The following is a 60948-nucleotide window of genomic DNA, read 5'->3' as shown; positions in this document are numbered from 1 at the left end:
GTCTTATTGTACATATCAGCCACAATATAATCAAGATCAAGTACTACAGACCTTATATTTCATGGCTGTTTGATTTACATTCATCTATCATAACCTACCATTGGGAATGATAGCATTGTCATCTGGTTGTCAATATTGAAATTTCAAATTGAGAATCCTCTCAAATTATTCCAAAATAAGCAAAATTATGGATTTTTTGGGTATTTGAAGACCTGGGGCAATGGGTGGGTATTTTAAACAAGAAGCTAATACTAATCGCACTTGAGAGGCCTCACTTTCTCCACGAGGGAATTATACCTTGAGTCAGACTGCTGGGGTGTGCAACATTCTTTGGTGCTAACCTGTTCTTGATGATTTAAGCATACCACCATATGCTCATTGTTTTTTCTATAAATATGAATTAAGAGGTATCTGATTATGTAATATACGCTTTTGTATCTCATGTATTCCTAAATCGTCAAATCTTCACAAATCTTCCAGGTGGCTGGACTTGTGTATGTTTTGTCATTTCAAGCCCAAACCCTAAGGCTTTGTAATTAATCAGTTTGAAGTTTGAACCAATTTGAGCTGTTTGGCCAATGAGAAACTTGCTCTTTTCTACCGGCCCTCGTGCTGCTCACAACGAAGATGCAAATGGATACTATTTTACATAGACAAGCATAGTATACTAAAAACTTATTATATATCCGCTTCACTTCTCACAAAATGCGTTTGTAGTCCAACGGTTAGGATAATTGCCTTCCAAGCAATAGACCCGGGTTCGACTCCCGGCAAACGCAATTTATTTTAATTTTTCCCATTGGGGATAAGGGCTTAGGTCATTTTAATTTTTCCTATTGGGTTTAAGGACTTAGTTCTTGTGAAACATTTTTCCTATTGGGGTTAAGGACTTAGGTCTGGTGAAGCTCTGACCTTGAGTTGCTCTGGTATTTGCTATTATTCAACGCTGTTGACCTGCGTAATTTTACAATGCAGAAAGCCACAATAACCAAAAATCAAAAGGAAAAAGAACAAAACAGCGTGAAGTGTCATTATAGGGAAGCCCGTGAGCATTTACGCCGTTTCTTTTCTTGCAGTTGAGTTCTCACGCGAAATAGGGACAAATATCTACTTACCCACGGCCGTGTTCCGGATCAGACACGACATTTTTTCTTTGATTGGATTTGTTGGCCGCTTTACGGTCCAAAAGCCAAAAGGTCGAACTCACCCACGCCAGTTGGAAGTTGCGGTTAAAAAAAAACATATTTCAAAGTACAAAAACCGGAGAAGGGAGCTTTTATCAACTGAGGAAACATCCAGACATGACGGCAACTGCCCATGATTTTTTTCAGATATATACTGCTGCCCATGATTATAGCAACTCTAACTTCACTTCTTTTTTTTTTTTTAAGAAAAGATAAAGAGAAGAGATCCCATCATTGCAAAGACAAATGGAAAATGTTTTGGCCAAATAATAATGCAAAAATGTTGAAGGAACTCATGCACAAGCATGTGTAATACTATCTCCATCTAACCCCATTTTAGTCATTTCAGAAACTATCATTTTTTTTTGGGACCGATCACAAAAAGTGTTATACTTTCAGTTTCGGACAAACAAACAAACAAATCAGTCATTTCAGAGACTATTATTTTTTTTGGGACCGATCACAAAAAGTGTTATACGTTCAGTTTCGGACAAACAAACAAACAAATCAGCTTTGCCTTAACGCTCCTCTGTCGCTCTCCTAACTCACTTGACTCACATTTGACCTGGGAAAGGAAATCGGGCTTTTCTTTTTTTATTCTTTTTTTAAAGAATGGGTAACTGTAACGGTCTTCCCTCCGCCGATAACCAGTTCCGACCAGACTCCGACTCTGGCGGTGGTCCCCACCATGGCATCAGCGTCAAACCTGCCGGCCCATCACCGCTAAGACCCCAACAACCTTCAACCCGCCATCACTATTCCTCCGCCGCCTCCAACAACCGCCTCGCCACCTCCACCACTCCACCCATCGGTCGTGTGCTCGGCCGTCCCATGGAGGACGTCCGGTCTACGTACGTCTTCGGCCGCGAGCTCGGCCGTGGGCAGTTTGGTATTACCTACTTGGTGACTCACAAAGAAACCAAGCAGCAGTTCGCTTGTAAATCTATCGCCACGCGTAAGCTTATCAACCGTGATGATATCGAAGACGTACGCCGTGAAGTCCAGATCATGTATCACCTCACCGGCGACAGGTTCCCCGCAAAACAAAACTCTCATATTATATATATGTATATATCTATTTCTTTTATAGTTTTTGGTAATTTTAAAGGTTTTCAGTAAATGGGGTTGACAGGAACATTGTGGAGCTGAAGGGGGCTTATGAGGATCGGCACTCGGTGAATCTGATTATGGAGCTGTGTGAGGGAGGGGAGTTGTTTGATCGGATTATAGCGAAAGGTCATTATTCAGAGAGGGAGGCGGCTAATTTGTGTAGGCAAATCGTGATGGTGGTGCATAGCTGTCATTCCATGGGGGTGATGCACAGGGACTTGAAGCCTGAGAATTTCTTGTTCTTGAGTAAGGTCGAGGATTCTCCATTGAAGGCTACAGATTTCGGGCTCTCTGTATTTTTCAAGCCAGGTGAGCATTTGTGCTTTCTCTAATTGGAATTTGTTTTGACTTTGTGGTGATGATCACTATTAGTGCTATGAAAATGTGAGCAGATTTATACATATATAAAAAAGGAGGGATACTGAGTTCTTATCCTATTACAGTTGGGGGAAGCTATGATTGTCGAATTCCTGATTTGATGGTTGCTTCTCATCGTACATTAGATGCATAACTCAGAAGTCTTTTGTGATAGTTTGGCAACAGTTGTGTTGGAATTAAAGTCTCATCTTTGATTTGAGTAAATTTATAATTTGGTCATGGGAAATATCTTCTTAGGGCCTTTGTCTATGGTTTAATGAAAGACAAATAGAGACCCCGTTGAACGAGAAAAGCATATTGTGCTGGACACTAATGTTGTAGCTATAGTCAATCATCACTGACTTGAAATGAAAAATCTTCATAGCTTTCTGTATAATGAAACACTGAAACGACAGAAACAGCATATCCAAGATCCTTGTCAATCTTAGATGTTTCTAATAACAAAATGCTACTATTTAAAGTCAATTGCAAATCTTCATATTCTATCCGCAATTCATCTGACAGAGTAAGGTAAATGCCAAGACAATTACTCACTTTTCTCAACACCTTTACTTCTGAAGGCTTATTGATGATGAGTATCAACTAGAAAATTTCTCCACTGATGCAGGAGATGTTTTTAAGGATCTTGTTGGAAGTGCTTACTATGTAGCTCCAGAAGTATTGCGCAGACGTTATGGACCTGAAGCTGATATTTGGAGTGCCGGGGTGATCCTTTACATTCTCCTTAGTGGGGTCCCACCATTCTATGGAGGTAGTACTATTGTTTCTTATAAAGATTAGCTATTCCCATAATAATGTAATACACATCCTTCTTCTAGGAGTAGGAAACTTTTGAAGTTTTAAAATTTCATTGATTTCCAGTTGAGCATATTTATGAAATAAGAGCTAATTCGTAATAAACACTGCTCATTTGTGGATGAGTGAGAGGGTCTCTCATCTCTGCTTTGATTTTGTTTGCAGAAACTGAACAGAGTATCTTTGATTCTATTCTTCGGGGTAATATTGATTTCTTATCAGATCCATGGCCCTCTGTTTCCAGCAGTGCTAAAGATCTTGTGAGGAAGATGCTACGAGATGATCCTAAAGAACGGCTTTCAGCATTTGAAGTCCTAAGTAAGCAGCTTTTCATTTTTTCTTATATATATATATATATTTGAAAGGACCTATGGACCGATTTGGTTTTCTTGCAAGTTGATGGCAGTTTTGTCCTGTTGTAAAGGATAAGGAAGTTAAAAGCCTTCGACTTGAAACTGTCAAGTTGGCTGTCAAATTCAAATTTCGAATTTTTGTTTGTCTCACTTCAAATTTTGCTTCAAGTTTCTGGCAGTTCTGTAAAAAAGAAAGAATGCTTCACTTACAAATTGCACTGCAGATCATCCATGGATGCGTGAAGATGGTGATGCATCTGATAAGCCTCTTGATATTGCTGTTTTAACTAGAATGAAGCAATTCAGGGCAATGAATAAACTCAAAAAGGTTGCTCTAAAGGTGAATTGCTTTCTCTGCTATCATTATGAAATATTAATATTTAAGCTACAAAAATACATGAATGTGAAACAAAAATAATATAATGGGGGATGAGCCATTATGTTATAATATAATGAGGTGGCCTGACCTAAAAGTTTTGAAAGCTGAGAATGTAAAGGAAAATATTTAAAGATCCATCTTCAAGAGAACAAGCTAAAGATGGTTGTGTTAAGGTGATAGGCCTCTTTTACAAAAACAAAAAAAAACTGCTCTTCGTTCGGTCGTTGGTTGACCTAGTAGCCCAAGTGCATTATGCTTGAAATAAATTTGAAAGATCAGTCATCTATTCAAGTATATGTAGGTATCTCTAGGGTCTTAGCATCAAAGACTTCTAGTTTATTTCTGGCTATTAGTCGAAGGCAGCAATGTGGCAAATTAGTCATATTATTCTTTCTTTATCTTCTTCCAGGTAATTGCAGAAAATCTGTCTGAAGAAGAAATCATAGGTTTGAAGGAGATGTTCAAATCCATGGACACTGATAACAGTGGAACAATCACCTTTGAGGAGTTAAAAGCTGGCCTTCCTAGACTTGGTACTAAGCTTTCTGAGTCTGAAGTGAGGCAGTTAATGGAAGCGGTATGTCTTGGTCCTTTTATATACATCCTGCCTGATCATCACTGTGCTTTTAAATAATTTACTTAAACTCTAATTAATGATGCACAATGAATATCTGGATGGGGCAACATTGCTTTCCTTGTGGAACCTTGGTCATTACTGATTAGTATTAAGTATGATTTACTTTTTGCAAATTCAAGTTCCATGCTTCTATAGTTCTATTCTTGGTTGAAAGAAATAGGAGCCTCTAGGACTGAGGAATGATGTAGAAACTGATAAATTTTACAAGGATGATAATGCTGAGTGAAGCCATGATGCAACTTGTCATCTCATTATATAATGCTAAATAGATGACAAGAAAGGGACCACACATGTCAGAGACCTGTAAGCACTCCCTCCAGCCAACCTGAAAGCAACTCAAAAACCAAGTATCAAGTAAGGAAGATGAATAAGCCCTCTGGGTGACTGGCTTAGGTGTCTCACGATAAGAGCTTATATGTATTTTAGTTTATTGCTAAGCTAATATGTAATTAGGGTATGCTCAGCATATGTCATTTTTGTTTTGCAACATACCATCTCAGCATTCAAGTATGTTATGGTTCTATGAATGTGCTATTTATTGGTTAACGTGCATTCTGCTGGAATCTTAAACACAGACAAGAACTGAAAAAAAGCATTGATGAATATTGTGCTTTCATATGCTACCTGAAATATATCAAATGTATGTGTAAATCTTGTTGTGCAAAATATTCTTCATAATGTTTCGATGATATATAACCTGTTTGTTACTTCCCCAGGCTGACGTTAATGGAAATGGAACGATTGATTACATTGAGTTTATAACAGCTACCATGCACTTGAATAGAATGGAAAGAGAAGAACACTTATACACTGCCTTCCAACACTTTGACAAGGACAATAGTGGGTAATCAGTCTTACCATCTTGTTGTATTACATTATATAACAATTTTTTTTTTCCATTCCCTAATCATATGCTCCCATTGTGACGACTGAGCATATATGTTTGCTACTCAATTTAGGTATATTACAATGGAAGAGCTAGAGCAGGCCCTTAGGAAGTATAATATGGGTGATGAGAAAACAATAAAAGAGATCATCACAGAAGTTGACACAGATATGGTATGCCTTCCTCTTTAGAGACAATTATCTACTATTCTTTATCTCTTTTCAGATGCTGTTTTTTTATTCATATTTTTGTCTCTTCAAACATACTTAACTTTGGCTAATAGTGGATCCATTTAAATGAATTTGTCACAATTGGGGTATTGAATTACATTCTAGCTGTTATTTAGATGACCGGAGCCTAGTATTTTTCTTGACTGATGTAATCGCATCTTCATGTTTGATGTACCATGTTCTTCCTGCAGGATGGAAGAATTAACTATGATGAGTTCGTTGCCATGATGAGAAAAGGCACCCTGGAGTTGGTTGGAAACCGACAATGCAAGTAAGCTGAATGCAGCGTGCATCTCTGCTGGCTCAAATTCATGTCTCGACTGGTTTGTTTATTTGTGCGGTTTTGTTATGACCACAATGACGTGTGATCTCAGTTTCACCACCTGGGATAATGAGATAGTCCATGCTTTATGAAATCATTAGTGGTTTGTCTATTCCTGCCCTTTGCCACAGAAATGAAACAGATTGCCATCAAACCGGGGGAGAGTGCAATTATATCAAGGTTCGGCTGATTTATTGGTTGAATGCCAGAGTGCGAAATTAATATGAACTTAAACTTTCCTCAGATGCGTTGCAGATTAAGAGACGGAGGCGCATGATTTTTAGTTTTTGCTTGTTTGTACATTGTGCAATTGCTAGACCATGACAGATGCGATGTTGAAATGGGGCACGGCCAGTTAAGCATTCAGCGAGTAGAGAGCCACATTTATTGCCGCATCAATATGGCGCAAATCCTCTCCGTGTTGGGTGTAGCAACTGGCAACTGAATGAAGTCTAGCAGATGCTAAGGTTCAACCCACTTAATTCAATATGTTGTTTAGGAATTTGATATTTAATGCATTTTAGTTTTATACAAGCAGCATGGCTTTCAATTGGTATGAACTGCAGCCTGGGTCCGGCTGTGGTTCTCAAAGTCCCTCATGCTTGTTTGATTGAGGTTGTAGAACTTTTTGCACCACGATGCCTGAATAAATTTTTTCTTTTTGCCATTTTTCTATTATTATTATTATTATTATTAATTTTTTTCCTTTTAATAATTACATAATAACTTAATCCAATAAATTATAAAAGAAAATGTCATTGGAGTTTTTAATAAAGATGAATGGTGAGTTTTTTTTTTTTAATTTTATTATGGATCATTATAATTCAATATATAATTATTGAAGTTAAAAAATTTCACCGAAAATATATGAAATAATGTCTTCTAATATAAATCAAAGAAATTTTTTTTTTAATAAAATAAAAAAATTACAACATATAACATATCGACCGTCAAGAATTTAAAAAACAAATGAATATTGAATCCTAATTGGGCAATTTTAAAAATGAATTTTATTTGATTCAAAAAAAAATTGTTTAGTATTTGCATGGCAACATTTATATTTTATTAAATATAAATTTTATTTAATAACATGAAAGGGACCTCAAAGAATATTTTTTCCGGAACTATTATTATTAAGAAAAATGAATTTCTCGTTTCCAAACACCCCCTAAAATTCTCTGAACCAGGAAAAAAAAAAATATCACTCTAGGAAACTGGAAAGTGTTTTCCGCCCTGGCCCTCAAACACAAAATCACAAAGTAGGGTTTTTGACTTACAATTCCCAAATTTCTTGTAAAATTATTTCTTTTTAATGCAAGTTGTTAGAGTTCTTTCAATTAGGAACTCATGTTGAGCTCCTATTGCTCTCTCTCTCTCCCTCGGCGCCCAATTCTTGCTCCTCCTCTCTCCAAAGTTCGGATTCCGAACCGACCCGGTACCTTTTCTTTAACCCGGAGCTCCCGAATCTTTGAATCCAATCCCAATCTCACAAAGAACGTAAGTATAACTGCACAAGCATTTTTGTTGTTTAAATTCTTGTTTTCTGTTTCTTTAATTTCATTTTTTATGTTAAATTTTGGTGTTTAAGAATTTGAAGTTGAAATTTTGCAATAGGTTTTGTTTGGTTGCCAAGAAGATGGAGGAAAATTAAATTGGAAGTTATTATTAAAGTGGGATATCTCACATCTAATAAATTTTCACTATCCTGTAGACTTATTTTCAAGTTGACCCCTCATCTTACTGTCTAAGTTTGATGCTTAACAGTTATAAAATTGAGCTTTTACATAAATGAAAATTTTGTTTAATATTGGTTTTTGACTCTGAAGCCGAATTATAGTTACTTTAGTTCTGCTTGGTTGCTGAGAAAATAGAGGACAAGAAATTATGTATCAGGAAACTTGATTTATTCTACTTAGGCCATGATAAATCTAGAAAGTTCGTAGCTTTATTAATTGGTAGAGTTTTTAGAATTCAATTGAATATCTCCTTAATTGTGGTTGTGTTAATGAAATGCTACCTATACTATTGGTTTATAGGCATTTCTGGTTTTGTTTTGTTTTTAATTTGCAGAAATGGAAAATTTCATTCTTTAGGCATGAGGGATTCTCCCCAGAAAACCCAAAATCTGAATATATTGAGCATTTTCTGCCTGAAGAATTAGTAGAACCTGAGTTCGATAAGTCTAGTGCTTGCAAAAGAGATTGGAAATCAACTCTTCAAGAGGTAATATTTTCCTTTAATTGGGTTCAGTGTAATGGACCTCAGATGTTTATGTATTTACGTGTGCAATAGATGGTACTTTCAGTTTAATCTATATGTCAGCTATTTGTTATTGGTTTATCACTGAGTCTATTGCAACCAGTCTCTTCATAGGCTAGACACTCAAATTATTAACTAAAGTTTTTGTTTATGGGGGAGAATTTAGGTGTTGCTCATTTGTCCTAAGTGAACTTACTGGCAACTGATGGGCATAAGTTATATGGGCTATTTTACTAAATATCATCTGGCTATACATAGATATGCTATAGGTTGCCTAGTAACTTTACAAGAAAGATGAGAAATTCCTTCAACATGTATAATATTGGAGATCCTGCTTCTCCCATTTCTTTCATATCAAGTAATTAAACTGGGACCAAGACTTTTTTTTTTTTTTACTCGAAGGTATTATTAATGTGGATAACAGGATAAGATTATAGTTTGAAGGGATATAAAATTTGAGTGTAGTGCAGGAATGTCAAATATGTCAACATGTTTGCTAATCTCTTTACATTTTCATTATCCTTTCTTTTTTAATTTTATAAGGAAAATGATGAAATTAGTTGGTTATGATGCAGGCTGCAGATGCTGTCTTGAGAGCAGTTGGTAGCAGGTGGACTGTACCATGGACTGCAGAGACAATTCTGCAGGTTAATTTTGATTTACATGGTACTCTGTAGTAATATTTGGCATCTGTGATTTGCTTCTTAACTTGTATAGATGCTAAGCACGTTTTGTCTATTAATTACACAGAAATAAGCAGCTTAAGGTCCATGAACTCTATCAATGAGCATCCTATGTGGTAAAGCTGCCAACTTTGAGCTGCAGCTTTCAGGGGATGACATGTGGTGGATTCAAATCCATTCTTTTGAACCCGAAAAGAACTTAGGATAGAAAAGAAAACTGAGACTTTATTTTATATCCTTCCTAACTTGTCATTGCTTGTAGGTTTAATACCTGCTGGTAGATTATAGCTGAACTGGAACAAATCTTTGTTTATTGCTTTATATCTGATAATTGACAATTTGTTTGTCCAGGAGGTAGGTATTGAAAATGAATTCCAGTAAAGAAGTGGAAGAATATTTGATACCAAGTTAAAATCATCATATCTGATGCTAGATGTTGTCATTAATCAGTCATCTTTTTTAGCATTTCAAGACTACAAACTGAAGATGGATGGAACTGGAGGAATGGCATCTCATTGAAACTTTGGACGAATTACAAATATGTCAATTAGTTGCATGATAATATTTTCTGTGCTCATGTAGGTTATGCTTCTCTGGGTATCTGCATTCTGGTTCATTGGGTCTTGGATGATTCCTTTCGCTGCTCACATGGCAGGGTTCAGCAAGGAATCTCTAACATTCAGAGGACAAGCCTTGTTCAGCCTTGTGACTGATGTAACTGAAGGGCTTGCTGGGATTGCAATACTCCACCGCTGTCTGTCTCAGTTTCATCCCCTTCCATCAGATTGGTTTAAATTTAGCTTGAAAGGGAAGTGGCATTTTGATGTTGTGCTAGGCTGCCTCATGTTTCCTGTTGTCAACCGATTATCCCAGTTCAACCTCAACTTATTGCCCCTTATGCCTTCTACGCCTGTAACGCTTTCCAGTGTTGAGCAGTCAATTTTAGCAAGGGATCCAGTAGCCATGGCACTATATGCAATAGTAGTTTCGATTTGTGCTCCTGTATGGGAGGAGATAGTTTTCCGTGGTTTCCTTCTCCCTTCGTTGACCAAATACATGCCCGTATGGTGTGCTATACTGGTGAGTTCAGTCGCCTTTTCTCTGGCACATTTTAATGTACAGAGAATGTTGCCACTTATTTTCCTAGGAATGGTGATGGGTGTTGTTTTTGTACGGTCAAGGAATCTATTGCCATCTATGCTTCTGCACAGCCTCTGGAATGGCTTTGTGTTCTTGGATTTAATGAGATAAACGTCTTTGTCTTCTCGTTTTAGCCCTATTGTTGGTTGATCTTATGCAAGTGAAGCATAGGCTTCAGGTCAATTTTCTGGGGTATTCTTCTGGCAAGAATTTTAAGCATATTCTCAATGATAGGGCAAACTACTTCATTGTATCAGCAATACAATTGAATGCCCAGAAAATTTGTACAGCTACACCAACTGAATTCTACAAGTAACACTCATACAGCATGCTGATCGGCTATTCAGTTGATCGAGCATAGCTTAACAGAATTCTTCTAGTGTTTCTGTTTGTCTTTGATTATATCAGGGACAGTAAAAGCAACAAAGGGAACGAAGATTATATCTCTATTTTGGCTAAAGGCAATCTTCCTTCTCGGAATTGTAGAACTGCATGTTTTAATTTGTTAGATGAGGACTTTTTCTCTTTCTTTATGGTAAATAACAATTATGTTTGGCTAGTGTTGCCCTAGTATTTGTCGTTTTCAACTAATTATAAAGTGCTTTCGCAATTTGATCCTTCTTTGGTGTTAATGAGCATCCCCACAAATCACTATCAAAACCCAAAATAGAGGACCAAGTACATCAATGCTATACGACTCTTGCAATGGTGCATGTGAGAGTGGATTGATGACGCAAACAGTGTTAGCTTGTGCAGCATCCTCGGGTCTTGGGAGATTGCCTTCATATTCGCGGAACAGTTTCAATGGGGGACCATCCATCTCTTATGTACATGGTCAAGTAGATGTCAGAGCCTTTGGCAATGGATCAGATACGCTGGTTTCGCGGGTCCAGGTTTTGTAGTTTGGGGGAAGAAGTCAGAAGCAAGTTGCAAGAACACGGAGACCAATGGTGGGATTTACTGTAAAATCATGATCAACAACGTCTACCATACATATGCTCCTTCTCCATTGGTAGAAATGGTGCCCCTGCTGTTTCCTCTGTCTAGTTATCAAGTGCAAATTACAGCTGTAGTTTAGTGATTCATGATCTGCTTGAGCTCTGAAACTGAAGCAACTTTTTTTTTTTTTTTTGCCTGTGTAATTGCAGATGCTGATACAATGCTTCTTCACTTAAAAGTCCCACTTGATTCTGTCCCCAAATGGCCAGATACCACGATGTCACAGTTGTTGGGAAAATGAAATTCATAGTTGCAAACTTGCAAGAGTTGCATAAAATACAATCAATGAAATTTTTGGTTCCATAGTATATAAAAGCTAGTAGTACTGTGCTTTTGTTTCATTGGAAATCTGACCCGTCCAATGACTTGATCCTGTGGGTCACACAACTATTTAACGATCTTGATAGAACCGGACAGGATCCTAAAATTCCAGTAGAGCTTATCTGATTACCATATTTGAGCGACAACATTTGGCGACGGTTTTGTTACATGCACACTTCCTTGGTAATCTTGCGCCAAGTTGCCCAGCAAAAATACTTTAAACTGTCAAACCGAACCATAAACCGTCAAAATACTGCCACGTAAGCACATTTGTGTGATTTCCCATCAAATTCTCCATCCCTCTCTCTCTCTCTCCTTTTTTTTTCCGCTCTAAAAAGAAACAACCGAAAAAGACTCCAGAAATAGCGGGAACCGACTCCACCACTCTTCCTCCGCTGGCATTCACCGTTTTTTCTTCCCTCTTCCGTTGACGCCTCGCTGTCAAAACATCCGCTTCTTTCGTTTCATTTAAATTGGGCTCGAAAAATTACCATTCAATTATTGGAAACCGAAAAAAGGGTATACGTCGTACTGAGACAGAGGAAATATCGCAAGAGATCAAAGGATTTTCATTTTTGGTTTCCTAAACAAAAGACTTGTGAATAACAATCAAATTAATATTCTCAGGAAAAAGTAAAGTTTGGGTTTAAAAAATCTTAGGCAACCAATGGAACAAAAGCATATACTGTTGTCGGCGTTGAGTGTGGGTGTGGGAGTAGGGGTGGGCCTGGGGTTGGCTTCGGGTCAGAGCAAATGGACCGGAAGCGGTTCGGCTGCATCAACCGGCATAACTTTGGAGAGGATGGAGAAAGAATTGCTCCGCCAAATTGTTGATGGCAGAGAAAGCCAGGTCACCTTTGATCAGTTTCCTTACTACCTCAGGTAACGTTACAATTTTCTCATCATTTGTCATTGTAAGTCATTAGTTTCTTCTCTGAAAAATAAATTATTTTGTTAATAGTAACAAAAAAGAAAGTATTTTCTTTGATGGGATTTTTGTTTCATTCTTCAAATATAAAGTATTTTCTTTGATGGGATTTTTGTTTCATTCTTCAAATATTTGATGGGATTTTTGTTTAATACTTATGTTATGTCAGTTGTCATGCACCTTTGATAATTGTGGGACTTTCCCTTTTTCTTAACGATGGAGTTGGATTTTAGAATCTGATCACTTTCACATTCTCTTCTCTTTTCTTGGGTTTTTAAATTGAATTTCTCAGTTATCTCGCTCATCTAGGTAGCCCTATAAACACACACACACACACTACTATATTCTTTTCTTATCTGGTAACTTGCCAAACCCAAGATTAAGATTATTCCCTTTTAGGAAATAGTTGATAGTTTAAGGCTGAAGATAGATGAACAAACGGGTTTCAAAGGCTTAAACAGGCTTAAACTTAAATAGCCTTAGATGAATTTTATAGCTTTATGCTTGTGCTTGATAACAAATGCTGAGTTTTACTGAACCTGATTGCAAAATCAAGGCTGTGCTGTATTTTAATTGATGATGGTGTATCTAAGTTACAGCAGGCAAAGGGAGATAAAAAAAAAATGAAAATTCTATGCTTTTGAATAATAGGATTGAATATTAGCCAGAACAAGAATGGAAAACTTAATATGGCAACCAAACCATCCTGAAAATGAAACAAAATTTCTCAAGCTTAAATTCTCTTTCATTGCTCTAATGATCTGCTTACTCTAAGTTGTCATCCTATAATCTAGTCCTGCTTGTTCTGACATCTTCATCCCGTTGGTTTTGTTTGGCAGTGAGCAGACTCGAGCATTGCTTATTAGTGCTGCCTATGTCCACTTGAAACATGTTGATGTTTCCAAGTACACAAGGAACCTTTCCCCTGCTAGTCAAGCCATATTGCTATCAGGACCTGCAGGTTGGCTGCCTGGATTCTCTTTTCTTACTGGCAGGCAATACTTCACATATTTTTTTGGTATTATAGGTCCGTTTGTCTGTAAGGATGCTAATTGTATTGTTTCTTTTTTCTTGAAGAACTTTACCAGCAAATGCTTGCTAAAGCTTTAGCCCATTACTTTGAATCAAAGTTGCTGCTCTTGGATGTAACTGACTTTTCCTTAAAAGTGAGTATTGACATTTTCTTCTTTCCCCATCCCTTAACTTGCTCGTCTTTAAGCTTCAAGTTTTACATTTGACAGTTTAAATGGTTACCTTTGTACAGATTCAGAGTAAATATGGAAGTGGCAAAGAATCTGTAAGTTTCTTTTTAAGTATATTTTCTCTGACTGAACATGGAAATGGGTCAACTTTGCTTTTGATTTTCCCCTCATCTTTGATTCTCTTGTGCAGTCTTTCAAAAGATCCACTTCAGAGTCAACACTAGAGCGATTTTCTGCCCTATTTGGTTCATTTTCACTCCTTTCACAGGAGGAGCCCAAAGGTATAGTAAAAAATGTTTGGTTTCCAGTATTTATGCAAAGCTTTATCTAATTTATTGTTTCCATATCATTATTGAATCTTGTAGCACCAACTGAAATATTTAATTTCTTCAATTCCTATAATGTAAATATTGTTTACAGTATTTTATGCATTTCTCTGTGGCTATGAACTAGAAGTTATATTACAGGTACATTGAGGCGGCAAAACAGTAGTGTGGATATGGGATCAAGGTATTGTGACATATATTCCTGATTAATCTTCATGAGAAAATGTGCAGTCAGGGGTTTACTAGTTTAGTCTTCTGTTTTTCAATATTTCTGTTTCTTGTAACTGCAGGGGAACAGAAGGTCCTCATAAGCTACGTAGATATGCATCTGTATCAGATAATATCAATAGCCTTGCTTCTCAATGCAATCCTGCAAATCCAGGTATTCCTTAAGTTTTATTAATGAAAGGCTTAAAAAGTAATTTTTTATGGTTATGAACAGAAATTGTTGGGTGAAGTAATTGGAAGCTTTTCCTTAAGTTCAAGGTTAACACTAAAACCTCTAATTTTTATTTCACAACCAACAAATGGAATCTCTTTCACAGTAACCTTTTAGCGCAGAACATAATACCATGCACTTCATTACCACGCACTTCATTAGAAGTAGCTAACAAACAGTGCTATTATTTGTCATGAGAAAGTAGTAGAAAAAATGTAGTGGGCCATTATGGGTTTCTTCTTGAGCACTACGATTATCTATTCAGAATGTCCTAGACAAGGAAATGCTGTGCAGTCCTATAACTGCAACTGTAGAAATGTGAACTGCTGTTGTTGAAGAGCTTCAGTGTCATGTTTTATGATCCTGAATGAATAATAGAGAAGTCTTAAGTTGAAGCTGGTAGATGTTAAACAACTTTGCTTGATCTTTCATCAATCAATTATATAACTTTGTAAGGCCTTACAAAAGTTTCAGGTTAATCAAATTTTAAATTCAAGGGTTTTGAAGCAATCACTGATGATTTAAAAGAACCCTCAAACATGGATGGAACAGTTTTTGTTCCCATCTACTCTCCACTATTTATACTTCATATTCTTATTCTCCAAATTCATTTTCCAGTGCTTATATCTTCTTTAATTTATATTTCTCCTTTTTCTCTAGCTCCTCTGAGGTGGACAAGCAGTTTGTCATTTGATGAGAAGCTTCTTATACAGTCTCTTTACAAGGTACTGTCATTTGGGGGTGCATGTTAATTGCAACAGTGAATGATGTTATCATGAAATTTTAATGAATCTTATTTACATATGAAATCATGTCTTGTTTTGAAATAAATGATGGATCAACAGCAATTCTGATTGAATGCAGGTGTTAGTTTATGTGTCAAAAGCCACTCCTATTGTGCTGTATCTTAGGGATGTTGACAAGCTCTTGTCTAGATCACAAAGGATTTATAATTTGTTTCAAAAAATGTTGAAGAAACTGTCTGGAAATGTGTTGATCCTTGGGTCACGAGTTGTAGATCTGGGTAATGATGACAGAGAGGTGGCTGACAGGCTAACTACCATTTTCCCTTACAACATTGAGATCAGGCCCCCAGCAGATGAAAAACATCTTGTCAGCTGGAAGTCTCAACTGGAAAAGGACATGAAGATGATCCAAGCTCAGGATACTAGAAATCACATCATGGAGGTGCTTTCAGCAAACGATCTTGATTGCGCTGATCTTGATTCAATCTGTGTGGCAGACACAATGGCCCTCAGTAAATACATTGAGGAGGTTGTGGTATCAGCCATTTCTTATCATTTGATGAATAATAAGGATCCTGAATACAGAAATGGAAAACTCATGATATCATCAAAAAGGTCAGATTAGTTTTTTCTTGCATGGTTAATGTTACCATTAACATTACATTTTCTGATTAGGTCAACATTGATGTAGTTTGTCACATGGATTGAGTATATTCCAGGAAGGACAGTCCATTGGCAAAGACACGTTAAAACTGGAAGCACAAACTGAAACATCAAAGGTCTATATGCTTGCTAGTACTCTTTTAACATCATCTAAAAAAGGAATTAAATGGTAGTTTAATAAGCTTACCTGTCTATTTTGTTCTATGAGTAATTGTAGGAAGCAGGAGCTGTTTCTGTTGGTGTGAAGCCAGAATCAAAATCTGGAAGCACCAATCCTGAAAAGAAGAGTGAAACAGAGACAACAGTTCTGTTAACAAAGACTGAGGGTGAAAATTCTGTTCCAGCCTCGAAACTTCGTGTAAGTTTTTGTCTTCTTTTAGGTACATTTCTTAGATGGTATTTTTGCCTACATGCACCTCAAAATTACTAACAATTTTGAATAAGTTAACCAACCACCAATTTTACTCCTGAAAGGAATAAGGAATAGTGAAAATAACCATGCAGTAGTTCCACTTGACATAATCTTCTCAGTAGCCAGTTCCTTCAGTATCCCATTTTGTCATCCCTTATATCACTTTGAACTTGTTGTACCTGTGGCAGGAAGTTCCTCCTGACAATGAATTTGAAAAGCGTATAAGGCCTGAGGTCATACCTGCAAATGAGATCAATGTTTCATTTGCTGACATTGGTGCCTTAGAAGAGACCAAAGAATCCCTGCAGGAGCTAGTGATGCTTCCTCTCAGAAGGCCAGACCTTTTTAAAGGTGGACTTCTAAAGCCTTGCAAGGGAATATTGTTGTTTGGTCCTCCTGGCACTGGGAAGACAATGCTGGCTAAGGCCATTGCCAGAGAGGCTGGAGCTAGCTTCATTAATGTATCCATGTCTACCGTTACTTCTAAATGGTTTGGTGAAGATGAGAAGAACATCCGAGCTTTGTTCACATTGGCAGCCAAGGTCTCTCCAACTATTATATTTGTTGATGAGGTTGATAGCATGCTTGGTCAGAGGACTAGAGTTGGAGAGAATGAAGCCATGCGGAAAATAAAAAATGAGTTTATGACTCACTGGGATGGGCTCTTGACAAAGCCAGGTGAAGGTATCCTTGTCCTTGCTGCAACCAACAGGCCATTTGACCTTGATGAAGCAATTATCAGGCGTTTTGAGCGAAGGTACTTGCGCTCACTGAGAATTTTAAATACAGAACTGTCTTACATCTTGGCAAAAGCACAGTTTGCACTTCATATATAGTTGAGTTTCAATTTGACGCTCCATTCAATCTGCTTTCAATAAGAAGCTGAGCAATTTAGTACACAGAGAACTAATTTTGTTCAAGACTGGTGCAGGTCAAACCTTATTCTTCTCCGAAATGATCATCAGAACACTTAAATAATTTCCTAAATCATGTAACTTGCTACTGGAGTATTAGCACTAATGAAATTAATTGGTGCATTGAATTTCTTCAAGTAATCATATTGGTTGTACTAACCCTTACTCGTTTTAACAGAATCATGGTGGGGCTTCCAGCTGCAGAGAACAGGGAAAAGATTTTTAGAACTCTTTTGATAAAAGAAAAAGTAGAAGGTCTTGACTTCACCAAGCTTGCATCGATGACAGAAGGATATACTGGAAGCGACCTTAAGGTTTGCATTTTGATAAGATGTTATTTTTTAGATTAATAATTAAGTAGAATAACTGTCGTTTCCTGTTTAAAACAGAACTTATGCACAACAGCTGCTTATCGGCCAGTTAGAGAGTTAATACAGCAAGAGAGATTGAAGGATCTGGTGAATGCATCACTTCATTTAAGTCCACGAAGTTATCCTCCTATTTTTGTTTTAAACAAAAAAAAAGGCACTTTTTATAAGGAAATTTCAATTTAAATATTGCTTTTCAAGCAAGTGCCAGGACAATCAATTCATTTTTGTTCTGTTGTAAACTACCCTTTACAGGAGAGAAAGCAGAGAGCTGCTGAAGGGCAGAACACAGACGATGCCCCAACTAAAAAAGATGGTGCAGAGGAAAGAGTCATTACCCTAAGGCCATTAAATATGGAAGATTTTAGGCAAGCAAAGAATCAGGTAAATGATATCACAGCATGTTACCTACAATTCCCAAGAAGTTAGTTTGTAGGGTAATCCTCCCTCAGCAGCTGTTGATTGATTGTTTGTATATTAGTTCCTCAAATTGTTTATGTTCTATTTTCCTGTTGGACAGGTGGCAGCCAGCTTTGCTTCAGAGGGAGCTGGTATGAACGAGTTGAAACAATGGAATGATTTGTATGGAGAGGGGGGTTCGAGAAGGGAGCAGTTATCTTACTTTCTATGAGACTTGGGATTCATTTCAGTTACAAGCACTATAGGAAGAACTTTATAGAGGATTCACTATTTACAGTCATATCCTGCATTGACCAACGGGTGAAATACTGATTAAAAAACAAAATAGATGCTAACTGGTAACAAAGCCACCTGAGAATGCATCCTTCTCATTATCTTAAGTCCTATTATGAAGCAGGAAAAAGTTTTAATTTTATTGTACAATAGTTTGGGTTGTACGTGTACAAGTATAACTCCTATGGTTATTTCTTGCCTTTTGCTGGTTGGTATAATAATTGCAGATCTTGTGGAGATCTAGTTTTTACTCATTTTTACTAAAGTTACTATTAAATCCTCGAGCTGAGAATACACTTCTAATTTTATGGAAATATCAAAGGACACAGACTAAGGATTTTGCTTTTATCAAGATGCTTATTTGGTTTGACAGGTATCAGACACTATCAATAGGGTGGGAATTATATGGGCTATCATGCAACCTTCTAATGAAATTATGGTCAAAGCAACTGCAGTTATAACGATAATGAGTCAATCAAACCACAAACACAATGCAAAGTGAATCATTCAGACAGAGATCCACCAATTTGAGAGAACTTTCAACCCAATGTAAAATGCACTAATCAACATGCAATATGATAACATATTTGTCACATAGCATATAGATCCATGGAAAGGCTACCATGTGTGTAGCAAAACCAGATTTAAAAAAGATACCATACTCATCAACATTGTGAACCCAGTGAGAACGAAAATAAAAGGGTGAAAGCAGGGTTCTAGGCACTGAATAAAATTTAACAACACCTTCATAAAACACAACTACCAGATGTATGTCAGAACCTAGCAGCCATGAACATCTTGGCCGGTAAATTTAATCCTTCTTCTTTTCCTTTAAAGGTCCCCTTGGAATCTTACTTAGAACTTTTGCATCAAAAACTGCATACTGCTTCTTAATCTCATGCATTGCTTTCTCAGCAAATGGGTCCACTTTGTCCTCATATTTCTCGTATACCACTGGTACAGTGTGAAGCAGTACGAAAACTGTTTTGCCAAAACATTAAAATAAAATCAGAAAACCAAAATGTTTATAAGAGGGGAAAAACAAAGCGCTTGAAGGCAACTCCAATACCTATGTAGAAAAGTGTCAAGAAGTTGCACCAACTTCCCACGATAGACAAGACCCACAAGCCAGCAATCACCTGAACAATCACAAGGCCATTCCAATATGGTTGTCAAATGCATAACAACATAATTCAAAATCTTCATATGAATAAAATCGTCAGGACACAGCAAGTCATGTAAGCATGTAACCATTGTATAACTATGTTAATTACAAGTTGGCCGAATAATTGTAAATGATCAACCACATACAGAGAGGAACTTCTTAAGATCTCTTCCTGATGCAATATCCCGCAGGACAGCAAAGGCCTGGTTAATCTCAAACCTAAGTGCTTGGGCAAACTCTAAAACAGGTTCCTTAGGGATTTGAACTTCAGGAATGCGTGGTGGAGACCTATTCAAAACAATTTACATTAGCATGAGCAAAAAGAAGCCCATATCCAAATATAACCCGAAAAGTAGACAACAAATTCAACAGCTTACTTGTTGATGAAGGTGGTAGCATTTGACCACAAGAAGAGTATAGCAAGAGCAAGAATCAACAAGTGACACACTAGAGTGAGAAGGTAGTATTCGAGCAATTCAAACAAAACCCATATCACAGTTACAACACCAAGCGTTCCTGCTGAAACTTTTTTGTCCCTCCACAGGAATATATCGGCCGCTATTACACACACCCAATTTCATCACATAAGTATGCATCATAAAAACAATTGGAGGCAAGAAGTAATAATTACTGTTGATAATCACATAAAAATATCAAATTAATATCATCGGGGAAGGTTTTTAATAATCAATACTAATACGATATGAAACTTCTAATAAAATGAGATATTCCCAGAATTCGTTCGCTCATAAAGCAAAAAAGGAAAATTTTGCTATAACTAATCGCATCAATTAAGTTAAAGATCTATACGATATGAAACTTCTAATAAAATGAGATATTCCCAGAATTTGTTCGCGCATAAAGCAAAAAAGGAAAATTTTGCTATAACTAATCGCATCAATTAAGTTAAAGATCTATAAATTTCCTTTTTTTTTAATGTTGAAACAAATGTTAACAGATCAAGACCACTCAAACAACGTCAATTAAAAGCTCGATCTAAATCACTAAGCCAAATCTACCTCTTCAATCACCACCAAAAAATTTTAAAAATGGGAATTTTAATCCGATTCAGAACGGAAATCGAAGCTTTAAAAAACCAAGACTTCTAAAAACCCTCAAAAATAGACTGAACACATTTAAGAAATGAAAAAGCCGGTTTTGTAACATACGTTTGCCTCCACCGAAAACGTGGTAAACGGGCCTTTCTCTTCCAAAGAGACGGAAGACCTTGGCCTTGGTCGACGATTCCGATGGCTTATCGTCATCGGAATCCGACGACGATGACGATGAATCATGGCGGTGGATCTTCTCTGCTAGCTTCTCCATCAATGATTCCTCGTGCTTCTCTTCGTGCTCAGCCATTTTTTTTAACCCAAATTCTAAAACCCAAACTACTCGTTTCGAAAAGTTAGAGGATTGAAAGGAAAAAAACACCAAAACACTCGTGAAGTGAAAATTTTGAGTCCTTAAAGAAGAAACCTCTTTTCTGGCCAAATAGAGAACGTAACACGTTATATTTAATCTGAACCGCTTAATGGGAAGGCTTTGATCTGGACCATTGATAGGTGTTTGGCAATCCGAACCTGTAGGCTTGGAGGAAACCAGGACCCGAAGTGGAACCGGTGGAAAAAGATAAATCAATGGGAAATACGTTTATATGTTCGAGGATTAACGGCCGTTTTGCTTTGACGAGACGTACGTGCATGAAACAACTGGACAAATATTATTTCGACACGTGGAACTTCGTGATCCATCCGATTTCGTTTACCAAATTGCTGAGGTAAAGATAGGTAATTATGCCATACTTATACTGCGGGTGCATTTGGAGTCCTAAATTGTCAAGCAAATCGTAAGAAAATTTATGACTTTAAATTCATAACCTTAGGAAAACAAAATAAAATAAAATAAAAATGACCAGATTTAATTACGGACCCACAATTAATAGGTTATTGTATATTTGTGGACAATAAAAAAAGATAATTTAGCTTAATGAATTATTAATCAGTTGTATTAAATCGATTTCAAAAATTTTCAAAATCATCTTAGCTTAAAACACTAAAAGATAAAAATAATTTTTAAAAAATTATTTAAATATTAATTGTTTTATATAATACTTTTTAATTTTTTTATTATATGTAAAATTGTTAAATTATTAAATTTTTTAAATGAATTAATAGAATGTTTGATAATTGGGTTTTTAAATCTTTAAATTTACATCTCCGATCACTTTTAAAAGATTTTGAAGATTCTAAATTTACATATTTGAAAACATTTAAAAGTTTTCGAATATGCATAATAAAAAGCTTTTATAAATTTTTTAGAATGTAAATTCAAAAACTTGTAAGACATAAAAAATTATTTTGGAAGGTCACGATTTTAATGAAACAAAAATAACAAATCATAAAACTTATTATCATAAATATATTATTTCTATATTGAAATGAATGAGTTGAAACTATTGATTTCATTAGAAAATTGACAATTTCAAGTTTTGATTTGGGTGAGAATCAAAGGGAAAAAAAAATGGTTTTAGAGGGTTGGGTGTAAAATGGAGGATGAAGATAGTAAAAGAAAGAAATAAAATTTGAGGTTTGAATTTGGGGTGTTAGTAAGAATAAGACGTATAGAGTAAAAGTTTTAGGGTGTAAATAGAATCACTGAAAACAGAATCGTAAATATTTATGCTAAGAATTTTATAAGGGGTGATGCAGTCACAAAAAAAATTATCTGAAATGGAAGGGTATAGTCAAAGGGTGAAGAAATATCAAGAAATGGAGGTGGGATAAGGTGCTGGACATGTGTCCTACTCGTTGTCACCAGATAGAAATCTATAGCAAATTATGAATTGGTTGGCACACATACCACAAACAAATTTCCGCTGGTAAATGGTTTGAAATTCATCCACAAATATATGTTCGTGTTGGGAACTAAACCTTCAACCAGCCAAAAGAGAAAAACCAAAGGTACAGCTATATCCCAACTTTTCACCAAGAATGGAAAAAAAAAATCCCAAAAAATGTGAGAGAACAGCCACAAGTGGAGTTTCCACATGGGGCCAGATGAAGAACAAATATCCTTTCTCCAAACGAAAGCTACCAAAAATGTGCAGGGGAGACAAATATGTGGCGATGAAAAAGCATCAAAACTTGAAAAAACAGCGAAATATAACTGTCAAAACTCTTTTGAAGATTGTAATAATCAGAAATTTTAAATTGAAAAAGTTGATTTAAGATTCGGAGATTGTCAATCCTCTTCGATATGATGTTGATGACCCTACATACAGCTTCTCTTTGACAAAGCATTCATAAAAAGTGCACACACTTCATGAGTACAACCCCAAGAAGTAAGGATAGTTGTCCCAAACCAAAGTAAAAAGTGACACAGGATATCCATTTCCAGCTCCCAACTAATAAAATTAATGTGATAGTAACTTGTAAAATGCAGCTTCTGCCTAAGGCTACCCATTCATGCTTTTGAACACTATTGCCCACCCTCTCAGGAGGATGAAAATGAAGAAAGAATTAATGCCATGATTTCCTATATATGATGCCTGCTAACAAATCAAAAGATGAATATGCAGCAGAGAAACCTTAAATACATAGAACAGGTTTTTTTTTTAATTACATGCGTGGTCAGGTATGGGGTTTAGAAGTTGCAGGCAATTTAATCATACAAGGAAGTAAACAGATGACTAAAGTCACAAGAGCAGATGCCTACAAGGTAAATCATGTGTTCATGTTCCTACTTGCAGCCTACAGCGTATCATAGTGAAGTTTACCTCGACAGCGAAGCTAAACTATATCTGTCCTCAGCCATGGGAGAAAAGAAGAAATTGATGAAGATTATGGCACATGGTATTGATACTAATAGTCCTGTAACTTATTTGAATTTGATGTTAAAAAAGACTAGAAGTGCTGATTTCAGTTACTTGGCTTGTCAATTTTAGGAGTCCAACAATTCAACAAACGTGACAAGGCTAAAAGAAAAGGTTTCCACAGTGGAATAAGCAGGTCATGTGCCTCCTTTGAAGTGAAGTATTAGAAACTATCAGTACTAGTAGCATTTACGTTATTATAAATTTAAAGTGCGTAACAGTGTCGAGATGGAAGAGAAACAGAAAGCAGATGCTTTAGCTGTTTTCTAAGAATCAAGCTATTGACAAATCTGATCTATGCATCTCTAGAAAAAAAACAATTCAGAAAATTGGTTGCTCAGGAGATAACATGCAAGTAAAGCTGATAAAATTCTGCACACATCAACCCAAAATTTTCATTTTTCATAACGATTGGGTGGAGAGAAACTAAAATGTTTAATTTGGGATATTCATCCATGTCGCATGTTGGCATCTCATTAGTAAAGAATCATTAACATCATGATGCTGTCTGAGTAATATGGGGTTTCCTATCAGTTTAAAGTTAGTAGCTAAAGTTAACTTCAAATATAGGTCACCTATGAAGCAAATAAGTGAGTAGATGCCTTGCCAGTTGCCATAGATGACACTACATACAGCCACCTTGCCTTGGCTAAGCATGACTAGATCAGTGAGTAGGATTTCACCGGTCACTCCAATTATTCCTTCCAAGTTCTCATTTGTCCCATTGCCATAATATCCTTATCATAGTCAACAAAATACCTTGACTCTCTTATATGTGCCATTACCTTTGTACGATCTGTGTATCTAGTACTTTCACAGACCTAAAAGAAAGTGCTTTGAAACAGACTGACCATATTTCTGAAAGTGTTGGTGGTGGCTTGGCGGCCGGCTATTAGACTATATCATATCCTTTTCAAGTTGTTTGATTCATATGATAAGCTTCCTTAGCTTGTAAAAGTTATGGAATTTTGCTGTATTTTGGCAGCAATTATAGAGTCGATGGATCAGAGAACTAGTTAAACAGAATCTCTCACTGACTAGCACGATCTTAAATACTGCTATTTGTGGCTTGTTCTGAATGCCAATCAAGGTTTAATTCTTATGATTGTGTCCAAAACTTTTGACAGATAAATTGTAATTAAAAATGACTTATAGCAAATCCTACTAATCGAGGCATATCTGTAGAACCAATGATTGCCTTATTATATTCTGTTGCAAATCCTATCTATTGCTTTGTCGGCAAAAGTTAAGTTCCGGGAATCATGAAATACTTGCGGATGTATACAGACAATGGTAAGCAGGATCTCTGTTCCAAAATATATTGTCTTCTTGTTCAAAATGGGGGACTGAAGAAAGCGGGTTGGTGGGCAGCTCAGGGGCTTAGCTACCTCCCAGCCTCCTAAAACCCAATCAAAGATCACTCTACCAAAACATGTTCTCCAAATTTGGATTTACCTTCATCTGAATCTAGACATCATACACAAAATATTGCAAGAAATGGCATGATCATAATTTTGCATCCCAGTCTGCAAAAATCTCCTGATTTTTCATATGCAGACACCAAAAATATCTTAACTAATGCATTGAGAAGTACTCCTAACCTGATTCTTTATCAAGATCCACCAAATAAAAGACCAGACTGCAATTTGAACTCCCAACAGTATTTTGCTTGCAATATTGCAAATAAAATGACTTTGAATGTTTCTTGAATCTTGATCAAGCAAACATTAAAGCAGAAAAACATGCGTATTGAATTAAATGAACCAACAGTAGATCAAAGTAGGCATATAAAAAACCAACATCTCATCACGAGTTGTGTTCCCTTTTCTTCACCCATAAACTTTTTTTTTCTTCATTTTTAGGTTATATAATATAGGGAAAAAGCAGCAAAAGTATTGGATGATCCTAAAATACTAAACAAACTAAAAGGAGAAGCAAAGAAAAAGAACAAACTGCTAGAGAAAAAGTATAGTAGGGTAGCATTAGAATTACCTCATTTGATGCTGTAAAGTGAGACAAAGCAATGAAGAAAAAATATATAGCCTTCTTTTACTGGCTTCATGATAGCAGCTTGTACTTTGTATATGCTTTCAGATAACAAGGACTTCAGCTTCAATGCTGGGAGTTGTTCATTGACCATATTTGAAGCCAATTTCTGAGAGCTTTTCCATGTGAATTTAACAGTATTTGTACCTGGCATATTGCTTTGTTTGGAAAAAAGAATATGTCAACGAATATGCGCTGGGTACCATGTGCCTGGTTTCTCTTATCCACCGATAACTATAGTTTCCCTTTTTTTTTTTTTTTGTTTCTGTCATGGAAAAAATTGTCTGCTTACGCTAGAAAATGAAAGACAAAAAATTAAATTGTCTCTAGTAGTTGTGATACATGCCAATCATGTAAAGGATTGTGACCCAAAAAAGTTGTTGGTAAATGAAGCAAGTAGAACAAAACAAAGCATGCCAGAACTTTTTTTCTTCATTCTAGTATTCAAAAGTGGAGAAAACCTTGCAGTTGGGCCTTTTGGGAACTTAAAAACAAGCCAGAATACTTGGGCCTAGCTTCATGGCTGAGGAACCTGTTGACCAGAAAATGGAGTGGTTTGGGCTTGGGGAGAAAATGATCTATCAACCCAATAAACCTGCAAATTTAACAACAAGGTGGGCAGTTGCCAAGATTTGGTTATTTCTTTAATAAACGTATCGAATATAATCTCTGTTGATGGATCAGCAGAGCAACTATAAAAGTACCAAAAAAATTATGGAGTTAGAAATGGGAAATGATGGAGCCTTGAACCTGAAAAGGAAGGACTTGTTGTTTTCCACGCAATAAAAGATCAAAGAAAGAAAAGGGAGAAATAATGGGCCATATCCTCCGGAAAAAAAATGCCAGAGCTGTGATTACCATCATAATTTTAGTGGAAATTTTTTTTAAAAATATTGTAAGATATACTTTCAACAAATCATTATTTTCGCGAAGTTTCATGTGATTTATTGATGTAAATACAAATGAATGTGGGATATGGGTTTTTTTTTTTTTTTTTTGGTTTAGAATTTTTGTACCTTGCCTCCAAAAAAAAAAAGGACAAATAGTTAGGAAATCGGGGGATTTTAGTGGATAACACCCCTTTCTGAACTAAAGTAAAAGGTGACTCTAGTTACTTGAACCTATATAGTTTTAGTTTGCATCATTTACTTTATAGTAAAAGGTAACTCTTTCACCTCCATTGCAATTTGAAATACCTCATCGAAATGGGGCAGATGGGCACTGAGCAGTCCCTTATCAACTCTAACACGAAAGCATGAAATCTAGAACCAGTCTTTAGTCCTTCGTGCAAGAAAACTGACATATAATGTGGAAAGAAGGGTTAGGGTTATGCCAATCAGACCGAACTAGAAAATATCTCGAGGTCAAAGCTATCTTTAAGTGAAAAAGACACTCTCAATCGGAATTCGGGTTCTGCTTCTGCAGCCTGCAGAGTTTGGACCCCGGGATTCAGTTCTTTTCGTCTATAAAAAAAGACAAACGTGAGATCAACTCAGACATTGTCTCAAGTTTAAAGGCAATAGTAAGAGATGATTGCTTCGAGAATCAAAACCACCTTCCTTCTTTTTCTTAAACTGTGCCCAGACGCTCCTTGGTCTTTCACTCTTCTCCCCTCTTCCTGGAAAGTTCAACCATCCACCTTTTCTTTCTTTGATAATTTCTGTAAAACTTTATGAAACAATAATCATGGTGGTTAATAAGCTAGCGCAAATGATTAAGATTTAGGTAAAATATTTAGATTAAAATCCCATTATCTTTCATTATTAGATAATTTATAAGTTTAAAAAATCTTTAAAAATTTATAATTTTTTTTTATGAGCCGACGATTTGTCTTGATCAATCCAACCTACTTTAATCTTAGAAATGAGACAATTTCTTCGATTTTTAATCTTAGAAGTTTTAATTTGAGGTATAATAATATCATAAAACCATATGACTACATAATGATTTGAGGTTTTAATCATCATACAAGATTCCAAAATTGTATAATTATAGGCTCAAACATCACAGAGAACAAAACTATAGTTAAAGAACTATTATCCAAGTCCAACTCATCAATACATGAAGTTATTAGAAAGCAAAAAGCATGAGTAGGAAGAGTTGACCGTGAGATAAATTTAGGGGATAATGTATAAATTTATTATTTTATTTATGTAAATGATCTAAATTTACTGCTAATATTTCAATTGGTATAATTTTATCATTATATTTTTAATTTTAAAGTAAATTTATTATCATATTTTAAATTTTAGAGCAATTAAAATATATTAAGTAGAAAATTTTGTTAGAAACAGTTTTAAAATTAAAAATGAAAAAAAAGTTCAAGATTAATTAAAAAGTATGATACGATATTATATGCAGTAAAAATACATGATAAAATAAAAAATAAAAAATAAAATTATATGACATTATATTTAATAAAAATACCATAATAAAAATTAAGAGATGTGATTAATATTATATACTCTGAAATACCAAATCAATCATCTTAATCCTAATTTATCTATCTATAATTTAACAAAAAAATCTGTCATTTTATCACTTTTTTTTTTGGCAGATATACCATAATAACTGGGTTTTCAATTCAAACCCTTTAGATTTTTTTTTTCCGATCAAGATTGTTTGGTTTTTTTCTCTTAAGTCTGCTTTCTTGGTTACGTTTCAGGTTGAGTTTCATTAGATGTCATCGGATTTTTTTACGTGGGTTTTGCTTCTTCCATTTTTATTTAAAATTTTCCTGCTTTTTATATTTTTCCAGACAATGTTTAATTTTTTCTGTATAATCTTCTTTTTTAATAAGTAATTATTCATTTTAATTAGAGTTAATGTGATTTAATTAAGCTAATGAGAGTTAATTTAGTGAAAAGGAGTGTGTAATGCTAATTACATGTATTTAAAAAAATATAAGATTTTTTTTTTTGGTAAAAAAAATATTTAATTGAGTTACATGTATTTAAAAATATAAAATATATTTCCTTTCTCTCTTTACTGCCCTTTTTTTTCCCCTGTGGTAAAAAAGCTTACCCTTATTCGCTCTCTCTCTCTTTCACTCAAAAAATATCCCTCCTTTTTTTTTTTTTTTTTTCCTGTTTTGTTTACTCCTATCCTCTAAAAGCCCGTCTTAAAAGAAGACTCAAAAATTGTGTTTTTCTATTCCGGCTCTCCCGACAATGGAAGCTTTTAGCTTGCTTAAGTATTGGAGAGGAGCTGATACTAACGGTGGAGGTGGTGGTAATGCTTGTGTTAGTGCATGTTCAGCCACTACTGCCGACCGCACAACTACAATTGTGACGGCGGTGGGTACGGATGATAATGGTGACGATGATGGGCCTTTCTTTGACCTAGAATTTGCGGTTTCTGATGAGGATGAAACAGAGGAAAACGAAGAGATTGATGAAGAAAGTGAGGATCAAAACGACGACGTTGATGCAAAATCAGATGATGATGGCTGCTCGGATGGTGAAAGAGAGTGCAATTTCACACTCTCCTCTGGCTCCGGTGACGACCCTTCTGACCCAAACTTAACTCTATCTTCTTCTGATGATTTGTTCGTTAAAGGTAGCCTTGAAGCCATTGAGCCAAACTCCGCTTTGGACTCGAAGCCTCCTCAATTCCCTGTCTCATTGTTGAAATCAGCAAGCAAGTTTCGAGTTTTCTTGTTAAGATTCAGAAAATCAAAGCTCAACCCAATTGAAAAAACAGAGTCGGTTTCTGTCCCCACAGCTACACCAAAAAAACAAGAAACAACCCAAGAAGAAAACAGGAACAAGTTTTTTACAGTGAAATTTAAGGTTGAAGAGGTTCCTATAATGTCTTTGTTTTCCAGAGACAACAGCAAGTCACGGAAACAGCAGAGCTCTGAAGACTCAGTTTCCGATGAAAAGAAATTCTCCAAAGATGTAATGCAAAAATACTTAAAGAAAGTTAAGCCTCTTTACGTCAGGGTTTCGAGAAGGTACGGTGGGAAGTTACGGTTTTCTGGGCAGTTAAGCTTGGGTTCTTTAAAACCTGCAACGCCACCTTCTACAGCAGCTCAGAAATCGGTTTCAGGGAAGGTAACGACGGCGGAGAAGGGACGGATTGAGGTGGATATGGGGGAGAGTCAGGTGAATGGGAAGAACCTCAAGCAGGTGAATATTCCAGCGGGACTTGGAGTGGTTTATAAGCATTTGGGAAAGAGTAGATCGGCTTCCTCCGCCGTGGCGGCGGCTCTTCCTGCTCCGACTTTTTCTAAGAGGAGAGATGATTCTCTGTTGCAGCAACAGGATGGAATCCAAAGTGCCATTTTGCATTGTAAGAGATCCTTTAATGGCTCTCAAGGTATTTCATTTAAAACTCATCACTTAAGGATTAGCCTTTTTTCTTCTTGTTCTGTTTCTGAATCAGTTTTGATTCCTTTTTTCTGTCATAGATTCTTCAGACTCTTCCGTGTTACCAAGGTCTGCGAGTGACCCATCTGATGAGAAGTCAATTAATTTATCATGAAAACCATCACCAGCAGAAGCTAAAGCATGAATACTAAAAGTTTTAAGATCAACCGCGAAAAACTGGGGGAAAAAGCGGGAAAATTTGTCCTTTTTTCAGTGAATCAAGCATGGATTAATATTTCAGGACAAAGAAATGAGTTTGTGAAGACTACTGTTTAGTGGTTACTAATAGTATGTAAAGCTCCTCTTTATGTGAAAAGTGAAAGAAGAATCAGATCTTTGTATCTATTTTTGAAAAAAAATCGAAGTTTGATATGAAGGCTCCTTCATTATCAATTCCCCTTTTTCCCATTGAACACTTTGGAATTCAAATTTTTAAAATGCGGGTAGCTTTTGATTTGGATTTGTTATTCATGGGACCCGGAGTCAGGAGTCAGGACCAAATGCTGTCTTTAGTGGTCAGAGAAGTGGCTGTCTTTAGTGGTCAGAGAAGTGGGAAAGTGGAAACCGAATCAGTAAAAAAGGAGATTTTCTTTTCTTTTCCTTTTTCCCAAAGGAAGAGAGAAAAGAACAGAAACAAACAAGGTTAAAGATTAGGCGGCAGCAGATTGGAATGGGATGGAAGGAATTGGAATTATTTGGAATTGGCGTCTCTATTACGGCAAAAATCCCACCATTTTTACCTTTCTTTTTTAGCCTACGCAGCAGCCCATAAACGAGTTCTTTGATGGCTCATTATTTCTTGTCTTCTTGCGGCAGGCTTGGGTCCTACAAAAGCGCTGCCGAGTGCCTGCCTCGCCACTTTGCTACGTTTGTGGGCAGACCCTAATGTCTTGTTGGTCAGCAGTCAGATTCTTAACCTAACTAAGGTTTCTCCGCCCTTTTGAAAACTGGTTAATTTTTGTGTTTTAGCAGCAGCCGCTATTGGCCCCAACTTTTTCTTGCTCAAGCTGCTATTATATTAATAAACTTATTCTTCATTTGCTTGCTAAACCGTACAAAGAAATGAAGCAAACAGATAAAGGATGGTAGAAAGAAAAATGAAGTGAGTTTTGAAGTGTAATAAATCGAGTAAATGATTGTAGTAAGAATCTTTTAGTGTCCGACGCACGAATTCGAAAGGATTTATAATTTATTTGGATAATTAATAAGATTAATTTTAATGAGATTAAAAATATTAATAAAAATTATTGTAATTGTAATTAAAAAAATTATTATAATTATGATAAAAAATTTTAATAAAAATTTTATATTAAATAAATTTTATTAAAATTAATATTTAAATTCAGTTTACGATTATTAAAATTTAACTACACTTCCTTTTAGGTGTAGTTGCGTCCAAACGTAAGCTTAATATCGACATTATTCTGTTGGACCAATACTTTGACTAGTGAACTAGAAAGTGTACTCGGACTTAGGGCTGTAAACGAGCCGAGCCGAGTAATGAGAAGCTCGAGCTCGAGCTCGACTCACAACTTCGGGTTCAATACTCGATTCGAACTCGATCGAGTTTTATTTTTCAAGCTCGAGCTCGATTCGTGATCGAATTCGAGCTATTCGAGCTCGCTCGATTAATATGTAAAAATAAGCTCGATTCGTATACTCGACAAGAGTTCGATTATTCATGCTCGAACTCGAACTCGGATTCGAAATATTTTATTAATTAAAAAAAATAAAAATATATTTAAATATAAAAGCTCGATTAGGCTCGCGAGCTACTCGAGTCAGATATAAGAATACTCGAATTCGGCTCGATCGGTAAATCGAGCTACTCGAGCTCGAGCTCGACTCGACAATAATCGAACCGAATTTGAGTTTTTTTCGAATCGAACCCGAGTAACTTGCGAGTACTAATGTATCATTTACACCCCTACTCGGACTAAAGATTGAAGCACACTGTCCCTTCAGAAAAGAAAACAAAAGAATACCGAATTATAAGCTCTGGGTAACCCTTTTTAGTCATAATTGTGCCATATTTGACTCTATTTTTCGGAAAGAGAACTATTCAATACATGTTCCAGTGAGCCCTTCTTTAGGGTATATGTATGATCTTACAAGGACCCTAAGGCTATTTGTTTAATTATCAGAAATTTTCCTTGTGAAACCTGCATGTGTCTTAATTTGCGGCATTCTTTAAAAGCATCTTCATGAATCTTCCCAACTATGTAATGTTAGTCCATTTTCTTGTTCCGGCATGTGAGTGAGAATATGCCAATTCTCGTCTATTAAAAAATCTGATTCATTTGATGAAGTTAAGTTTCACGTCTGGTCAAGTTTTTCTTTCTTGGGAAGCCATAATATGCATGCACTTGAAAAGGCTTTTGACAAGGAAAGTCCCCAAACGTGTTCAGCAACCTGAGGAAGAAGATTGGCTCTGATCCAGGGATTATATATGCCTGCCTTTTTCCTCTTCGAAGTTCCTACCTCAATAAGCATGTAGGTCATTTTGAAATAAAAATAAAAATAGAGATATGATTACATATTATCTCATTTCGAGCATGATTGAACTCTTTTATCAATGATTGTGACTAACGACATTCTAACTTGAACATGAATTCATGTTGGAGAGGAATTTTTGTAACATGAAGAGAACACAAAACAAACGAGTTTTATTCGTCGGTTGTTGTGATTGTGTTTTTTATGCACAAAAACGTATGACCCAGAAAAGGAGTTTTAAATGAACTAAAAGCCGTCTGCCATTTGCACAATCCAGTCATTGAATTTATTATTATTTTTTGAAAAAAAAATTAAGATCGAATGGCATCCTTTGACTTGATGTTTTACTTATTTTGTCAATCAATAGATATTCATGCAATCGTTTTCAACTATAAATTTCAAGTTGATTAGCTCGAAAATCAATTGTTTTCTTTTTAATAATTAAAATATTTCCATTACCCACCTAAAAAGACAATCTAAATTGTACGTCAACACTAATAACATGTAGGATTCTATCATACAAAAGCTGTAAAACCAACTTCCTCACGGGTTGGCCTTATAGCTGTTTTGCAAATTCTCCCCTATTCTCCCCATTTTTATTTTTATATTATTAACAATATTTAAATATATTTTAACTCTATTATTATTTTTTTTTATAATTTTTTTTATTTAATCAAACTTCAATTAGTTAAATTTCTTTTCAAAAAATATTTATCCAAACAAAATAATTACGTAATAATATTTTGAATTCATGCTTCTTAGAGTACATTTATTTTAAAATATTTTAAAATTTTCATTCAAGCTTATCTAAATATCTAAATTTAAGCTGATCATGATCCTACGGAGATGCCACCAACCTACGATTTGTGATAAGCAGGCATTGTTTTATCTCTTAGCGGCTAAAAAATTATTCTGTAATTTTCATTTTTCATTCCCTTTTACGGAGGCTAGCTTATAAGTTAGTTGGCTGCCTGTCGAGAAAAGAGAGTATACAATCACAATCTGTGAATCTATGAAATGTGAACTTGGCTTTTCGTATATGTTAAGGAAAGGAATTGGTAGGTCTAAACACATTGACTTTAGATGATGCTAAATCCTGTCTCCTGTCCACTATGACAGACTTCAATGGTTGGAACTTTCCTTTTTATTTATTCCATTCCTGGCGCAGAAATTTCTATATCTAGCTTGAAAAAGGCGCAAGAAGCAGGACCGGCAAATGGGCCATTGCGAAGTTGAAAAAAAAAAGGAAGTTTAGGATATCTACGATGTACCAAGGGACTGGGAAGAGGAGCAGAAATTAAAGCCCATGCGAACTCCATTGAAACTTGATCATCTTTTCTGCTTTGGCTTTTTTTTCTTGCAAATTGCAACGGTCTAAGCCAACATTAATGAAAAGTAATAAAGTAAAGCAAAAAGATTGAAACTACATCTATTTTAATCATATTTTCTTTTTCTTTTATTTGTGGAAAAAGATTGAATCTGAACAACAAACATGAACACGCTTTGCTCTCTTCTCAATTATCATCATAAGTCAAATCACAAACAGGCTTTAATTTGGCATTAATTAGTATTGTGTTATGAGAATTAATGCTGAAGAAACTTAAATGGAAGAAGATAAGTGTACTCAAAATAATGTAGAGAATTTAAGGCTCGTTAGGTTACTCGTTGCATACGACAGTGTGGGCGCCAATGAACTTTTAATTGGATTTAGCAAGTTGACTGTTTTCTTAAGCGACAATGACTCAAATCCAGCCATCTCAATGTTAAATGTTAGGCCGCCATTCATACAGAAACAGTAACACTTCTAATAATATCATCAAAATAATGATTCAAAGAAGTATTTTTTATACTAAATATTAACAAAAATTGTTCTCAATTAGTCTTTCAAGAACATGGGTTTTCAAATCAAGAATCTAGTTAAACATATGTGATCGTAAATGCTTATATCTTTTAATGAAACAAAGACAACTCTACAAAAACAAAATTAAAAAGAGGGGAAAAGTTCACCATTCATACATCAGTCGCATGTTAAATTCTGTATGGTCTGCCCTGTCAAATTAAGGGTCATGAAGCAATTCATCTCAGGGTACCTTCTCCTCTTCATAATATTCAAAATATTAACTTTTCCACTCAATTTAACATTGCTGTTCAGCTCTAAAAACCCAGAACTTATATTAGTGCTTAAGCTCTTCATATCTGATATCCTGAGTGAGCTCACATCCACAGAAACATTCAACCTCTCTGTTGCCCTAGCTTGAGCTCTCCCTGTAGGTATTTTCACATCTCCAACGACTATAGAACCACATGAAACACTGCCAGTAGTGTTCTCAAACCTGAAGTCTCCGAAATTGGTATTCCCAACAGTAACCTCCGTTAAAAGTGTAAAATTAAAAGATGGAGCCGTTGAATTGCCAAACTTGAGAGTTCTAACCGTGACTGATCGGATCTCGAAATCAGGAGTTCTAGCACGTAAAACAACACTCGCAAAAATCAACAGAACCGCTCCCTGGATTACCATTATAGCAAGAACATAAACAAGACATTTGCTGCTCTTTTCTTCTCGTGGTAACGCTTTGGGTTTAATCCCCCCAAACTCCATGTCGCTTCTTGAATATTGTTGAACAGGTGCCAGTGGCTTGGCCTGAGGGTCTTCTTGCATATTTTTTCTAGGCGAAAAAAAAAAAAGATTGCTAGGGTTTTCCGATAGGTATTTTTGGTTTAATCAAGGATCAATAGCCCCTGGATTTTTGCTCTTTGGGCTTTTTCTTATGAGCTATAGACAAGTGGACAGCAATTTATTATATATGTAACGAAGGGGACTCCAACAACCGCGTTGAACTAGTGTTGAAGTGTATTAAACCTTAATGGGTCACTCTTGTTCTACAAGGCGGCCATTATAGTAACTTACAACTGAAACCGACTAACAATTTTTTTTTTTCCTTAGCCGTGTCTATCTGTCATAGTAATCTACTTTTAAATTGGAGGACCGGAGGAATCTCAATGACTCATTTGCTGAATTTATATTAAAAAAAAAGGAAAAATTAAAGAGGAAAAGACTGATCATTTGCTCGAGGTTTGTTGTAAAGGGAATAAAAAGATGGATCAAAGGTCACTTTCCATCGTGAGTATCGTTTTATTTAGCTGGATCCCTAAAGATTTAGTCATTCTCGACGCTCACTATGCATCCAAATGGGATATAAAGCAGCCACAAACTACTTGTTGTCAAAACATGTCCATGACTATTAAAAGTCTCCGTTATGACAAAAAAATTTAAAGTTTCCTTTAAGTCGATCGGTTTGGGAAAGTAATTAATTATAATTAATATTTAAACCCACTTATTATGATTGTATTAAGTTTAATTGAATTTTCTTTAAAAATTAAAATTTTAATTAAAGTTCTCAATTTCTCATGATTCAAATCAAATCTTATTTTGTTTATCTTATAATATGATCATGATTCGAGTTAGGCTTTTATATGTTACTTTTTTGGTAGAAGTTATTTTTATATATAAAAAAATGTGAACAAAATTCAACAGAATGAGAAGTCAAAATGGCAAAAAGCTTTTTTTTTTTTTTAACATCAAGCATTAAGTCTTTATTTATAGACCCAACTACCTAAAATTAAGTAGTTATCTCTATCCTATACCTAAATTATTTTCCTTTTAAATGGACAGAGGTATTCTCTAATTTTATCTGGATCTAAATCCCTACCAAGAAAAATTAAACATCCAAATGATAAATGAATCACAACTAGATAAATACAACAAATCCTGAGGATTAAAAGAATAACTATCAGATAAATATAAAATTATCCAATAAATCAAGTAGTAACTGAATTGCATGTTGCCATAATTCCCTTGTCGTCCACGGCGAATCATAACATCTTATGATGCAAATTCTAGATCTTCAAATTAAATTAAAATGTCAATCTAAAATATGTCCCTTTTAAAGAATAGAAAGGTTAAAATTTTAAAGGGTATTATTTTATAGTCCTCCATTACAATAAAAATATATTTAAAGGTCCCTAAACATAGTTGATATTGAAATTAATATTATTAGATTTTTTTTAAATAATTAGAAGTCATCAACTCTTTAATTAAAACCAATACTCAAAATGTCATCTAGCATTTTGGGCTTTTCAAGTCAACTGATATTCTTAATCTTCTTCTTTTTTTTTTTATCATTTTATTTTGATAATTAAATTTAAAACGAAAGCTAAACCACATTCTTATTACACATCATATATATATATATTATATTACAACATACACGGTTATTAGATAAGGTTTGTTGATGTGGATGCTTATGTGAATAGTTTTTCTTTTTGACACTTCAAAAAATTACTAAAATTTCTCTTTATAATGATATATAAGATATTTTTTAATTTTAGATTATTTATAAAAAATAAATTTCAAAATTTATTTAATTATCCAAAACTTTTAAAATTTAAATGAAAAACCAATTTAGATTTAAAATAATTAAAAGGATAAAATTATTATTTTTTATTATGGTATGATTTTATTTAAATAAATAAAATTAATTCTTATTTTTTATTTATGGATTAAATAAATTTATTTAAAAAATTATAGGTTATCCAAATCTTTTTAAGATATATTTATTTAAAAATTTTAAATTATCCAAAGTTTTTTTTTTACTAAAAAATATCATCTTTCTTTGTCAAATACACCTTTAAATATATTTTTTATTTTTAAAATTTAATTTTCTAATAATTAGTTATATGTATGGGTTTGGACATGAATTAGTCTTAAATTTTAAAAATATCAAATATAATTTTATCTTAATAGATTTCATGATAATCTTTTATTATTTAAAAGAATCAAATTTAATCTCTTAATAATTTATACATGATTGTTTAATATCATTATTTAACATCAATTTGATTTTTTTTTGTCATTGTTTTCCATTTTTGTGTTAACTCATTTTCTTTTTATATTAAAAAGTGAAAGTTATAGAAGCATTTATTTATTTTTTTTGGATACTTATAGTAAGCACAGAGTCTTTAACTTTAACTTTGTTTTTATATATAGATTACAAGATGTAAAATTATATAAACACATATATTTTTATATTTTGTAGGTGCTGTTTACTGATCTTTTCTTCTTACTTTTGATTTTCATTTAATTAGATAATATTTTTTCTTTCAATTGGCTTTATTTTTTCATATCTTATAAAGTGCAAAGTTACATAAAATATTTTTTCTTTTATTTTGTAAGTACTATCTATAAAATTTTTTTAATTCTATTTGACTCTTCACTCAATCAGGAATTTTTTTTTTAATTCAACTTTCTTATAATATGCAAAAATACTTTTATTAATAGTTTGCTTGATTACATTGATTTGAACCTACTATTTATATTAAAATATTGTTACAAATAACAATAACTAATTGACATTTGAAATCATATTTTATGTATGTAATATAATTAGCGCATAAATTAAGATTTTATATAAAAATTTGTAATATACTATACTTATTCCTCTTCAAAGTCATAACACTCTTTTTATGTATAAAAAAAATTAGGATAAATTGAAATCTAATTTGATTTCATTCTTTTTTTTTTTTTCAAATTAAATCTCATTTAGTAAGCACTTGATATTTTTTTAAACATAATTTAAAAAAAAATATGAATTTAAAAATTAAGAAGTGTCTATGAATTTGGTGGCATTCAGTTGTAAATATTTTTAAATTTTAGATTATGTCTGACTCAAATTACTTATTTAATTTATATTTATTATTTAAATGTTAAAGTTTTATAATATTAAATATATTTTAAATTTTAAATTAAATAATTTTTAATATAATAATATTTTGAATCCATACTTAAAAAGTTATATATAAAATCATAAATCCGACCTATAATCTAAATAATGAGTAGGTCTACTTGCTAATAAAATTAAAAAATTATATTCAATTACAGTCCATTTGTGTTTTTTTTTTTCTTTGCTTGAATCTTGAAAAACATTCGTTAATCAAATTAAAAATATGTATATTCTTAAATTTATTTTAATAAGTTTAATTAAATTAAATTTATTTAACTAACTTTTTAAGATTTAATTGATATAAAATTCTATATTTTCATATGATAAATAATATTATCATACTTAAAGTGTATGAGATTATTTGGTAATAAAAAAATTGAAATTAAAAAAATAAATTGTGATTTAAAAAAAAAACCTTATAATTAACCATAATTTATAAGATTTTTTTCATTGTATTTTAAATATAAATTAATTTCAAGCATAAATAATTAGATATATATGATTTTGTCTTTCTTTTAAACTTTAAAATTTTGAATAACTAATAATTTTTTAAATATATTTATTTGATAAATAACATAAAATTAGAAATGATCTTACATGTCATCATGAAATAAATTTTTTTACACACACAATTTATTTTTGATTACATTATTAAATATATAACAAATAATTAGATTAAATAATAAGTAATTTTTAACTTGCTACATCACAAACTAAATCTCCTATAAAAATTTTTAATTACAATTGAAAAATAATTAATTAAATAATAATTAAAACTAAATTAATAAAGTAAAATAATCCATGCATTGCACGCATTGCACAGGTAACAAATTAGTATATATATATATTCTAATTACTTATCTATAACCTTAAAAATGAGCAGTTTAACTTGGAATTTAAAAATTATATTGTGGGTTTAATATGGTGTAAAAAAATGAATTTAAAATCATATTGAAGAAAGTATAACAAAAGATAAGAAGAGTCCATAGAACTTTTCCAAACCTTTAAAGCACTCTTCTCCAAAGTCACAATCTACTTTTAGGATAATTATTGACCCTTTTATTGCTTTGCATTAAGGAAAAGTGGAAAGCCATGCCCTTGCCCGTACGCACATGGTCACATGGGTTAATTAAGGCATTAATTACAACTAAAATAGAGCAATATTTTTGTGGTTAGACATCAACGCAAGATTATTTATTATTTTTTTATAAAAAATTGTCACAATCTAAAAATTAAAAAAAAATTATAGATTTTCGTATTTTAAACGTTACTTTTTAAAAATAATCATATAAATAAATTGAATTAAATATTGTTAATAAATAGTATAACTTTGATTTAAAGTAAAATTCAAACACAAATTCAAAATATGATATATTAATATGAAAATATTATTGAACGATATCTTCTTTTTTAAGTTTTAAATTTACGAGAGGGATTAATCAAGCTCTCCGAAGCTTTGGCAAAAATTAAGTTCAAGCCCAAGATTTAATTTTAACTATTTTAATATTTTAAAACAAGTTCAACTTAAATAAAATACATCAAATATTTATTTGGGAAAATGGGGTCAAAGTCCAAAATTAAACGTTTCTCAAGCCCAAGTTATCCAGGCTAGCTTTCTCATCATTTAGAGAAAGAAACCTAGCTCTTTAATTCCAAGTTAATAGGCCTTATATATCAACTTGGAATTGGACCCTGATGGCTCACCCTGGACTTCCTTTGGAGTTCTAGCACCAGATCAAAAAATGAAGTAAAATGACATGTTGTATGAGAACATAAACGAACACACATAAATAAAATTACACGTTACAGTGTGTACAACTTCTCACATAATACAGTAAGTATTAAAAAAAAAACAGAACAAATTAAGCCTAATTATTTTTGTCACTTGCAGTTTAGATCTTGAAGATTCCTTGTTGACAAATTGAATGTGAGGGTACAATTCATCTCTGGGGATTTCTTTTTCCTCATCACTTTCATCAATTCCACTGTCAATACATTGGAACTCAATTCAGAGTCTAGCCCTGTATTGGTTGTCAATGCCCTGGAGTTTACTTCCACTGTGAAGTCCAATTTTTTGGTCGAACGAGCTCTGGCCGTGGCCTTAGGAATAATTGCCTCCCCTACTATTATACCATTATACAGGAATGTCATAGTACTGTTATCAAATTTGTAATGACTAAAATTGGTGTTTTTTACCGTAACTTGGGCGATGAACTTGAGGTCAAATGAAGCAGCAGCTACGGTGTTATTGATTTCCATTGTTTCAATGTTCACTCTTCCAATTCTCACCTTTGGGTTCTTAACGCGCAAAACAGCAAGTACAAAAACAAGGATGATATATATATATTTGGTTCTCTTCTTTCTTTTCAGCTCTTTGGATTGCAAACGGGAGGCTGATTCTTCATCACTTCTCGGGTGATCGTTAGCTGGTGCTAGGGGATGCACTTGCTGCTCTTTCTCTGCCATTCTTCACTAGCTAGTAAACTGAAAACAAAATAAGTATTCTCTTGATGTTTAAGCTGAATTGAGGAAGTGGATCGAGCAGGTTATGGCAACCTTAGCAGAGCAAGCTGATATATATATATATATATATATATATAGTACACATGATTGTCAGACAAATTCCTGGAAATGGGAGTCAAACAAAGTAGGTATCGTTTTTTGTTCAAACATTAAACGCGTGTAAGGTTGGACTTTCTGACATGCATTCTAGATGGTCTGGTGACTTTGTTAAATGGTAGTTTGAGATTAAAATATCAATAGGAGTCTCTGTTCTATTTGTTAATTGGACTAAAACGATGCCACATGTTTTACCTGGGCCTATGGATGGAGTGCACAACATACTCTCCGCCAAGCCTTTTTTTTTTTTTTTTTCCCTCTTTTGGTTAAAGGTTAGAAATTCGAAATCATCAATTATGAACTTCGTTCCTAAACTAATAATTTATTGATCATGCCATTTTCCTTTTTAATACTTTTACTTTTTTCTTTAATTCAAAAGTTTTCCTTTTCAATCAATAAAGAAGATAATAAATTAATTCATTAATTTAGCAAACAATTATTGATATTAATATAAAATTTCTTTTCTTTTAATTTTTTTTCTGACTTGAGAGATTAAGTAGTCTATTAATCTGTAAATTTTTCTTATAAAAAAAAAACTTTTATATAAGTTTTATTTTTTGCTTATATTAATGAAAATAGAGGAATACACTTGAAATAATTTACTTGTATGGAGTGTGGAAAATATATGTCTATTGGCAGGCATTTAGATATTGAGGTTTTTGGACAATGTATATTTGACAAAAAAACTTAAAAGTTTCTCATCCAAAATTAAATACTAAAATTTTAAGTGAAGCCACAATGATGATAAATGAAAATATAGACATCCATTTAATTTGGAGCATTTTAAAATTCTTAGACTTATTAATAAGATTCAAAAAAGGAAAAGATAAGGAAGGTTTGAAATTTGAGAAAATTTTGATTAAACCCAATAAAATTAGAATCAAATTAATAGATAAAATGCGATTTTAAATCTTTAATCTAATCTATACCAAGACTTAATCCTAGAGACCAATATCCACAGGGGGAACACATAGAGAAAAGGGCAGAAACAGCGATAGAAGTTTTTGAGTAGTTTATTAAAGTTTTGAATTTAATTTGAGAATGTGTTTAAAGGATATGAGTTGAAGGAAAAGAAACGGAGGCAAAATTTGACTTTTTTTTTTTTTGAATTTTTTTTGTGAAATTCTAAAAAGATTTTGGAAAGAGATGAATTTTCTTATAAATGTTTAAAGTTTTAGGTGTTATTTTTCTAGTTTTCAAAGCAATTCCCCTATTGTCGGTGCATTAGTCTAGAGAAAGGGAGAGACAGAAATAAGGGTAGAGAGAGAAAGCTGAAATATAAAGTTAAAAAATTGATTTGAGTCTTTAAAAACGTAAAAAAACAATGTTGTTCATGGGAGAATAAGATTTCTGGTCGTTTGAACTCGATCCGGTCACAATCCGCTCTAAATCTCAAGTTGTTGTGAGCCATGCAAGCTCAGCCGCTAAGTTTCTAAGCCATCATTGAGTCTTGTACCAAGCCAATCTTTTCTGTTGAGTCAAGCAAAGTCAAGATATTTTTGGTATCTTTTTTTAATTTTTCTTTTGTTTATTTATTAAATTAATATTTTTATCTTTTATTTATTTATTTATCGGATAAAACTTTTTAATTTCAACAAAAAAATTCAGGGAAAAAGTTCAAATATTATTTTTTTTCCTTAAAAAAATAATTTAAAAAATATAAGAAAAAGTTAAAATATTAATTTTTTTTCTTAAAATAAAAATAATTTCAAAATTTAAGGAAAAAAATAAAATATAATTTTTTCTTGAAATAAAAAAAATAATTTCAAACTTTGAGGAAAAAGTTGAAATAACAATTTTTTCTTAAAGTGAAAAATAATTTCAAATTTGAAAAAAAAGTTAAAATATCAAATTTTTCTTAAAATAAAAATGAATTAAAAAATCTGAAAAAAATTGAAATATCAATTTTCCCTTTAAAATTATTTTCAAAATTTTGGAAAAAAGTTGAAATATCAATTTTTTCTTAAAATTAATTTTTTTCAAAAATTTGTAAAAAATAAAATAAACGTTAAATAATTCAATAATAGAGTTTCATTAAAAGAAATAATTATTTTTTTGTGTATTCTTGAAGTAAGAAAATTTTTTGAAATTTTTACGGTTAGTTAAGAATAATTCTCAATATAGAAAATTCTCTTAGGACTTAATGGATAAATAAAAACAACTGATACCATCATTTAATGAACGTTACGAAGGTATTATAACCTTTCATACTAACTATATTTTCAAAACTAGCTTGATTTCATAGATAAGAATTTATTTTATAAAGATAATTGAGTCAAGCTTAAAATTTTTTTTAAAATGTGACAGATTTATTTAAGTGAACAATCACATCAAAATAAAAAATATTGATGGCCATTCATAAGTTGTATTTAATGATAAGTTTAGAAACTTGTACATTACGACAAAAAAGATACTCCTTCTATCTCGTTTTCTTTACTCATCTTTCCTTTTTGAGAGGCCCCAAAATTATGTCCTCTTTTTTTTAACATCTAAAACTCTTTAACTTTTTATATTTTAAAGTTATTTTTTATGATTTCTTTTTTTACTTTTTAATAATAAAAATCATGAAACTTTAATTTTATAAAAAAAATTAATTTTAATATTAAATATGTTAAAGTCAAAACTTTTTTTTTTTAAAAAAATTTTATGAAAGCCAATGCAAGACAAATAAATATGGACCGAGGGAGTAAATAAAATTAATTAAAAGCATCAGTGAAGTTGGTATGTTGCCAAACATGGAGAAAAGACAATAAACATTAAGGACTTTTGATCAGTCGATTACATATATCGTAGATATAAAAAATCCCCACAGTTGCACAAATAATTGGTTTTACATGTCATATTCACGCTTCAAATCCTATACATTAACGGTCTACAAAAATCTTTTCCATGTTGCAGCACATCAAACCAGACTTCTTCATAAGATCACCTTCATCTAATACACCTTCCAATCAACCAGGCCAGGCCTGGCTGCTGATCAGCGGTAAAACAATAGAACTAATGTCACTTTCAATACATTTGTTTGATAATAAACTAGAATTAGTATGGACAGTACTGCGAATGTAAACTTTTTTTTGTCTTTCTATTCCTTGTAGACTGCGTCTCTCGCTTGGCATTGTGACTGTGCTTTCTCATACTTTAAAATTTTCAAGAAACTTTTGACCTCAATATAATTACTCTGCTGCCTTGGCACTTACATTGTCTTTTGACTTATTTCTATTTCTATCTCTATTTTCTTTTGCTCTCATGCTTTAGCTACTATAACATATAATGACTAAATCTAGGATAAAAGTCGTTAGACAACTTTGTGTGAACTAGTCAGGATAGTTTAATCCTTATCACCTGAAAAATTAACTAACAATTATAATGAGTTCAATTCCATTCAGAGTGTCCCATAATCACTGAATGCAAGACACTTATTTGCAATTGCATCAAACATATAGAAAAAAGGGGCTAAAGACCACAATTGGTTGGGCTTTGTTCTACTCGGTAGTCATTTTTCTCATCTTTTCTCAATCTGTTTGATGCAATTATGGACAATTGTCTTGCCTTCGGTAATTATGAGGCACTCTGAATGGAACTGAACTCCCTATAATTGTCAATCAATTGTCAGATGATAAGGATCAAACTGTTCTAACTAATTCACAAAAACTTATCATACGAACTTTTGATGACTACAAATATAATCTGTTATATCATTTTTTTATAATTTTTTATAAATTTATGATTATAAATATAATATGTTATATCATTTTTTTTATTTTTTTGGTTTGCATATATTCTATTACTAATGTAATTTTTTTTTACAACATTTTTTTCGTGATATATTTTATCACTATTGGAATTTCGTCCTTATAAAAAATAATAATTTTTAATTTATTTTTTCTCACGTATCTCTTAATTTTTTTTTCATATTTTATACAGTAATTTAATTCCAAGTTAATATAGGCCTTATATATGAACTTGGGATTGGGCCCTGATGATAAGCACTGGACTTCCATTGGAGTTCTAGCACCAGATCCTGCGTATTCAACCAAGTGACCCAACCCCAAAAACAAAAAAATCATAAATGTTAAAGAAAAGGAAGCAAGAACCAAAACCAGTAAGCAAAAAGTACAAAAAATGAAATAAAATGACATCCTCTATAATAAGATATACGTATACACAAAAAATAAAATTATATGTTAAAGTGTATAATTTCTCACATAATACAGTAAGTATTAAAAAAAAAAACCAGAACAAATTAAGCATAATTATTGTTGTCACTTGCAGTTTAGATCTTGGAGATTCCTTGTTGACACATTGAATGTGAGGGTACAACTCATCTCTGGGGATTTCTTTTTCTTCATCACTTTCATCAATTCCACTTGTCCTTTCAACTTGGCCTGGCTGTTCAATGTCAATAAATTGGAACTCAGTTCAGATTCTAACCCTGTAGTGGTTGTCAATGCCCTGGAGTTCACTTCCACTGTGACGTCCAATTTTTTGGTCGAACGAGCTCTGGCCCTGGCCTTAGGAATAATTGCCTCCCCTACTATTACACCATCATACAGGAATGTCATAGTACCGTTATCAAATTTGTAATGACCAAAATTGGTGTTTTTTACCGTAACTTGGGCAATGAACTTGAGGTCAAACGAAGCAGCAGCGGCTCCGGTGTTATTGGTTTCCATTGTTTCAATGGTGACTCTTCCAATTCTCACCTTTGGGTTCTTAACGCGCATAACAGTCAATGCAAAAACCAGGATGACAGCTGTTTGGAACACAGCAAAAGCAGCAATATACACAGCATATTTGATTCTCTTTTTTCTTTTCAGCTCTTTGGATTGCAAACTGGAGGCTGATTCTTCATCACTTCTCGGGTGCTTGTCAGCTGGTGCTAGGGGATGCACTTGCTGCTCTTTCTCTGCCATTCTTCTTTACTAGCTAGGAAACTGAAAACAAAATAAGTATTCTCCTAATGTTTAAGCTAAATTGAGGAAGCGGACAGAGCAGGTTATGGCAACCTTAGCAGAGGAAGCCGGTATATATATAGTACACAATAATGAGTCACACAGGTGAATTTAACATAGAAATACATGATGAAAAGATTGTCAGACAGGTTCCTCGAAATGGGAGTGAAACAATGTGGATCTCATTTTTTGTTCTACCAAGAAACGCGTGTAAAGTTGGACTTTCTGACATTCATTCTAGATGGCCTCGTGACTTTGGTAAATGGTAGTTAGAGATTAAAATATCAATTGAAGTTTCTGTTCTATTTGTTAATTGGACTAAAACCATCCTACATATTTTACCTGGGCCTATTTTTTATTTATGTTGTTGTGAGATGGAGTGCAACATACTCTCCGCCATGCCATTTTTTTCCCTTTTGTTTAACGGTTCGCAATTGAAATCATCGATTTGGAAATTCGTTCATAAACTAATAATTCATTAATTATGTCATTTTCTGTTCAATACTATTAGTTTCTTTTTTAATTCAAAAGTTTTCCTTTTCAACCAACAAGGAAGATAATAAATTAATTCATTAATCTAATAAATAATTATTAGCAACTTACCACTAAATGTTAATTTCAAGAATTCTTCTGAAATTATGAATTTTTTTCTTGTTATTTACAACGGACAATCAAATAATAATTGTTAATTTTTAAAATAATTTTAGTCCTCCTTTTTGTTTGTCTATGAAAAAAACAACGTAGCATTTCAAGTACGAAGATAAAAATATAAAAATTAGAATAAATGAATTATGTCTTGTCATTTCTGTTTATGATAATAATATGCATATATTTATTTCTCTTTCATTGGGCAACTTTTTTGGGAAGTAAATAAGATTGGAGACTTTCAAACATTTGAGGCGAAGAAACTATTTTCCTCAGAGGAGAATGTAAAAAGTGAAGATTTTAGGTCACTTACAAAGGTGATGTTGGAGAAATGGGAAGGAGTATGGTGGGACTGGATTTATGCGTATTATTAATATACCATAGGTAGCGGTGAATATAAGAAATATTTTCTTCAACTTTTTTTTTTTTGGCTTATATTAATGAAAATGGAGGAAGATATTTTGAAATAATTTGCTTGTACGGCGTACGGAAAGTATATATCTACTGGGAACCATTTAGATATTCAAGATTGAGGTTTTTGGATGATATATATTTGACAAAAATTAGAAGTTTTTCTTCAAAAATTAAGTCCTAAAATTTTAACCGAATTCACAAAAATGAGGAATAAAAATGATGAATAAGATTAATGTAAAGTATCAGTGAAGTTAACATGTTGTCGAACATGGAGAAAAGACCGTAGCCATTAAGGATTTTAATCAGTTTATTACATAGTAAATTTTAAAAATCCCCACAGTTGCACAAATAATTGGTTTTACATGTCATATTCGTGCTTCAAATCCTTTGCATAACTGCCTATAAAAATCCATTTCCATGTTGCAGCATATTAAACCGGACTTCTTCATGAGGTCACCCTCATCTAATGCACCTTCCAATCAACCAGCCCAAGCGTGGCCAGGCTGTCGATCAGCTGCAAAACACTGGAATTGATGTCACGTGGTTCTTTTGCTCTCGGGCTTTAGCTAACTAATTCACACCAACTTACCAGATGAACTTTTTATTGAGATTTATCTTGAATTTCATAATTTCAAATTAAAAGTTAAGTGAATTTGAGTTTGTTCTGTATCTCACATCGAAAGTTTAGTAAATATATAAGAGATTTGATCCTTATAAATAAGATGTTTTATTTTTGGTTTGTAAAATCTCAAATAGTTAAACACCAAAAGAATAGTTAAGTGAGTAGACTATTAAAAATATATAATTGTATTTTTGGTTAAGTTTTCAATAAGAAATGTAGACATTCCAATCTATCTGGGGGTCTACTAGATTAAGATTTTATTAATTAAAAATAAAAAATAAAAAATAAAAAAAAACAAAAAAATAAGTAATTTAGTTTGTGAGAAATCGTTTGAACTAGTTAGGTTGGATTTAAGGTTGAAGTTCGAAAGGAATTGAGATTCCTATTTGGATTAGGGTTCTTCATATTAAACTCCTATAAATACCAAACCTAAATCACACATAGAAGCAAATCACATAAACATAACAAGCATAAAGCAGCCAAAAAATTTTCAAATATTTTTGGATTTAGGAAAAAAAAGGGGATTTTTCTAAAAACTCTAAAAAATTCCTAGATTTTGGTGAAATTTTTTAATGCTGGTTGAATTTTTTGGTGACCTTTTCGGCATCAGTTAAATTTTTCGATAGGTTTTCCAGAATTCGATTGAAGATTCTAACATCGGTTGAATTTTTCGACGACTTTCGATGACTAACCTAGATTTTAATGACTTTTTTCAGAATCCAATGAAAATTTAATTGGAGTTCTTCTATTGCTAGAGAGAGAGGGAGAGAAAAGCAAGGGGAAGAAAGAGAGGGAGAAGAAGAAATCTGAGGGGAAATGCTAAAACTTGGGCTTTTATAGCCTCACCAAAATGACACCGTTTTGGCATTTAAGAAGACCTAGGATCCACACGTTTCCATTTGGGCGACTTGACCCCTGGCGTTGATCCGCTTTTGACCCGAGTACCAATCGATCCTTTGAGCTAAGCCAAGCCGCCAAGTTACCTCCCTCGAGCTATTTTTTGTTTCTAAAGCCAAGCCACGCTAAGCCCCTTAAGCTAAGCCGTTTCTTTTTTTGGTATTTATTTATTTATTTTTATTTAGTATTTTATTTATGTGTTTGTTTTTTTAAGTATTTTTGCATGATTAAATTTTAAAAAAAATTACAAATTACAAATTTTTTTTTTAGAATAAATAATAATTATCTAATGATGAAACTTTTAAAAAAATTTCAAATAATAAATTTTTATAAAATTTCAAGGTGAAAAATTATGTCTAAATTTGTTTCAAATGGTGGAATAATTTAGATAAAATTTCAATAACAATAATTAATATTTGTTTTAAAACGAAAAAAAAGAAAAAAACCAAAAAAAATAAAAAAAATAAAATTTTAGTTGAAAATATTTGACAACTATCCAATAATGAGATTTTTTAGAAATTTCAAATGATAAATTCCTAATAATTGAATGAAAAGTAAGAGAAAAGAAAAATGAATGCCATAAATGATTTTGGGTAATGTAATGTGAGTTATTTTGTGAGGAATAATGTGAATGAAAAAAGAGAAAAATAGTGAAATGATGTGGAATGGGGCAAAATGCTAAGTTTCATCAAATGATAAGAAATAATCATTTAGTTTTAAACCTTTTAAATACATATTTTAAGCCTATTTTATCCATTTCTTTTATGATCCCTCATCATAGCCTATATTACAACATTTAAAAGTTCATTTAGATTAAATATAAATGCTTAAATTGAATGATCATATATTGAGCTAAGGCACGCTTATGATGGGGCAATGAAATTTGTTTTAAAGATTAATGTCTTAAAGATATTACTAATGGATGAAAAAAATTAAAAAAAAAGATAAAAAATGAAAAAAAAATAAAGAGGAAAAAAAAAGAGAAAATGAAAGAATGGAAAAAAAGATGAAAATGAGATAAAAGAAAAACTCAAATTGAAAATCTGAAAGGGATTTCGGTAAAAAAATCTCTAAGTTGAGAATTGGATAAATAGTTCACATATCTCTAAAAGCTGAAGCAAAGTTTAATGAACTCAAAATGACTTCGAAAGTCAACGGAGTGAGTTTTTGAAAAAGAGTTCTGGATTAATGTTAAGAATTGCTTGAGTATTCATTGTTAGGGTATTGTTACTCCATTTATTCAATACCATTCCTAAGGACATGTTTTGAATTTGTTCCTTAACCCATTTTTTTTGTACCAGACTCACTCTTTTTTAATTAACTTTTCTTTCAATTTTATCCCGTGCTATCTTGTTATTGCATCCCCGTAATAAATTAAAAAAATGTTTGATTGTATTATAGTTGTAAAAAATTAAGATGATGATGAATGAATGATAATGTACACAAAAGATTCTTGCATTCTTTTAAATGAAATTCAAGATGATATGGGATAAAAAATGATGAAGAGATGGCAGAAACTTGAAAAGATGATTATGAAGGATATGCGGTGATAAATATGGTGATAAATTGGTTGACATAACATGTGAGTTATGATCAAAGGATAAAAATAATGTGAATCAGAAGACAGAATTTATTGTAAAATGGTTAGCGCTGAGAAGTTTATGAATTATGGTGAAAATAGTATGAATCAATGGATGAAATTTATTCTGAAATTGCTAGTGTTGAAAGGCCTATAAATTACGGTCAAGTATCAATTGACGAAACTTGTTCTAAATGGTTAGTACTGAGAAGTTGAAAAACAAAATGAGAGATGATGAAGTCTTGAGAATGATATTACCACATTTAATTAAAATTTCATGACATAGACATCCACATTACATGCATTGCATTTACATTGTTGTTTGGAGAATATTTGAAACTTTGATTTGGCTATGCATTTACATTATGCAGTAAATATTTGAATCATGGTTAAGAATTTGGCATTGTGAGAATCTAGATTGTTGCATTTGCATCATTAAGAAAATATTTACATAATTGATCATAACATTCAGTACATACAAAATTTTGACTTTGGTAAAAGTTTGAAGCTCATTTGAAAAAGAAATTTTGAATATTTTGATAAAGTCATGAATTTTCAAATGAAAATCTTAGAGTCTTAAATGAGAATTTTTAAGATATTTTCAAATGAGAATCTTTGAGTCTTAAATGAAAAACTTTAAGATGTTTTCAAATGAGAATTTTTGAGTCTTAAATGAGAATCTTTAAGATGTTTTCAAATGAGAACTTTTGAATCTTAAATAAAAATCTTTAAGACATTTTCAAATGAAAAATTTTGAGTCTTAAATGAGAATCTCTAAGATATTTTCAAATGAGAATCTTTGAGTCTTAAATGATAGTCTTTAAGACGTTTTCAAATGACCACTTTTGAGTCTTAAATAAAAATCTTTAAGACATTTTCAAATGAGTATCTTTGAATTTTGAGTTTCAAATGAGAATTTTTAAGGTGTGAAACCTTAAAATTTTTCGAATATGAATATTCGAACTCAAATGAAAACTTTTGAGATTTTAAATATGAAACTCTAAGTTTTATTAAATGTGAACCTTTGAACTCAAATGAAAAGCTTTGTACTTTTGGATATGAATCTCTAAAATTTTAATAAGAATCTTTAAATGTTGGATGTGAGCCTTGCAATTTGCATGGAAATCCCTAAATTAAAATTTTTGATGAGAATCTTACAAATGCAAATTTTGGAAATCTTAAAAATTTGAATTCTTGCATATATGAAATTTTACGAATTAAATTCTTGTGAAACTAAAATTTTGAGAATCAAATTTTAGTAAATTCTTATGAAGCTAAAAGGTTTTTACGAATCTGAACCTTTGAATTTCGAACTCAAATTATGAATTTTTGAGTTTTTATTAGACATGATTTATGACTCCTCTAGACATGATTGCCGATAAGCCTTTATTTTTCAAAGTCATTGTGCATTTGTTTAGAGGAGCTTTTTATTTTTCAAAGTCATTGTGCCTTTATTTAGATGAGCTTTTATTTTTTAAAGTCGTTGTGCCTCTATTTAGAGGAGCCTTTTATTTTTCAAAGTCATTGTGCCTCTGTTTAGATGAGCTTTTATTTTTTAAAGTTGTTGTGCCTCTATTTAGAAAATTTTTTTATTTTTCAAAATTATTGTGCTTTTGTTTAGAGGAGCCTTTTATTTTCGAAAGTTGTGGAGACTCTATTTAGAAGAGTTTTTGTTATTCAAAGAGTTTGAGAAAAAAAAATAAAATAAATTAGTCGAGTTGATTGGGTTGTCTACGTCTTTGTACAATTTTTATTTTATAAAAAATGCACAAATAGGGGTAGTTGTAGACATCCCAATCTATTTTGAGGTCTACTAGATTAGGATTTTGTTAATTAAAAATAAAAAATGAAAAAAGCAAAAGAATAAGTGATTTAGTTTGTGTGAAATCGTCTAAACTAGTTAGGTTGGGTTTAAGGTTGAAGTTTGAAAGGAATTGGGATTCTTATTTAGATTAGGGTTCATCAGATTAAAATCTTATAAATACCATACCTAAATCACACACAGAAGCAAATCACAAAAACAAAATAAGTAAAAAGCAGATAAAAAATTTCAAAGATTTTTGGGTTTAGGAAAAAAAAAAAGATTTTTTTGAAAAATTTGGAAAGTTCCCAGATTTTGATCAAAATTTTCAGTGTCGGTTAAATTTTTTGGTGACTTTTTCTGCACCTATTAAATTTTTTGGCAAGTTTTCCAGAATTCGATTGAAGATTTTGGCACCGGTTGAATTTTTTGATGAACTTCTGACGAACTAACTCAGATTCTGATAACTTTTTCTAGAATTTGGTAAAGATTCAACCAGAGCTCTTTAGTTGCTAGAGAAGCAAGAAGAGAAAAAAAAGGGGAAGAGAGAGAGACGAAAGAAGAAATCTGAGGGAAAGGCTGAAACTTGGGCTTTTATAGCCTCACCAAAACGACGTTGTTTTGGCGCTTAAGAAGATCCAGGATCTGCGTGTTTTCATTTGAGTGACCTAACCCTTGGCGCTAACTTGCTTTTAACTCACGTACCAACCAATCTCTTGAGCCGAGCTAAGCCGTAAAGTCGCATCTCTCAAGCTGTTTTTTATTCCTGGAGCTAAGCCGCGCTGAGCCCCTTGAGCCAAGCAGTTTTTATTTTTTGGTATTTATTTATTTTTATTTAATATTTTATTTATATGTTTGTTTTTTTAAAATATTTTTGCATGATTAAATTTAAAGAAAAAATAAAAAAGTACAAAGTAAAAAAGTATAAAAATTTTTTTTATAATAAATAATAATTATCCAATGATGAAATTTTTAAAAATTTCAAATGATAAATTTTTATAAAATTTCTATGTGAGAAATTTTTTCTAAATTTATCCCAAATAGTGAAATAATTTAGATAAAATTTCAATAACAATAATTAATATTTATTTTCAAACAAAAAAAGAAAAAAATAAAATAAAATTTTGGTTGAAAATATTTGACAACTATCCAATGATGAGATTTTTTAGAAATTTCAAATGGTAAATTCTTAATAAATCTCTAGTTGAGAAATTTCTTTAAATTTGTTTCAAATGGTGGAAGAATTTAAATGAAATTTCAATAAAAAAATAATTGTCATATTATTTTTCTTCCAAAAAAAGAAAAAAAATAAAGAGAATTTCTAAATAAGTGCAAATGGTGGAAATTTTAGAAATTTCAAAAAAAAGAATATTTCTAAATTAACCCAAATGATGAAAAATTTAGAAATAAAAAAATAAAAAAATAAAAAAATAATTAAACCTTTTTTTCCTACGACGGAGCCTATTCAAGAAAACAAATGAGATTTTTGAATACTCTTGAAGTGAAAAAATATTTTTAAAAATTCTACTAGATTGATCAAAAAATTTTATGAATTGTTTCCAATATTTGAACATAAAAATTTGAAACTATTAGAATTAAGACCCTAAGATAAATTTAAAATAAAATGGTACCATCCTATGGACTGGCATATGAGGGTGCTATAACTTTTTTCATATGTAACCAAACTCTGAAACCCTATTTTGGTTTGTAGACCTAAACTTATTCTTTTAAAAACCCTTAATCAAGCTTAAGAGCTCCTTAAAAGGATAGATTTCTTAGGTAGCCAATCACACCTAGATAAAAAAATTGGTGGCAACTCTTTTTGTTAAATCTAGATATAAATTTTTGAATCTATATGTTATGACAATGAGTTTTTTAAGATTTTTCTCATTCTAAAAGTTTCACAGTTATAAAGATTTATTTGTTAGTGGATTAGGTTTGGAGTAGGCTATTTTGAGTTGAACCGAAGTAAATATATTTGTGGGTTTTTATTCTTGATTTGAACTTGTTATTTTTGTGTGTGAGTGTTACGCGTGTGTGTTGATTTTTCAACAAGTGATATTAGAGCAAGGTTCAAGGTTTAAGGTTCATGGGCTCAAAAGATCGTGAAACAGTATTTTAAGATGTATGAAGAAGGTATATCTAGTATGCCTATGCTTAAGTTTGGATTTTATTATTTGATGAAAAAAGTAATTTTATGTTATGATAAAGTACGATTCAAGATCTGTTAATACAATAAATGTTGGATCAGGTATTAGAGAGTAATACCCCTAAGAGAATGTCTGACAGTAATTTGAATAAAATTTTAAAAAAAAGCTGATAGTACTATTAGATTGACGCTAGCCCTAGAGGTAAAGTATAATGTGTTGATTGAGAGTACTTTGAAGAGTTTGTGAGATAAGTTTGAAGGTATTTATGCATCGAAGTCATTAACTAACAGATTATGTTTGAAGATAGATTTGTATTCTCTAAAGATAAAAAAGGTACGAGTCTTCATAATCACCTAAATGAGTTTAATAGATTGGTTTCTCAATTACTGATGATTTCTGTTGATGAGTTAAAAGTTAAAGAGAAGGTTTTAATTTTGCTGTCATCTTTGCCCAAGTCTTATAAGCCTTTAGTTTAGATTTTATTGGTCGGTAGGTCTACTTTGAAATTGGATGATATGACTGTCCTATTGCGTGAGAATGAAAGGTTTATGAAAACACGTAACTCATCACCTGAGGGGAGTACACTAGCTGTAGAAGGTTTTAATCGAAAAAATACTCAAAAAAAATTGATGGATCAAAAGAGAGATATAAGTTAACAGACAGAAATTACAGTGACATAAATGTTATTATTATGGTTAAAAAGAACATATCCAAGTACGCTACAAGAAGCTGAGAAGAGATATGACGGCTTTTAAATGGTGAATGATGAGAAGAAATCGAATGAAAAAAAGAGTGATATATTATTGCTATCATATCTAATGATGATGATTTCATTTTGACGACTTGTGTGGATGAGACTTAGACTTTGAAAGGTAATAAAGGTTGGGTTTTAGATTCTGCTACTATAGTTCATATTTGTAATGATAAGAGTTGTTTTGATAAATTGGATGAGAATAAAAAGTATAGGGATATTGTGGTTACTAACAACAAAAATGTGCAAATTCAAGGCATTGGGAGTGTTCGCCTTAGATCTCACAATAATATTGTTAGGACATTTCATCGTGTAAAGTATGTACCGAGTTGTAGCTATAATTTAATTGCTTTGGGTGAGTTAGTTTTTCGGGGGTACATATACTATGTTAGTAATTAGTCATTAAAAATGTATAAGAATGGTAGTGTGATTTTATAAGGGAATAGATCAAAAATCATTTGTACATGCTTGATGAAGGCTCAGTTGCTGGGATCCTTGTGATGAAAGAAAAGAAGAAAGGCAAACGTGTTAGTTTTACAGATTTTGTTGAAGTATTTAGAGATTTAAGTCAAGGAAAGATTTATTGAGATTTGCCTTGAATCTCATAACATCACATCAAAAGTTAAGTGAGTTTGAGTTTGTTTTGTATCTAACATCGAAAGTTTAGTAAAAATATAAGGGATTTGACCCTTATAAATAAGATATTTTGTTTTTAGTTTGTAAATCTCAAATAATTAGACACAAAGAGAATAGTTAAGTGAGTAGGCTATTAAAAGAGTGTAATTGAATTTTGGATTAAGTTTTGAGTAAATAGTCTTTTAAGATTTTTTTCATTCTAAAAATTTTACAATTATAAAGATTTATTTATTAGTAGATTAGGTTTGAAGTAGACTATTTTGAGTCAGACTAAAATAAATATATTTATGTGTTCTTATTCTTAATTTGAATTTGTTATTTTGTTTGGGTGTTACATGTGTATATGTGTTGATTTCTCAACACTTTTCATATTAAATCTTTAAGGTAAGAAAACTATCTAGAGTATTATATTCATCTTTACCATAATTATCAAATTTATATTTTAAATATAAGCAAAAAATTCAATTTCAGCTTATCACTCATTATATTACTTTTAAATTTAAAAATTATTTATTCAATTTCAATTACCAATTAATAATTTCTCTGTAAATTTAGAACCATAAATATAGTGTATTAAACAATTTTTTATTTTTTTAATTTGTAACATTTTCAAGATATATTTTATTACTATTGAAATTTATTTTTTTGTTTACAACTTTTTTTCATGATATATTTTATCACTATTACAATTTAGTTCTTATAAAAAAATAATCTTTTTTTTCATATATCTTATAATATTTTTCATATTTTGTTCGGTCATTTAATTCCATTTTTATAGGCCTTATATATGAACTTGGGATTGGGCCCTGATGGTTCACCCTGGACTTGCTTTGAAGTCTAGCACCAGATCCTGCATATTCAACCAAGTGACCCAACCAAAAAAATACAAAACAAGAATCATAAATGTTAAAGAAAAAGAAGCAAGAACCAAAAACAGTAAGCATAAAATACAAAAATGAAATAAAATGGCATCCTGTATAAGAAGATATACGTATACATACAAAAATAAAATTATATATTACAGTGTATAATGTCTCACATAATACGGTGAGTAATAAAAAAAATCCAGAACAAATTAAGCATAATTATTATTGTCACTCGCAATTTAGCTCTTGGAGATTCCTTGTTGACACATTGAATGTGAGGGTACAATTCATCTCTGGGGATTTCTTTTTCTTCATCACTTTCATCAATTCCAGTTGTCCTCTCAACTTGGCCTGGCTGTTCAATGTCAATACATTGGAACTCATTTCAGAGTCTAGTCCCGTAGTGGTTGTCAATGCCCCCGAGTTCACTTCCACTGTGACGTCCAATTTTTTGGTCGAACGAGCTCTGGCCCTGGCCTTAGGAATAATAGCCTCCCCTACTCTTACACCATCATACAGGAATGTCATAGTACTGTTGTCAAATTTGTAATGACCAAAATTGGTGTTTTTTACAGTAACTTGGGCAATGAACTTGAGGTCAAATGAAGCAGCAGCTCCGGTGTTATTGGATTCCATTGTTTCAATGGTGACTCTTCCAATTCTCACCTTTGGGTTCTTAACGCGCATAACAGTCAGTGCAAAAACCAGGATGACAGCAGTTTGGAACACAGCAAAAGCAGCAATATACACAGCATATTTGATTCTCTTTTTTCTTTTCAGCTCTTTGGATTGCAAACTGGAGGCTGATTCTTCATCACTTCTCGGGTGCTTGTCAGCTGGTTTTAAGGGATGCACTTGCTGCTCTTTATCTGCCATTCTTCTTTACTAGCTAGGAAACTGAAAACAAAATAAGTATTCCCTTAATGTTTATGATGAATTGAGGAAGTGGACCGAGCAGGTTATGGCAACCTTAGCAGAGGAGGCCGATATATATATATAGTACACAATAATGATTCAGAGAGGTGGATTTAACATAGAAATACATAATGAAATGATTGTCAGACAGGTTCCTCGAAATGGGAGTGAAACAAAGTGGATCTTATTTTTTGTTCTAACATGGAAAGCGTGCAAAGTTGGACTTTCTGGCATTCATTCTAGATGGCCTCGTGACTTTGGTAAATGGTAGTTAGAGATTAAAATATCAATAGAAGTTTCTGTTCTATTTGTTAATTGGACTAAAACCATCCTACCTATTTTACCTGGGCCTATGAGATGGAGTGCAACATACTCTTCGCCATGCCTTTTTTTTTTTTTCCTCTTTTGGTTAACGGTCCGAAATTATGAATTTTGAATTTCGAATTTCGTTCCTAAACTAATAAATAATTCATTGATTTACCTTTTTTCTTTAATTAAAAAGTTTTCCTTTTCAACCAATAAGGAAGATAATAAATTAATTCATTAATCTAGTAAACAATTATTAGCAACTTATCACTAAATATCAATTTCAAGAGTTTTTTTTCTGAAATTATGAATTTTTTACATGTTATTTACAGCCGGTAATCAAATAATAATTATTAAAATTCGTAGTAATTTGAGTCCTATTTCTTGTCTGCCTTGAAACAATCACATAACATTTCAAGCATAAAGGCAAATATATTCAAATTAAAATGAATGAATTAGGTTTTATCGTTTCTGTTTATTGTAATGATATACATACATAAATACATATATTTATTTATTTTATTCTTTGTTGGGCAATTTTTTGGGAAAGTACATAGGATCGGAGACTTTGGACATTTGAGGTGAAGAAACTCTTTTCCTCAGAACAGAGTGTAAAAGGAGAATATTTTAGGTCAATTACAAAGGTGATGTTGGAGAAATTGAAATGAGTGTGGTGGGACCGGATTTGTGGGTATTATTAATATACTTAATAGGTAACGGTGAATGTAAGAAAACTTTTCTTTTAAGTTTTATATTTTGCTTCTATTAATGAAAATGGAGAAAGACACTTTGAAATAATTTGCTTGTACGGCGTTTGGAAAATATATTATATATCTATTGGTAGTCATTTATATATTCATGATTGAAGTTTTTGAACGATAAATATTTGACAAAAAACTTAAAAGATTCTCATCGAAAATTAAATCTTAAAATTTTAGTCGAAATCATAAAAATGATTAATGAAATATGTAAATACTATATTTAATTTAAAATTTTTAAAATTTTTAAAATTATTAATAAAAATTGGGCTTAAAATTAAATTTTTAGATATATTATTTAAGTCTGAATCATGTTTTAGGCTATGATGTTTTGGGGCTATATTATTTTAGGTTGTCTAAAAGCCTAGTTTTTTAAAACTTTATTTCATATGTTTTGATAAAAAAAAATAAAAATAAAAGCGAAAAAGATAAAATGGAGAAAAATTTAAAAAATGATGGGATAATGAGAGTTTTGAAATTTGGGAAAATTTGGGTTAAACCCATTTGAAATTGAAATTAGATGAATAGATGAGATGCAAATTTAAAATTTCAATTTAATCTCTACCAAAATTTAATCTCTATATAAACTGAACAAGATCAATATAAGTAGGAGGAACATAGTGAGAAAAAAGTAGAAACAATAAGCAGAGAGGAAAATTCTTTAGCAGTGATAGAAATTTTTAAGTAGTTTATTAAAGCTTGGGGTTTAGTTTGATAGTGTGTTTAAAGGATAGGAGTTGAAGGAAACTAAAATGAGTCAAAATTTGACTTTTTTTTTTTGAATTTTTAGAAAATTTTTGAAAAAAGATGAATTTTCTAATGAATTTTTGAAGTTTTCGATATTATTTTTCAATTTCAGGTGCCATTTTCCAATTTTTTATGTAATTCACCAGTTTTGGGTACATTAGTCTAGAGAGAGGAAGAGAGAGACATAAGAAGAGAAGAAAAGAGAGCTGAAAAATGAAGTAAAAAATTTTGATTTGAGTATTTAAAGACATAAAAAATAATGTTGTTCATGGGAGAATAAAGCTGTCGGGTCATCTAAAGGATTTGTGCGTTAGCTTTTTTTTTAACCTGACCTCGTTACGATTCACTCTAGACCTCAAGTCGATTGTGAGCTTTGCAAGCCAAGCTCCCAAGCTTCTAAGCCATCCTTAAGTCTTGAGTCAAGCCAATCCTTTCTATTGAGTTGAGGTAAGACATTTTTGGTATTTTTAGTATTTATTATTTTTTAAATTAATATTTTTACCTATTATTTATTTTTTTGGATAAACTTTTTTTATTTCAAATAAAAAAATTCAAAGAAAAAGTTAAAATATTAATTTTTCCTTAGAATAAAAAATAATTTTAAAATTTAAGAAAAAGTTCAAACATCAATTTTTCTTTAAATGAAAATAATTTCAAATTTTGAAGAAAAAGCAAAAGTATTAATTTTTCCTTAAAATGAAAAATAATTTCCTTAAAATGAAAACAAATTTAAAGTTTTTGAAAAAAAGTTGAAATATAAAATTTTTCATCAAACACAAAATAATTTCAAAAATTGGGAAAAAAGTTGAAGTAACAAGTTTTCCTTAAAGCAAAAAATAATTTCAAATTTTGAAAAAAAATTAAAATATCAATTTTCCTTTTCAAACGATTGTCAAAATTTTATGAAGAAGTTGAAATATCAATTTTTTTTTTTAAATTAATTATGTTTTTGAAAATTCATAAAAGATAAAATAAGTGTTAAATAATCTGGTAATAAAGCTTTTTCAAGAGAAATAATTGTTTTCTTATATACTTTTAAGGGAAGGGAATTCTTTTAAATTTTTATCAAAATATTAGAGTTGATTAAGAATAATTCTCAATATATGTAATTCTTTTAGGGCTTAGTGAATAACATAAAAACAACTAATTCCATCTTTCAATGGATGTTACAAATGTGTTATAACTTTTTAATAGGTAACCGTATTATTAAATTTAGTTTGATTTTATAGACAAGAATATAGTTTTAAAATATATCCAAATTAAGTTTGAAATTTTAAATAAGATAAATTTAGTTAGATAATCAATTATATCTAAACAAAAAAAAAAATTGATGATGATTCCTAAATTATGTCTAGTGATAAGTTTAAAGGCTTATACATTATGACAAAAAAAATATTGACTAAAAGCATAAGTGAAGTTGGTTTGTTGCCAAGCATGGAGAAAAGAAGCAGCCATTAAGGACTTTTAATCATTTGATTACATATATAGTAGATAAAAAAAATCCCCACAGTTGCACAAATAATTGGTTTTACATGTCATATTCGCGCTTCAAATCCTATACATAACGGTCTACAAAAATCTTTTCCATGTTACAGCACATTAAACCAGACTTCTTCATAAGATCACCTTCATCGAATACACCTTCCAATCAACCAGGCCAGGCCTGGCTGCTGACCAGCGATAAAACAATGGAATTGATGATAACCAACTAGAATTAGTATTGACAGTACCACAGATGTAAAATTTTTTGGTCTCTCTATTCCTTGTAAACTGCGTCCCTCACTTGGCATAAAAGGTTGTGACTACGCTTTCTCATACTTGAAGAATTTCAAGAAACTTTTGACCTCAATGTAATTGCTCTGCTGCTTTGGCGGTTACATTGTCTTTTGACTTATTGGTATTTCTTTCTCTATTTTCTTTTCCTTTTTTGTTTGGATATATGGTTCTTTTGCTCTCAAGCTTTAGCTACTTTAACATATAGTACTTAATCTAGGATAAAACTTGTGAAGTAAACTGGTCAGGATAGTTTGATTCTTACCACCTGAAAAATTAACTGACAATTATAGAGAGTTTAGTTCCATTCAGAGTGCCTCGTAATTACTAAAGGTAAGACAATTGTTAGCGATTGCGTCAAACATATAGAAAAAAAGGCTGAAGACCACGATTGGTTGGCCTTTGTTCTACTCAGTAGTCAT

At 32.2% G+C, this 60948-nt stretch overlaps 9 protein-coding genes and 1 non-coding gene across 13 annotated transcripts; 5 read left to right on the top strand and 5 right to left on the bottom strand.

The window, feature by feature from the left end:
- Positions 1-707: 707 nt before the first annotated feature.
- Positions 708-779, top strand: TRNAG-UCC (transfer RNA glycine (anticodon UCC)). Its single transcript has one exon. It is a non-coding gene; the product is annotated as a tRNA-Gly (tRNA).
- Positions 780-1591: 812 nt separating this feature from the next.
- On the top strand, positions 1592-6941 carry LOC111278568 (calcium-dependent protein kinase 3-like). Of its 2 annotated transcripts, none has more exons than XM_022865172.2 (9): positions 1592-2215; positions 2317-2603; positions 3280-3423; positions 3633-3785; positions 4045-4160; positions 4609-4776; positions 5553-5680; positions 5796-5895; positions 6144-6941. In XM_022865172.2, exons 1-9 carry the CDS (start codon positions 1797-1799, stop codon positions 6225-6227), a joined length of 1599 nt encoding a protein of 532 aa, XP_022720907.1. In that variant the 5' UTR covers positions 1592-1796; the 3' UTR covers positions 6228-6941. The 2 variants fall into 2 exon arrangements, 1 of the variants encoding a protein (XP_022720907.1); XR_016329082.1 differs by having other exon boundaries at positions 1649-2215; positions 5553-5676.
- A 444-nt stretch (positions 6942-7385) lies between these two features.
- Positions 7386-11333, top strand: LOC111278530 (uncharacterized). Of its 2 annotated transcripts, XM_089746167.1 has the most exons (5): positions 7438-7771; positions 8345-8497; positions 9109-9180; positions 9799-10296; positions 11113-11333. In XM_089746167.1, the coding sequence occupies exons 1-5, from the start codon at positions 7622-7624 to the stop codon at positions 11197-11199; spliced, it is 960 nt and encodes a 319-aa protein (XP_089602293.1). In that variant the 5' UTR covers positions 7438-7621; the 3' UTR covers positions 11200-11333. The 2 variants fall into 2 exon arrangements, with proteins under 2 accessions (XP_022720865.2, XP_089602293.1); XM_022865130.2 differs by lacking the exon at positions 11113-11333 and having other exon boundaries at positions 7386-7771; positions 9799-10975.
- Positions 11334-11807: 474 nt separating this feature from the next.
- LOC111278512 (uncharacterized) lies at positions 11808-18621 on the top strand. Of its 2 annotated transcripts, XM_022865110.2 has the most exons (16): positions 11808-12558; positions 13444-13565; positions 13682-13770; positions 13869-13901; positions 13997-14087; positions 14274-14316; positions 14423-14514; positions 15232-15296; positions 15436-15932; positions 16009-16096; positions 16198-16338; positions 16581-17149; positions 17485-17620; positions 17696-17764; positions 17930-18058; positions 18195-18621. In XM_022865110.2, exons 1-16 carry the CDS (start codon positions 12344-12346, stop codon positions 18303-18305), a joined length of 2490 nt encoding a protein of 829 aa, XP_022720845.2. In that variant the 5' UTR covers positions 11808-12343; the 3' UTR covers positions 18306-18621. The 2 variants fall into 2 exon arrangements, with proteins under 2 accessions (XP_022720845.2, XP_089602292.1); XM_089746166.1 differs by lacking the exon at positions 17696-17764 and having other exon boundaries at positions 12003-12558.
- Positions 18622-18922: 301 nt separating this feature from the next.
- On the bottom strand, positions 18923-21020 carry LOC111278544 (reticulon-like protein B2). The gene is made up of 5 exons (XM_022865148.2): positions 20702-21020; positions 19910-20090; positions 19679-19820; positions 19437-19506; positions 18923-19348 (listed from the first exon to the last, which is right to left on the bottom strand). Exons 1-5 carry the CDS (start codon positions 20892-20894, stop codon positions 19179-19181), a joined length of 756 nt encoding a protein of 251 aa, XP_022720883.2. The 5' UTR covers positions 20895-21020; the 3' UTR covers positions 18923-19178.
- A 7466-nt stretch (positions 21021-28486) lies between these two features.
- On the top strand, positions 28487-30940 carry LOC111287151 (putative membrane-associated kinase regulator 2). The gene is made up of 2 exons (XM_022877443.2): positions 28487-29772; positions 29864-30940. Exons 1-2 carry the CDS (start codon positions 28623-28625, stop codon positions 29935-29937), a joined length of 1224 nt encoding a protein of 407 aa, XP_022733178.2. The 5' UTR covers positions 28487-28622; the 3' UTR covers positions 29938-30940.
- Positions 30941-34100: 3160 nt separating this feature from the next.
- LOC111287143 (late embryogenesis abundant protein At1g64065-like) lies at positions 34101-35120 on the bottom strand. Its single transcript, XM_022877434.2, has one exon. The coding sequence runs from the start codon at positions 34972-34974 to the stop codon at positions 34333-34335; it is 642 nt and encodes a 213-aa protein (XP_022733169.2). The 5' UTR covers positions 34975-35120; the 3' UTR covers positions 34101-34332.
- A 4400-nt stretch (positions 35121-39520) lies between these two features.
- On the bottom strand, positions 39521-40634 carry LOC111287141 (late embryogenesis abundant protein At1g64065-like). The gene has a single exon (XM_022877419.2). It carries the CDS (start codon positions 40559-40561, stop codon positions 39977-39979), a length of 585 nt encoding a protein of 194 aa, XP_022733154.2. The 5' UTR covers positions 40562-40634; the 3' UTR covers positions 39521-39976.
- A 4342-nt stretch (positions 40635-44976) lies between these two features.
- LOC111287139 (late embryogenesis abundant protein At1g64065-like) lies at positions 44977-45627 on the bottom strand. Its single transcript, XM_022877403.2, has one exon. The coding sequence runs from the start codon at positions 45625-45627 to the stop codon at positions 44977-44979; it is 651 nt and encodes a 216-aa protein (XP_022733138.1).
- Positions 45628-56255: 10628 nt separating this feature from the next.
- On the bottom strand, positions 56256-56903 carry LOC111287131 (late embryogenesis abundant protein At1g64065-like). Its single transcript, XM_022877391.2, has one exon. It carries the CDS (start codon positions 56901-56903, stop codon positions 56256-56258), a length of 648 nt encoding a protein of 215 aa, XP_022733126.2.
- Between the last annotated feature and the right edge of the window lie 4045 nt (positions 56904-60948).

This window comes from Durio zibethinus, chromosome 17, assembly GCF_047325235.1.
Source record: "Durio zibethinus cultivar Kanyao isolate XHJ-2024 chromosome 17, ASM4732523v1, whole genome shotgun sequence".
NCBI lineage: Eukaryota > Viridiplantae > Streptophyta > Magnoliopsida > Malvales > Malvaceae > Durio > Durio zibethinus.
The sequence above is the reverse complement of the archived record's forward strand: the minus strand, read 5'-3'. Positions and strand labels throughout refer to the sequence as shown.

Coding starts and splice junctions, on each gene's coding strand:
- LOC111278568 (XM_022865172.2), top strand. CDS start 1,797: ATGGGTAACTGTAACGGTCTTCCCTCCGCCGATAACCAGTTCCGACCA. Junction 3,424..3,632: donor GGTCCCACCATTCTATGGAG/GTAGTACTATTG, acceptor TTTTGTTTGCAG/AAACTGAACAGAGTATCTTT. Junction 5,681..5,795: donor TTTGACAAGGACAATAGTGG/GTAATCAGTCTT, acceptor TACTCAATTTAG/GTATATTACAATGGAAGAGC.
- LOC111278530 (XM_022865130.2), top strand. CDS start 7,622: ATGTTGAGCTCCTATTGCTCTCTCTCTCTCCCTCGGCGCCCAATTCTT. Junction 8,498..9,108: donor GGAAATCAACTCTTCAAGAG/GTAATATTTTCC, acceptor GTTATGATGCAG/GCTGCAGATGCTGTCTTGAG. Junction 9,181..9,798: donor CTGCAGAGACAATTCTGCAG/GTTAATTTTGAT, acceptor GTGCTCATGTAG/GTTATGCTTCTCTGGGTATC.
- LOC111278512 (XM_022865110.2), top strand. CDS start 12,344: ATGGAACAAAAGCATATACTGTTGTCGGCGTTGAGTGTGGGTGTGGGA. Junction 15,297..15,435: donor TTATACAGTCTCTTTACAAG/GTACTGTCATTT, acceptor GATTGAATGCAG/GTGTTAGTTTATGTGTCAAA. Junction 17,765..17,929: donor AAGAGAGATTGAAGGATCTG/GTGAATGCATCA, acceptor TACCCTTTACAG/GAGAGAAAGCAGAGAGCTGC.
- LOC111278544 (XM_022865148.2), bottom strand. CDS start 20,894: ATGGCTGAGCACGAAGAGAAGCACGAGGAATCATTGATGGAGAAGCTA. Junction 20,091..20,701: donor CGTTTTCGGTGGAGGCAAAC/GTATGTTACAAA, acceptor TGTGTGTAATAG/CGGCCGATATATTCCTGTGG. Junction 19,507..19,678: donor ATCTTAAGAAGTTCCTCTCT/GTATGTGGTTGA, acceptor GTGATTGTTCAG/GTGATTGCTGGCTTGTGGGT.
- LOC111287151 (XM_022877443.2), top strand. CDS start 28,623: ATGGAAGCTTTTAGCTTGCTTAAGTATTGGAGAGGAGCTGATACTAAC. Junction 29,773..29,863: donor ATCCTTTAATGGCTCTCAAG/GTATTTCATTTA, acceptor TTTCTGTCATAG/ATTCTTCAGACTCTTCCGTG.
- LOC111287143 (XM_022877434.2), bottom strand. CDS start 34,974: ATGCAAGAAGACCCTCAGGCCAAGCCACTGGCACCTGTTCAACAATAT.
- LOC111287141 (XM_022877419.2), bottom strand. CDS start 40,561: ATGGCAGAGAAAGAGCAGCAAGTGCATCCCCTAGCACCAGCTAACGAT.
- LOC111287139 (XM_022877403.2), bottom strand. CDS start 45,627: ATGGCAGAGAAAGAGCAGCAAGTGCATCCCCTAGCACCAGCTGACAAG.
- LOC111287131 (XM_022877391.2), bottom strand. CDS start 56,903: ATGGCAGATAAAGAGCAGCAAGTGCATCCCTTAAAACCAGCTGACAAG.